This window comes from Vulpes lagopus, chromosome 1 (genome assembly GCF_018345385.1).
Source record: "Vulpes lagopus strain Blue_001 chromosome 1, ASM1834538v1, whole genome shotgun sequence".
Lineage (NCBI taxonomy): Eukaryota > Metazoa > Chordata > Mammalia > Carnivora > Canidae > Vulpes > Vulpes lagopus.
In genome coordinates this window covers 25,455,850-25,527,938 of record NC_054824.1, presented here as the reverse complement: position 1 = coordinate 25,527,938, position 72,089 = coordinate 25,455,850, and the positions used below count along the sequence as shown (strand labels likewise).

Below are 72,089 nucleotides of genomic sequence, written 5' to 3'. Positions count from 1 at the left end.
TAATGTGGATTACCAGTCCTTTATCAGGTATGTGCTTTGCAAATATTTTCTCTAAGTCTGTGGCTTGTCTTTTTATTCCCTTATCAGTGTCTTTCACAGAGCAGCAATTTTAAAGTTTTAATGAAGTTCAACTAAACAATTTAATCTTTCATGGATTGAGTTTTTGGTGTTATATCTAAGAAATTATTTTCAAACTCAAAGTCTCCAAGATTTTCTCTTATGTTATCTTCTAGTGGTTTTATATTTTGCATTTTACATTTAAGGCTAAGAACCAATTTTGACTTTTTTTTTTTTTTTTTGCATGTAGATAACCAGTTGTTTTAGCACTATTTAAGAAGGCGATCCTTTCTCTACTGGATTACCTTTGCTCCTTTGTCAAAGATCTGTTGACTATATTTGTTTGGGTCTATTTCCAGGCTCTCTTTTGTTCCATTGAACTATTTGTCCATTTTTTGCCCCCCCAATATCACATTGTCTTGATTTCTGTAGCTTTACATTAAATGTTGAAGACAGGTAGTGTCAGTCCTCTGACTTTGTTCTTCTGTTTTAAAGATTTTATTTAGTGATGCCTAGGTGGATCAGTGGTTGAGTGTCTGCCTTTGGCTCAGGGTGTGATCCTGGGGTCTGGGGTCAAGTCCTGTATCAGGCTTCTTGCGGGGAGCCTACTTCTCCCTCTGCCTATGTCTCTGCCTTTCTCTCTGTATCTCTCATGAATAAATAAATAAAATCTTTTAAAAAATTGGGATTTTGTTTATTCATGAGAGAGAGAGAGAGAGAGAGAGAGAGAGAGAGAGAGAGAGAAGCAGACACCCTGCTGAGCAGGGAGCCTGACATAGGGCTTGATCCCAGGATCATGTCCTGAGCCGACAGATGCTTAACTGGCTGCAAGCCACCCAGGAGCCCCTGTTCTTCTCCTTTAAATATTGTGTTGGCTATTCTGGTTACCTTTCCATGTAAACTTACCTTTACCTCATGTAAACTTTAGACTCAGTTTGTCAATATCCACAACCTGAAATTTTGATTGGGATTGCACTGAATTTACAGAGCAATTTGGAAAGATCTGAACTTGAAAATATTGAGGCTTCCTATTTGTATACATGGAATATCATTCCATATATTTAGATCTTTCTTGATTTCCTTCATCATAGTTTTGCCGTTAATCTCATATAGATCCTATACATATCATACTAGATTTGTATCTAAGTGTTTTTTGTGTGTATGCTAATGTAAGCGATATTGTGTTTTATTTCAAATTCCAATTTTTCATTACTGGCGTGTAGGATAGCAACTGACTTTTATATACTAATCTTGTATCCTACAACTTTACTACAATTGCTTATTAGTTCCAAGAGATTTTTTTGTTGATTCTTTCTTATCTTTTTATATAGATAATCGTGTTATCTACAAACAAAGATAGTTTTATTTATTTTTTCTCATTCTGTATACATTTTATTTCCTTTTCTTGTCTTACTACATTAGCTAGGATTTCCAGTATAATGTTGAATGGAAGTGGTGATAGCAGATATCCTTGCCTTCTTTCTGTTTGGTCACAAAATAGGCCTCAGAAAATACAAAAACACTGCAGTCAAACCATACCCTTTTTCTAATCATAATGCTATGAAACTAGGGATCAACTGCAAGAAAAAATCTGGAAAGACGACAAATACATGGAAGTTAAGCAACATGTTACTAAACAATGAATGGGTCAACCAGAAAATCAAAGAAGAAATTTCAAAAAATACATAGAAACAAATGAAAATGAAAACACAACAGTCCAAAACCTTTGGGATGTAGGAAAAGTGGTTCAAAGAGGGAAGTGTATACCAATACAGGCCTATCTCAAGAAGCAAGAAAAATCTCAAATAAAAAAGCCTAACCTTACACCTAAAGAAACTAGAAAAAGAACAAGTGAAGGCTAAAGCTAACAGAATGAAGGAAATAATAAAGATTAGACCAGAAATAAATGATATAGAAGGTAAAAAACAATAGAACAGATTCATGAAACCAGGAGATGGTCCGTTGAAAAATTAATAAAATTTATAAACCTCTAGCCAGACTCATCAAAAAGAAAAGAGAAAAGACCCAAATAAATAAAATTACAAATGAGAGAGGAGAAATCACAACACCACAGAAACACAAGCTATTATAAAAGAATACTATGAAAAACTATATGCCAACAAATTAGACAAATTGGAAGAAGTGGATCAATTCCTAGAAACATATAAATTACCAAAACTGAAAGAGGAAGAAATAGAAAACTTAGACCACTAACCAGCAAAGAAATTGAATCAGTAATAAAAAAACTCCCAACAAACAGAAGTCCAGGACCAGATGGCTTTCAGAGGCGAATTCCATCAAACATTTAAAGAAGAGTTAATATTCTTTCCAAAGTGTTCCAAAATATAGAAATGGAAAGAAAATTTCCAAATTCATTCTATGATGCCCGCATTACCCTGATACCAAAACCAGATAAAGACACCACTATAAATGAGAACTAGAGGCCAATATCCCTGATGAAGATAGATGCAAAAATTCTCAATAAAATACTAGTGAACTGAATCCAATAATGTATTTAAAAAATCATTCACCATGATCAAATTGGACTTATTTCCCGATTGCAAGGGTGTTTCAATATTTGCAAATCAATCAACATGATATATTACATTAATATAAGAAAAGATAAGAACCATATGGTCATTTGAATTGATGCAGAAAAAGCATTTGACAAAGTATAATATCCATTCATTTAAAAATCTTCCACAAAGTAGATTTAGAGGGAATATACCTCAACACAATAAAGGCCACATATGAAAACCCTATGGTTAAGATCATCTTAAATGGGGAAAAACTGAGAGCTTTTCCTCTCCGGTTAAGAACAAGATGGGAATGTCCACTCCCAGCACTTTTATTCAACAGAGTACTGGAAGTCCTAGCCACAGCAATCAGATGACAAAAAGAGATAAAAGGCATCCAAATCAGCAAGGAAGAAGCAAAACTTTCACTATTTGTGAGTGATATGATAGTATATATAGAAAACCCAAAAGAATCCCCCAGAAGCTACTAGAACTGATAAATTCAGTAAAGTTGCAGGATCCAAAATCAATGTACAGACACCTGTTGCCTTCTATACACCAATAATAAAGTAGCAGAAAGAGAAATTAAGGAATCAATTACAATTACAATTGCACCAAACCCAGTAGGATATGTAGGAATAAACATAACAAAAGAGGTGAAAGACTTGTACTCTGAAAACTATAAAACTTGAAGAAGAAACTGAAGATGACACAAGGAAATGGAAAACATTCCATGCTCATGAATTGGAAAAACAAATATTGTTAAAATGTCTATACACCCAAAACAATCTATGCATTTAATACAAGCCCTTTCAAAATACCAACAGCATTTTTCATGGAGCTAGGACAATCTCAAAATTTGTATGGAACCACAAAAGACCCTGAATAGCCAAAGCAGCCTTGAAAAAGAAAAACAAAGCTGGAAGCATCACAATTCCAGACTTCAAGTTATGTTACAAAACTGTAGTAATCAAAGCAGGATAGTGCTGGCACAAAAGTAGGCACACAGATGAACAGAATAAAAAACTCAGAAATGAACCCAAAATTATATAGATTATATGGTCAATTAATCTTTGACAAAGCAGGAAAGAATATCCAATGGGGAAAAGAATGTCTCTTCAATAAATGGTGTTGGGAAAACTGGACAGCAACAGGTAAAAGAATGAAACTGGACCACTTTCTTACACTATACATAAAATAAACTCAAACTGGATTAAAGACATAAATGTGAGACCCAGAACCATAGATATCCTAGAAGAGAACACAAGCAGTAACTTCTTTGACATAAGCCATAGCAACTTCTTTCTAAACATGTCTCTTGAGGAAAGGGAAACAAAATAAACAACTGGGATTACATCAAAATAAAACCCTTATGCACGGCCAAGGAAACAGTCAACAAAACTAAAGGTAACCTGTGGAATGGGAAAAGATACTTGCAAATTACATACCTGATAAAGGGTTAGTATCTGCAATATATAAAGAACTTAAAAAACTCAATACCTAAGACATGAATAATCCCACAAAAGAAAATGGGCAGAAAACATGAATAGACCTTTGTTCAAAAGAAGACATACACATAAAAAGATGCTCAACATCACTCATCATGAGGAAAATGGAAATCCAAACTACAATAAGATACCATCTCATACTTGTCATAATGGCTAAAATCAACAACACAAGAAACAATAGGTGCTGGTGAGGATATGGAGAAAGGGAAACCCTCTTGCAGCACTGGTGGGAATGCAAACTGATGCAGCCACTCTGGAAATCAGTATGATGGGTTCCTCAAAAAGTTAAAATTAAACTGTCCTATGATCCAATAATTGTACTACTAGGTATTTACCAAAAGAATACAAAAATATTAATGCAAAGGGATACATGCACCCCAGTGTTCATAGCAGCATTATCTACAGTAGCCAAATTATGGAAATAGCCTAAGTGTCCATTGACTGATAACTGGATAAAGAAGATGTGGGTGTGTGTGTGTGTGTGTGTGTGTGTGTGTGTATGTGTGTGTGTGTATTAGCCATAAAAAAGAATGAAAATCTTACCATTTGCAATGACACGGATGGAGCTATAGAGTACTACGCCAACTGCAAAAAATCAATCAGAGAAAGACAAATACCATATGATCTCACTCATATGTAGAATTAAAAAACAAAACAAAACAAATGAGCAAGGAAGAAAGAAAAAGAAAGAGACAAACCAAGAAACACTCTTAACTATAGAGAACAAACTGATGGTTATCAGAGGGGAGGTAGGGTGGGAGGAGGGGTGAAATAGGTAATGGGGACTAAGGAGTGCACTTGTGATGAGCACTGAGTGGTGTATGGAAGTGTTGAATCACTATACTGTACACCTGAAATTAATGTTATACAATATGTTAACTAATTGGAATTTAAATTACAACTAAAAAAAATAGAAAAGGAAAAGAAAAAGAGAAAATATACCACTATTTGAGTCAAGCAGTTCTAAGTTTGGTGTGAAAAGTTTCTGTGAAATAGTTGTAAAGACGGGAGAGTATCCCTATAATGTTACACAATGTTCAGCCAAGACAAACTGATAGGGTAGAGACTGGTGCCATCATAATGTCCCCTGTACAAATGAAGGCCCTTTAATTATATCAAGTATTATTTTAAAACTCAGATTATTAAGTATACATGATTAATCTATTTTAAAGGTTCTTAGATTTGATTAACACACAGGACTTGCATAAATGCTGGTTCAACTCAGATCTATGGGGAAAAAAGCCATCTCAAACTTGGAAAAGTTAGTATCTAGAAATGATGTCTAATCATGATGTCTAGTAATGATGTCTATTAGCTAGCTCCCACCAAACTTGTCTCCTACCAGGAAACTACCCTGCCTGTTAGTCTATTAATGATAAAAATTCAGAGATGAAGCTCTGTTACAATCAAAAGAGGTGCTTGATATATAAAGAATATGTGGACTTGGAGAAGCTACAAAACTTGTCCTTCAAGAGAAAATCCCAGAGCATTGTCTGTGAAATATAATCTCATCATTGCAGTGTAATGCAAAATTGGACTCTTTGGTTATAATATTCAACTGATGCTTTCTAAAGATCTGAATTTCCTAAATCTTCATTAGGGAGTAGGAGCACAGAAAAAAGTCCACTACATACGATATTGCTAAAACCCCTTTTGAGACTTATGCCAAAGATGGAAGAAGAGGAACCAATATTACCCTGTTACCTCTTGCAACTACCCACACTTCAGTTCTCCAAAAGCAGGAAAAAAAAAAAAAAAACAAACATATGAGAAAACTGTTTTGAAGACACAGGCCATCAGGCAATAAAGTAAAGTTATCCGAAAAATGGTAAATAAATGAAGTGAGCCTATAAATGAGGTGAGCCTATAGTTGCCTCAATATGTTGTGATTTTTGTTTTGTTTGTTTTTATATGTATATTTTTTATTGGAGTTCGATTTGCCAACATATAGTATAACACCAGTGCTCATCCCGTCAAGTGCCCCCCTCAGTGCCTGTCACCCAACTCCCCATCCCCCCGCCCACCTCCCCTTCCACTACCCCTTGTTTGTTTCCCAGAGTTAGCAGTCTCTCATGTTTTGTCACCCCTCTCTGGTTTTTCCCACTCATTTTCTCTCCTTTCCCCTATAATCACTTTCACTATTTTTTATCTTCCCTATATGAGTAAAACCATATAATGATCGTCCTTCTCTGATTGGCTTACTTCACTCAGCATAATACCCTCCAGTTCCATCCACGATGAAGCAAATCCTGGGTATTTGTCGTTTCTAATGGCTGAGTAATATTCCATTGTATACATAGACCACATCTTCTTTATCCATTCATCTTTCGATGGACACCGAGGCTCCTTCCACAATTTAGTTATTCTGGACATTGCTGCTATAAACATTGGGATGCAAGTGTCCCAGCATTTCACTGCATCTGTATCTTAGGGGCAAATCCCCAGCAGTGCAATTGCTGGGTCAAGAGCACAGCTCTATTTTTAACTCTTTGAGGAACCTCCACACAGTTTTCCAGAGTGGCTGTACCAGTTCACGTTCCCACCAACAGTGCAAGAGGGTTCCCCTTTCTCCACATCCTCTCCAACATTTGTGGTTTCCTGCCTTGTTAATTTTCCCCATTCTCACTGGTGTGAGGTGATATCTCATTGTGGTTTTGATTTGTATTTCCCTGATGGCCAGTGATGCGGAGCATTTTCTCATGTGCTTGTTGGCCATGTCTATATCTTCCTCTGTGAGATTTCTGTTCATGTCTTTTGCCCATTTCATGATTGGATTGTTTCTTGGGTGTTGAGTTTAATAAATTCCTTATAGATCTTGGATACTAGCCTTTCATCTGATATGTCATTTGCAAATATCTTCTCCCATTCCGTAGGTTGTCTTTTAGTTTTGTTGACTTTTTTTTTTCTGTGCAGAAGCTTTTTATCTTGATGAAGTCCCAATAATTCATTTTTGCTTTTGTTTCCCTTGCCTTCATAGATGTATCTTGCAAGATGTTGCTGTGGCCAAGTTCAAAAGGGGTGTTATCTGTGTTCTTCTCTAGGATTTTGATCGATTCTTGTCTCACATTTAGATCTTTCATTCATTTGGAGTTTATCTTTGTGTATGGTGTAAGAGAATGATTTAGTTTCATTCTTTTGCATGTGGCTGTCCAATTTTCCCAGCACCATTTATTTTTGTTTGTTTGTTTGTTTTTTTTTTAATTAACTTTTATTGGTGTTCAATTTACCAACATACAGAAAAACACCCAGTGCTCATCCCGTCAAGTGTCCACCTCAGTGCCCGTCACCCATTCCCCTCCAACACCCGCCCTCCTCCCCTTCCACCACCCCTAGTTCATTTCCCCGAGTTAGGAGTCTTTATGTTCTGTCTCCCTTCCTGATATTTCCCAACATTTCTTTTCCCTTCCTTTATATTCCCTTTCACTATTATTCATATTCCCCAAATGAATGAGAACATACACTGTTTGTCCTTCTCCGATTGACTTATTTCACTCAGCATAATACCCTCCAGTTCCATCCACGTTGGAGCAAATGGTGGGTATTTGTCGTTTCTAATGGCTGAGTAATATTCCATTGTATACATAGACCACATCTTCTTTATCCATTCATCTTTCGATGGACACCGAGGCTCCTTCCACAGTTTGGCTATTGTGGCCATTGCTGATAGAAACATCGGGGTGCAGGTGTCCCGATGTTTCATTGCATCTGAATCTTTGGGGTAAATCCCCAACAGTGCAATTGCTGGGTTGTAGGGCAGGTCTATTTTTAACTCTTTGAGGAACCTCCACACAGTTTTCCAGAGTGGCTGCACCAGTTCACATTCCCACCAACAGTGTAAGAGGGTTCCCTTTTCTCCGCATCCTCTCCAACATTTGTGGTTTCCTGCCTTGTTAATTTTCCCCATTCTCACTGGTGTGAGGTGGTATCTCATTGTGGTTTTGATTTATATTTCCCTGATGGCAAGTGATGCAGAGCATTTTCTCATGTGCTTGTTGGCCATGTCCATGTCTTCCTCTGTGAGATTTCTCTTCATGTCTTTTGCCCATTTCATGATTGGATTGTTTGTTTCTTTGGTGTTGAGTTTAATAAGTTCTTTATAGATTTTGGAAACTAGCCCTTTATCTGATATGTCATTTGCAAATATCTTCTCCCATTCTGTAGGTTGTCTTTTAGTTTTGTTGACTGTATCCTTTGCTGTGCAAAAGCTTCTTATCTTGATGAAGTCCCAATAGTTCATTTTTGCTTTTGTTTCTTTTGCCTTTGTGGATGTATCTTGCAAGAAGTTACTGTGGCCAAGTTCAAAAAGGGTGTTGCCTGTGTTCTCCTCTAGGATTTTGATGGAATCTTGTCTCACATTTAGATCTCTCATCCATTTTGAGTTTATCTTTGTGTATGGTGAAAGAGAGTGGTCCAGTTTCATTCTTCTGCATGTGGATGTCCAATTTTCCCAGCACCATTTATTGAAGAGACTGTCTTTCTTCCAATGGATGGTCTTTCCTCCTTTATCGAATATTAGATGACCGTACATTTCAGGGTCCCCTTCTGGGTTCTCTATTCTGTTCCATTGATCTATGTGTCTGTTTTTGCCAGCACCATTTATTGAAGAGACTGTCTTTTTTCCAGTAGATAGTCTTTCCTGCTTTGTTGAATATTAGTTGACCATAGAGTTGAGGGCTTATTTCTGGGTTCTCTTTTCTGTTCAATTGTCTATGTGTCTGTTTTTGTGCCAGTACCACACACTGTCTTGATGATCAACCTGAAATCTGGCATTGTGATGTCCCTGGCTCTAGTTTTCTTTTTCAATATTCCCCTGGCTATTCGGGGTCTTTTTTGATTCCACACAAATCTTAAGATGATTTGTTTCAACTCTCTGAAGAAAGTCCATGGTATTTTGATAGAGATTGCATTACATGTGTAAATTGCCCTTGGTAAATTGACATTTTCACAATATTAATTCTTCCAATCCATGAGCATGGAATATTTTTCCATCTCTTGTGTCTTCCTCAATTTCTTTCAGAAGAGTTCTGTAGTTTTTAGGGTATATATCCTTTACCTCTGTGATTAGGTTTATTCCTAGGTATCTTATGCTTTTGGGTGCAATTGTAAATGGGATTGACTCCTTAATTTCTCTTTCTTCAGTCTCATTGTTAGTGTATAGAAATGCCATTGATTTCTGGGCATTGATTTTGTATCCTGCCACACTGCCAAATTGCTGTATGAGTTCTAGGAATCTTGGGGTGGAGTCTTTTGGGTTTTCTATGTACAGTATTATGTCATCTGCAAAGAGGGAGAGTTTGACTTCTTCTTTGACAATTTGAATGCCTTTTATTTCTTTTTGTTGCCTGATTGCTGAGGCTAGGACTTTTAGTACTGTGTTGAATAGCAGTGGTGAGAGTGGACATCCATGTCTTGTTCCTGATCTTAGGGGAAAGGCTCCGAGTGTTTCCCGATTGAGAATATTTGCTGTGGGCTTTTCATAGATGGCTTTTAAGATGCTGAGGAATGTTCCCTCTATCCCTACACTCTGAAGAGTTTTGATCAGGAATGGATGCTGTATTTTGTCAAATGCTTTCTTCTCTGCATCTATTGAGAGGATCATATGGTTCTTGTTTTTTTCTCTTGTTGATGTGATCTATTATGTTGATTGTTTTAGAAGTGTTGAACCAACCTTGCATTCCAGGGATAAATACCACTTGGTCATGGTGAATAATTTCTTAATGTCCTGTTGGATCCTATTGGCTAGTATCCTGTTGAGAATTTTTGCATCTGTGTTCATCAGAGATATTGGTCTATAATTCTCCTTTCTGGTGGGGTCTTTGGTTTTGGAATTAAGGTGATGCTGGTCTCATAAAACAAGTTTGGAAGTATTCCTTCCCTTTCTATCCTTCAGAACCACTATAGTAGAATAGGTATTATTTTTTCTTTAAATGTTGGATAGAATTCCCCTGGGAAGCCATCTGGCCCTGGACTTTTGTGTCTTGGGAGGTTTTTTTTTTTTAATGTTTTTTAAAAATTTTTATTTATTTATGATAGTCACAGAGAGAGAGAGAGAGAGAGAGAGAGAGAGAGGCAGAGACATAGGCAGAGGGAGAAGGAGGCTCCATGCACCAGGAGCCCAACGTGGGACTCGATCCCGGGTCTCCAAGATCACGCCCTGGGCCAAAGGCAGGCACCAAACTGCTGTGCCACCCAGGGATCCCTGTTTCTTGGGAGGTTTTTGATGACTGCTTCAATTTCCTCCCTGGTTATTGGCCTGTTCAGGTTTTCTGTTTCTTCCTGTTCTAGTTTTGGTAATTTGTGGTTTTCCAGATATGCATCCATTTCTTCTAGATTGCCTAAGTTATTAGCATATAGCTGCTCATAATACATTTTGAAGATTGTTGTATTTCCTTGGTATTGGTTGTTATCTGTCCTCTTTCATTTGTGATTTTATTAATTTGAGTCTTTTCTTTTCTTTAATAAGGCTGGCTAATGGTTTATCTATCTTATTAATTCTTTCAAAGAACCAACTCCTGGTTTTGTTGATCTGTCTTACAGTTCTGGTCTCTATTTTATTGAGCTCTGCTTGAATCTTTATTAACTCTCTTCTTCTGCTTGGTGTATGTTTTATTTGCTGTTCTTTCTCCAGTTCTTTAGGTGCAAGGTTAGCTTGTGTATTTGAGTTCTTCCTAATTTTTTGAGGGATTCTTGTATTGCGATGTATTTCCCTCTTAGGATTGCTTTTGTTGTATCCCAAAGATTTTGAATGGTTGTATTTTCATTTTCATTAGTTTCCATGAATATTTTAGTTCTTCTCTAACTTCCTGGTTGACCCATTCATCTTTTAGCAGGCTGCTCTTTAACCTCCATGTGTTTGAGTTTCTTCCAAATTTCTTCTTATGATTGAGTTCTAGTTTCAAAGCATTGTGGTCCGAAAATATGCAGGGGACAATCGCAATCTTTGGTTTCAGTTGAGACCTGGTTTGTGACCCAGCATGTGTTCTACTCTGGAGAAAGTTCCATATGCACTTGAGAAGAATGTGTATTCAGATGCATTCGGATGGACGGTTCTGTATATATCTGTGAAATCCATCTGGTCCAGTGTATCATTTAAAGCCCTTCTTTCTTTGGTGATGCTGTGCTTAGAATATCTGTCATTTGCATAAAGTGCTATGTTGAAGTCTCCTACTATCAGTTTATTATTATCTAAGTATGTCTTTACTTTGGTTATTAATTGATTGATATACTTGGCAACTCCCACATTAGGGGCATAAATATTCACAATTGTTAGGTCTTCTTGTTGGATAGACCCTTTAAGTATGATATAGTGTCCCTCTTCATCTCTTACTACAGTCTTTGGGATAAACTTTAATTTATCTGATATGAGGATGGCTACCCCAGCTTTCTTTTGAAGACCATTGGAATGGTAAATAGCTCTCCAACCTTTAATTTTCAGGCTGGAGATATCCTTAGGTCTAAAATGAGTCTCTTGTAGACAGCAAATAGATGGGTCTTGCTTTTTTATACAGTCTAAAACCCTGTGTCTTTGGATGGGATCATTTAGCCCATTCACGTTCAGAGTTACTATTGAAAGATATGAATTTAGTTTCATTGTAATACCTATTCAGTCCCTGTTTTTGTGGATTGTTTCTTTGGACTTCCTCTTTCTTTTACATAGTCCTCCTTAATATTTCTTGCAGAGCTGGTTTGGTGGTCACATATTCTTTAAGTTTCTGCCTATCTTGGAAGCTCTTTATCTCTCCTTCTATTCTGATTGAGAGCCTTGCTGGATAAAGTATTCTTGGCTGCATGTTCTTTAGTACCCTGAATATATCCTGCCAGCCTTTTCTGGCCTGCCAGGTCTCTGTGGAGAGGTCTGCTGTTAATCTGATATTTCTCCACATATAAGTTATGAATCTTCTGTCTCTCATTGCTTTAAATATTTTCTCTTTATCTTTGGAATTTGCAAGTTTTACTATTAAATGTCAAGATGTTGAATGGTTTTTATTGATTTTGTGGGGGATCTCTCTATCTCCTGGATCTAAATGCCTGTTTCCCTCCCCAAATTAGGGAAGTTCTCAGCTATGATTTGTTCAAATATGCTTTCTGGCCCTCTGGCCCTCTTGGCATTTTCTGGAACCCCAAATATACATAGATTCTTCCTTCTGAAGCTATCATTTATTTCCCTTAACCTTTCTTCATCATCTCTTGTTTTTCTCTTTTTTCCTCAGCTTCCTTCCTTGCCATCAACTTGTTTTCTATGTCACTCACTCTTCCTTCCACCTCAGTAACCCTCATCATTAGGACCTCCAGTTTGGATTGCATCTCATGTAGTTGATTTTTAATTTTGGCCGGATTAGTTCTAAATTCTGCAGTCATGAAGTCTCTAGAATCTTTTATGTTTTTTTTCCAGAGCCACTAGTAGCTTTATAATTGTGTTTATGAATTGGCTTTCTAACATCGAATTGTAATCCAAATTCTGTAACTCTGTGGCAGAGAGTACTGTTTCTGATTCTTTCTTTTGCGGTGAGTTCTTCCTTCTATTCATTTTGCTCAGTTCAGAGAGGCTGTATGAGTAGGCTGAGTCAAGAATATCAACCCCGACCTAAGTAAATTTCACCCTAGATGATTCTGACGAGGTCAGAGACCAGAAAATGAAAAAGATCAGAACAAAATGAAACAAAAGGACTGCTAAAGTGAAAAACAAATTTTCAAACAAAGTAGTAAAATATAAAGGCCAAGAATCCCAAAGAAGAAGAAGAAAAAAAGAAAAACGAGAAAAAGAAGAGAAAAAAAGCAAAACTAAAGAGGAAAAAAAGAAAAAAGAGAGAAGAAAGAAAAAAAGGGGGGATTGGGAGATAGTGGTGGTGAAGAAGTTGTAGTGGAGGGAGTATATAGTTTATCTGAGGGGTCCTAGAGGGTGATCCTCTTGGTTCTGAGTGTATTAAGTTCTGTATATTAGAAGATGCTCACTCCCAAATTTATAGAAACCAGGAATACTTGTAGAGACCCCCACCATTGACCACCAAAACATAAACGAGATAAAAGAGAGTAGCAGAATGGGAATGAAGAGAAAATACAATCTCACAGAATGAACCAGCACAGTATTCCACTTGGTTCTGGGTGCATGCTGATCATGTTTTAGAAGTTATTAACTTCCGCCAGTGTAGAACAAAATGAGGCAGAGAAAACAAAAAACACAAGACAAAAAACATATCTTATATATCTCCCAAAATTAAGTTGAGTATGTTGAAGGGAATCTAAGAGTGGAAAATATATCTAAGATATGCAATTGTAGAAATACGAGAGTTCAAAAAAGAAGAAACTTTTTTTTAAATATATTTTTTAAATTTTTATTTATTTATGATAGTCACAGAGAGAGAGAGAGAGAGAGAGAGAGAGGCAGAGACACAGGCAGAGGGAGAAGCAGGCTCCATGCACTGGGAGCCCGACGTGGGATTCGATCCCGGGTCTCCAGGATCGCGCCTTGGGCCAAAGGCAGGTGCCAAACCGCTGCGCCACCCAGGGATCCCAAAAAAGGAGAAACTTAAAAACGAAGAGGTGGTAAAATATTGTAGTTAAGATGGGAAAAGAGAAAAAATATTGGAATATTTGAGTCTGATATAAAAACGAGTTGTACTGGAAAAAGGGGAAAAATAGGAAAAATAGGAGGGGTACCCTCTAGTTCTATATAAGGTAAATCCCTCGACTTCCCCTGGAGCTTTCCACAGCTCCTGGATCAAGAACTTGCTCTTCCCCTGTCCTTCCAGCTGGTCTTCTGGGGGAGGGGCCTGCTGTGTGGATTCTCAGGTGTGTGCACCTGGGGGGGCTGCCCCAACCCCCCCTCCGGGTGCTGGGCGCAGTGGGAGCTAGTTATACCGAGATGCCCCTGTTCCCTGGCAGCCCTGCTCTGTCCCAGGCACAGGCTGACACCAGGAGGAACAACAGCACTGGGGTGGCCAGCTCCCCAGCCCTGGAGTCAGCTCTCCCAGTAACTACCACAGTCTCCCAGTCCACACTGGCCTAGATGTTCTCGGGCGCAGGGGTTGGGGAGGGCCCTGACCTGCAGGAGTGTCCTCGCTGTCCTGTGCCCTCCCCTCCTCCGCCTGTCCCGAGAGCAGTGCAGGATCCTGGGCTGTGTCTGCCCGGCGCCCTGGGATCTGGGGCCTGCGCCGCTGGAATCACACTCGTGGAGCTGCGGCCCCCGAAGGTTGCAGGGCGCAGCCCCCTCCGCCCGGGGCCCCCGCCTGACCCACCGGCTTCTCCCCGAGGCCTCACCGGTGCACTCCAGCCCTTTACCGCCCTCGGCCCGCGGGGTGTGGGGCGCACTCCCCCGGGCGCACCTCCTCTGTTAGTGACCCCAGGACTCCTCTGTTAGTGACCCCAGGAGACTGGAGACCTCACCGCCCCTCCTGGGATCCTGCCCGAGTTCTCTGCTAAGCGCTTTTCCGTCCGGGAAGAATCTGGTGCAGATTTTTAAAGTTCCTGCTTCTCTGGGGCTGGGTCTTCCTGTCCTGGAGGCTCTTGCCCTCCGGTTTTAGCCTGGCTCTTCGCGGGGCCCCTCCCCCACTTGATTCTTTTTTATTTTATGTTTTTCCATCTTCCTACCTTGTTAGAAGCAAAACCTTTCTCTCTGTAGCGTTCTGGCTGTTCTCTCTTTAAATCTAGGTAAGTTGGTGGGACCAGGTGAGTTGAGGACCCTACTCCTCTGCCATCTGCCCCCCCCCATATATTGTCTTGAGAAATATTCCAGCCTGTGGCACAGGGAGGGTGAAGTCAATCAGAGCCTGGTGGACCCCCTGATTTGAGGAGATGGAGTTAACATTACATAATTATAAACAGATCAATCTACCACAAAGACTTTGCAATTCTAAATGTGTATGCACCAAATAAGAGTGCAAAATGTATAAAGCAAAAGCTGACAGAACTGAAAGGAGAAAGAGATGTCCCAAAATTATAGTTGGAGATTCCAACACCACTTTCTTAGCAATATATACAACAACTAGTCAGAAAAAATGGCTAGGATATAGAAGAACTCAATATTACCATCAACCAACAAAATATCATTGACATTTATAGAACATTCCACCCCACAACTGAATAGATTCAATGCCAGTGGAACATATACCCAAACAGACCATATCCCAGGCCATAAAACAAATCTCAACAAATTTAAAAAGAACTGAAATCATATAGGATGTGTTCTCTGACCACAGTAGAATAAAACTAGGACTCAAAAACAGAGAGGTAATAAAAAAAATCTCCAAACACAAGGAAATTTAAGAATATACTGATAATCCATGGGTCAAAGAGGAAGTTTCAAAGGAAATAAGGACCCAGAAAGGGATAAAATAAACCCAAACCAAGAGCAAGAAAAGAAATAAACATGTAAGTAAAACTCAGTGAAATTAAAAACAGAAAATAAAATTGATGAAACAATGATGAAACAAAGATGACTCTTTGAAAAGATCAATAAAATTGACAAAGCCTCTAGCAAGGCTGACAAAGTAAAAAAAAAAGAGAGAGAGAGAAGACACAAATTATAAATATCAGGAATTAAACAAGGGATGTCATTACAGACACTGCAGACATCAAAGATAATAAGGGAATACTACAAAGAACTCTATGCCCATAAATTTGGTAGCTTAAAGAAAATGGACCTGTTCCTCAAAAAGCACAAACTACTAAAACTCACCCAATAAGGAATAGATCATTTGCAAAACCCTATAATTATTAAGAAAATTGATTTTGAAATTTAAAAATCCCCCTCCCCCCCGCAAATATCAAGGCCCGATGGTTTCACTGAAGAATTCTAACAAGCATTTAAAGAATCAAAACCAGTTTTATACAATCTCTTCTAGAAAACAAATACTTCTCAATTCATTCTGTGAGACCAGCTTTACCCAGATACCCCAAAAAGACAAAGACAGTACAGAAAAAGAAAACTACAGACCAATATCGCTCAAGGATTTAGATTTTTAAATCTAAATATTAGCAAGTAGAATTCAGCAACATATAAAAAAAGAATTATACATAATGTCAAATGCAGTTTATTCCAGGAATGCAAAGCTAATTCAATTATCAAAAAATTGACCAATATAATCCATCGTATTAACATAAAAAGAAGAAAAATCACATGATCATATCAATTGATGCAGAAAAAGCATCTGACAAAATTCAACACTCATTCATTATAAAAATTCACAGAGAAGCAGAGTTAGAGAAAACTTCCTCAACTTGTTAAAAACATTTATGAAAACCTATAGCTAACATTATATTTAATGGTGAAAGACTGCATGCTCTTCTCCCAAGTTGGGAACAAGGTAAAGATGTCTCTTCTCATCACTTTTATTCAACCTAGTACTGGAAGTTCTAATCAGTATAGAAAGGCAAGAAAAAGGGAGTGATACAAAATGGAAAGTAAGAAATAAAATGGCCCCTACTTGCACATAATGTTGATTGTATAGAAAATCCCAGGAAATCTGCACAAAACTTCGAGAACAAGCGAGTTCAGTGAGTTCATAGAATGCAAGATAAACATACAAAAATCAATTGCATTTTTATACAAGAGCAATGGATACACAGAAACTTAACTTGAAAATACAATACCATTTAAAATCATTTAAAAATAGATATAAAGTTAACAAAATGTACATAGCACATATGGTATAAACTATAAAATAAATAAATAATAATTGGAAATAAATACCACGTTAATGATCAGAAGATTCACATAGTATAGATGTCAAGCCTCTTCAAACTGATATGCAGGTTTAACACAATTCCTATCAAAATTTCTTGTAGATATTGACAGATTATTCTAGAATTATATAAAAAAGCAAAAGAACTAGTATAGCTAAGAATAAATTTTGAAAAAGAAAAATAAAGTGGGAAAAACCAATCTATTCTATTTAAAAATTTATTATGTAGCTACAGTAATCAAGACTATAGTGTTGGCAGAGGGATAGGCACATGAATCACTGGCACGAAACAGAGAACCCAGAAATAGACTCATAAATATGGCCAATTGATCTTTGACAAATGTTCAAACACAATTCAATGGAGCAAGAACAGCCTTTTCAACAAACTACACTGGAGTAATTGGATATCCACAGGTAAAACAACAACAACAACAAACTCCAAGTGTTACAGCTTATACAAAAATTAATTCAAAATAGATCACAAACTTAAACATAAAACATAAATCTGTAAACCTTTTAGAAAAAAACAGAAGAACACTTTCAGAATCTAGAACTAGACAGAGTTTTTGATACCAATAGCACAATTCATCAAAGGAAAACTAATAAATTGAACTTCATTAAAATTAAAAAGTTTTGCTCTGTGAAAGATATTATTAAGAGATTGAGAGGGTCCTGGGTGGCTCAGTTGGCTGAGCGTCTGCCTTCAGCTGGGGTCATGATCCCAGAGTCCTGGGATCAGCCACCATTGGGCTTCATTCATGCTCAGTGGGGTTCCTGCTCTTCCCTTTCCTTCTGCTGTTCTCTCTGCTTGTGTTCTCTCTCTCACTCTCTCAAATACATAAAATCTTTTCTTTTCTTTTCTTTTCTTTTTTTCTTTTCTTTTCTTTTCTTTTCTTAGGAGTTAAAAAGGCAAGCTACAGACTGGGAAAAAAATATTTGTAAGCCATATATCTAACAAAGGCCTGGTATCTATACTATATAATACACTAGAGTGTCTAAAATATGTTTTTTAAGTACATTACTAAATGTTGGTGAGGATGCAGAGAAACTATATTGCTCATATATTGCTGGTGGGGATGTAAAATGGTAGAGCCACTCTGGAAAACAGTTTGGCAGTTTCTTTTAAACATGCACCAGGGCATGTGAGTGGCTCAGGGCTGAGTGGCTAACCCTTGATTTCAGCTTAGGTCATGATCTCTGGATCAGGAGATGGAGACCTGCACTAGGCTCTATGCTCAGTGGGGAGTCTGCTTGAGATTCTCTCTCTCCCTCTCCCTCTGCTCCTTCCCTTATGCTCTCTCTCTAAAGTAAATTTTTTTTAAATTAAAAGAAACAACTAAACAAGCATTTAGCATACAACAGCAATTGTGTTCCTGTCTTTTATTCCAGAAAAGTAAAAACTTAGGTTCACACAAATATCTATATACAAATGTTTATACCAACTTTATTTGTAATAGCCAAAAACTAGAAATAATCCAGATATCCTTCAATAGGTGAATGTTAAACTGTTATATTCATACCATGGAATATTATTCAACAATAAAAAGGAACATACTTTTGATATATACAGTATACTGAGTAAGAAAAAAGGTTACACACTGCATGTACACCCCAAAGTTTACACATTGTAGGACTCCATTTATAGAGCATTCAAAATCATAGAAATGAACAATACATTAATGACTGCCAAGGGTAAAGGGGGGATTGAATAGTGGAGAAGTGGGTGTTCTCTAAAAGGACAACATGAGGCGTCTTTGAGGTGAAGAAAATGTTCTGTATTTTGACTGTATAAATATTAAATTATAATTGATATTTTACTATAGTTTTACAAGATATTATCATTAGGGAAAACTGGACATAGAGCTTCTCTATATTACTTCTTACAACTACAGGTGAATCTATAGTCGTCTCAAAGTAAAAAGTTTAATTTAGCAAAGAGTAACGATGTGTTGCCTACCAAAAACACACAACTTTAATAAAAAGCCACAATTAAGTTAAAAATAAAAGGATAAACAAAGATATACCATGCCAACATTCATCAAAAGAAAGCTGGCTTAGCTTATTTAAGATGAGAAAAAGTCAGATTTCAGAGAAAGGTATACAACCAGGGATTAAGAAGGTTATTTCAGAAAATAGCTGGGTCATTAATCATGAAAACATAAATATCTTAAATATATATGCCCCTAATAATGGAGCTTCAAAATACACAAAGCAAAAATTGATAGAGCTGCAAGGAACATGGGAAAATTCACAGTTAGAGATGTCAATACCCCTCTCTCAATAATTGATAAAACAAGTAAACAAAGTCAACAAGGATATAGCTGATTTGGCAAACACTATCAACAAATTTGACCTAACATTTATAAAATACGAACCCACATTCAAATGCATATGGATCATTTACCAACATAGACCATATTATAGACCATAAAACTAATTTCAATAAATTTTTTTAATAATTTTTTTTATGATAGTCACACACACCGAGAGAGAGAGATAGAGGCAGAGACATAGGCAGAGGGAGAAGCAGGCTCCATGCACTGGGAGCCCTACATGGGATTCGATCCCGGGTCTCCAGGATCACGCCCTGGGCCAAAGGCAGGCGCTAAACCGCTGCGCCACCCAGGGATCCCTAATTTCAATAAATTTAACAGGATTCACGTGATACAAAATATGTTCTCTGACCATCATGCAATTACATTAAAAGCCAATTATAGAAAAGACATTTGAAAAATTCCCAAATATTTGAAAACTAAATACCACACTTCTAAACAACTCATGGGTCAAAGAAGAAATCGAGGGCAGCCCGGGTGGCTCAGTGGTTTAGTGTTGCCTGCAGCCCAGGGCACGATCCTGGAGTCCTGGGATTGAGTCCCACATCAGGCTCTCTGCATGAAGCCTGCTTCTCCGTCTGCCTATGTCTCTGCTTCTCTCCGTGTGTGTGTCTCTCATGAATAAATAAATAAAATCTTTAAAAAAGAAGAAGAAATTGAAATAAAAATTAGAAAGTATTTTGAACTGAATGAAAATAAAACAAAAGCATATCAGAAACAGTGAGTTAATGCTAAAGCAGTACTTAGGATGAAATGTATAGTACCGAATGCCTATACTAAAAAATAAGAAAGGGGGACAACTGAGTGTTCAGTGGTTGAGCATCTGCCTTTGATTCAGGGCGCTATCCCCATCTGGGGATCAAGTCCGCATTGGACTCCCTTCGGGGAGCCTGCTTCTCCCTCTACCTGTGTCTCTGCCTCTCTCTGTGTCTCTCATGATTAAATAAATAAAATCTTTTAAATAAAGAGTCTCAAATAAATTAACTCATCTTTAATCTTAAGGAACTAAAAAAAAGAAAGGCAAATTGAATCCAAATTAGGAACAATAAAGGAAATAAATAGCAAAGCAGAAACCAATGAAATAGAAAGCATAAAAATAATAGTCATTATAATCAAAAGCCATTCTTTGAGAGTATATTAATAAAACTGATAAACTTCCAGCCAGACTGAGAGAAAAAGCATAAATTACTAACATCTGTAATGAGAGAGATGACATAACTATTATACAGATATTAAATGGATAATAATAATAAAGTTTTATGAACACTGTAATGCCTGTGAAATTGAAATGGATTCCTTAGAAGATACAAACTACCAAAGTTAACTCAAAAAGAAACATAACCTGAACAGAACTCTATCTATTAAAGAGATGGAATTTTTATTTAAAAATCTTCCCATGAAAAAAAATATACAGGACAATAATTCACAGGTGACTTAAACCAAACATTTAAAAGACATTAATGAGGCTCTCTTCCTCTTCGGAGGCGGAGAGCCCGTTTGCGCAAACGTCCAATAAACCCTCTTGCTAATTGCATCTGCCTGTCTGGGGTCTGAGTCTCTGGGGCGTCCACCGGGACACGTTGGCACCCGTGAGCCAGGGTCCAACATTTGGGGGCTCGTCCGGGATCCGAGACGCCCCAGGCTCAATCCTAAGACCGGTAGGAGGTAAGACCGAGCTCGCTAAATGTCATATCTGTCTCGTCCGTTTGTCTGACTGGCCGGGTCTGTGCCGGGTCTGTATTGTGCCTGCAGGACGCTGTACTCTGTATTCTGTATTTGGACTAGCGGGGGAGGCAGACGTGCCCGAGACCCCTGGTCCCCCTCCGGAGTCGGACTCCGGAGTGGTCTGGAAGAGGAACGGAGCCCCGGCACTCCCTCCTCTTCAGGGACGGTCGTTGTTGGCGACCGCTCCCATCTGAATCTGCCGCGCCAGTCCTGACATTCGTGTGTGTCTGTTCCTTCTTTGTCTTTCTGGTCCGCTCCGGAGTCGGACTCCGGAGTGGTCTGGAAGAGGTAGGGAGCCCGGCACTCCCTCCTCTTCGGGGAGGGTCGTTGTTGGCGACCGCTCCCGTCTGAATCCGCCGTGCCGGTCCTGTCATCTGTGTGCGTCTGTCTATTCTGTGTCTTTCTTCCTGTCCTCTTCCACCCCGCTCACCTCTTTTCTACACCCATGGGACAAACTGTAACCACCCCTTTAAGCCTCGCTCTAGATCACTGGAAAGAAGTCGCCGGCCGGGCACACAACCTTTCGGTCGAAGTCAGAAGACGAAGATGGGTCACCTTCTGCTCCTCAGAGTGGCCGACTCTCAACGTCGGGTGGCCCAGGAATGGAACTTTTAATATTGATATTATCTTGCAGGTGAAGGCCCCGGTCTCTCAGCCAGGACCCCATGGGCACCCTGATCAGCTCCTGCAGACTCTCCTCACCACGGAGGAGAGATAGCGCGTCTACAGAAAAACGTCCCCGGGGCGGATGGGAGGCCGACCCAGCTGCCTAATGAAATTGAGGACGTTTCCCCCCTTGGTTCGCCCGACCTGGGACTACGACACTGCTGCTGGTAGGGAGCGGCTCCGTCTCTATCGCCAGGTACTCCTAGCGGGTCTCAGAGGGGCAGGGCGACGCCCCACCAATTTGGCAAAGGTACGTGCTATAGTGCAGGTTTTCTGGAAAGATTAATGGAAGGCTACCATATGTATACTTAGAGAGAGAGAGGAGAGAGAGAGAGAGACAAAATAAAAGAGATAAAGGAAACGCAATAAAGAACTGACTGGGATACTGGCCACCATAGTACAGGGCTCAGGGCAGAGTAAGTCAGGACAGAGTAAGGACCTGGGAGACAAGAAGACCACGGGTTGAACGAGACCAGTGTGCCTACTGCAAGGAAAAAGGACATTGGGTTAAAGATTGTCCAAAGAAGGGCCAAACGCAGGGACCTAAGAAGAAGCCCATTCCCGTACTGTCCCTAGAGGATGAAGATTAGGGATGTCAGGGCCAGGAGCCCCCCCCCCCCCCAAGCCTCGGATAACCCTTAAAGTGGGGTCAACCAGTGACCTTCCTGGTTGCTACGGGAGCTCAACATTCAGTTTTAACTGAGGCAGAAGGACCCTTGAGCTCTATCTAGAAGATGCATTCTTTTGCCTAAAGTTAAGCTCTCAAAGCCAGCCTATTTTTGCCTTTAAATGGAAAGATCCTGAGACGGGATTCTCAGGACAACTCACTTGGACAAAGCTACCACAGGGATTCAAAAACTCCCCCACCTTGTTCAACGAAGCCTTGCATCAGGACTTGGCAGACTTCCGAGTTGGCCATCCGGACCTCGTTCTCCTGCAGTACGTGGATGATTTGCTCATAGCGGCTAAGACAGAACAGGATTGTGTAAAAGGTACGGGGGCCCTGCTCGAGAGACTGGGAGGACTGGGGTCTAGGGCCTCCGCCAAAAAGGCCCAAATAGGCCAGAGACGAGTGACCTATCTGGGATATCTCCTGGAAGGAGGCCAGAGGTGGCTGACGGAGGGCCGCAAAAAGGCTGTAGCCCTGATCCCAGCACCCACTGATGCCAGAGGGCTACGAGAGTTCCTCGGCAGTGCCGGGTTCTGCCGCCTCTGGGTACCTGGGTTTGCAGAGCTGGCGGCTCCCCTATATCCTCTCACGAAATCCAACACCCCCTACCACTGGGGAAAGGAGCAACAATTGGCTTGTGACAAAATAAAAAGGGCCTTATTGACCGCCCCTGCCCTGAGCCTCCCAGATGTAACCAAGCCATTTGCGCTATATGCTGATGAACACCAAGGAATAGCCAAAGGGGTCCTAACTCAGAAACTGGGACCCTGGAAAAGGCCCGTGGCATACTTTTCAAAAGAAAATTAGACAGAGTGGCTGCAGGATGGCCCCCATGTCTCCGAATAATAGTGGCTGTGGCAGTCCTGGTAAAAGACTCAGATAAGTTGGCCTTCAGCCAACCCCTCACTGTGGTGGCCCCCCCACGCCGTAGAGACAGTCATCCGCCAGCCCCCTGATCGATGGCTCTCAAACGCCCGGGTCACCCATTATCAGGCCATGCTACTGAATTCTGAGCGGATACGGTTTGGAACGGCTACATCTCTAAACCCGGCCACCTTGCTTCCAGAAACCGAGTCCCCCTCCCTAGTAATGCATGATTTCCACCAGATCCTAGCCGAGGTCCATGGCACCAGAGGGGGCTTGACGGACCAGCCTTTGCCAGATGCTGAAGCAACCTGGTACACCGAGGGGAGTAGCTTTCTACGAAATGGTGAACGTAAAGCTGGGGCGGCCGTGATAGATAATTCACTGTCCGGGGCATCAGCGAGGCAACGACCCAGTAGCAGAGGGGAACAGGATGGCCGATGAAACAGCACGAGCCGCTGCACTAGGCCCACAGGAGGATGGACAGAAGCCTTCCCCACCAAACGAGAAACTGCCCAGGTGGTTGTCAAGAAAATCCTAGAAGAAATTTTCCCCTGGTTTGGACTGCCCAAGGTAATAGGGTCGGACAACGGCCCCGCCTTCGTCTCCCAGGTAAGTCAGTTGGTGGCCAGATTACTGGGGATAAATTGGAAATTACATTGTGCATACAGACCCCAGAGCTCAGGGCAGGTAGAAAGAATGAATAGAACAATTAAAGAGACCCTAACCAAATTGACATTGGAGACTGGCACTAGAGACTGGGTCCAACTCCTCCCTATGGTTCTGTTCCGAGTCGGGAACACTCCTGCGCGCTATGGGCTAACTCCTTACGAGATTGTCTATGGAGGTCCCCCACCAGTAACGGGCTTACTAGATTCTGCTATTGACCCTCTTGCTAACACTCCCAGTTTACAGGACAGACTAAAGGCGCTCCAGATCATCCAGCGCCAGATCTGGAAACCCCTTGCGGCTGCTTACCGCCCCGGAGACACAACCGGCCCACACCCGTTCCAGATCGGTGACTCCGTCTACATCAGGAGACATCAGTCCAGGACGCTTGAGCCCCGCTGGAAGGGCCCATTTACTGTACTACTGACCACCCCAACCGCCTTAAAGGTAGACGGCATTGCTGCTTGGGTCCACGCCTCACACGTCAAGCGCACCCCATCACCGAGCACCGCTGACGCCAGCCAGGACGGACCGGACGAGCCACCCCAATGGAAGCTCCACTGCACCCAAAACCCGCTCAAGATAAGACTTTCAAAAAATTGTTCAATGACAGTTGTTATATTCCTACCTCTCCTAGCGCTCTTTACCTCCGCCAAAGGTGACCCTCATGCCCTCAAAAGGTTAACCTGGCAGGTACTAACGTCTGGGGGTGACGAGGTCTGGTCTATAACTAAGACCGCCCCTGTGGGAACCTGGTGGCCTAACCTATATCCTGACCTATGCAAGCTAACCATAGGGGCCCCTAGGCCATGGGACCTAGAGGGATACTTCGACACCTCTAGAGCCCCTAACCGAGAAAGCCCTCCAGGGCGACTGGGATTAGACCCATGGGGAGGATGTGGCACGCCTGACAGAAGGGCCATGCTCAGCACTCTTCCCTTTTATGTCTGTCCTGGGTACCACAGAGATCGCAGGCTAAATCCCACCTGTGGAGGAGGGGAATACTTCTATTGTAAAAATTGGGGGTGCGAGACTAGGGAGACACAGGATGAGAGGCCCTCCTCCTCCTGGGATTACATCACTGTCAAGGCTAACTATACTCACCCGGGGTTACCAGGAACTCTGCAATACTACCGCCCCGATTTTAGGGACTGACTCTTACCTGGAGCCCCAGCCGGGAACTTGGTGGGCATGCAACAAAGGCCTCACCCCCTGTGTGTCAGCTAAGGTTCTAAATAGCTCAAACGACTTCTGTGTCATGGTGCAGATCATACCCAGGGTGTTCTATCACCCTGCTGAAACTCTAGAAAATCAGTATAATGAACATCCCACCCGTTTTTGGCGCGAACCTGTCTCCCTAACCCTAGCCGTTATGTTGGGACTAGGGGTCGCTACTGGGGTGGGTACTGGCGCAGCTGCTCTGATCCAGGGCTCACGACGTTATATAGAACTCCAGGCAGCTGTAGATGAGGATCTACGGGCACTAGAGCAGTCCGTTTCTAAGTTAGAACAGTCCCTCACCTCACTTTCAGAAGTAGGACTTCAAAACAGGAGAGGCTTGGATTTACTACTCCTGAAAGAGGGAGGCCTGTGTGCGGCCCTGGGAGAGGAATGCTGTTTCTATGCAGGCCATTCTGGAGTCATCAGAGACTCCATGGCCAAACTCAGGGATAGGCTAAATAAAAGACAAAGGGACCGGGAGGCCCAGCAGGGCTGGTTTGAAAGCTGGTTTAATCAGTCTCCCTGGTTAACCACCCTAATCTCTACCATTATGGGCCGTCTAGTTATCCTGCTCCTGCTGCTAACTTTCGGCCCCTGCATCCTTAACCGGCTGCTCCAGTTCATCCGAGAAAGATTGTTTATTACCCAAGCTCTGGTATTAACTCAGCAATGTCGGGCCCTCCAAACTGAAGAAATAAATGTTCCCTAAGATTTTAAGGTTAAAATCAGCCCAAACAAGAGGAGGGAATGAAGAAACCTCCCCCCTTGTAAGTAGGGCCAGCCCTAATCCAGAGGTAGCCCATCCAGGCGTCTTCCTGAAATTTTAGCAACTAAAAGCATTCTGTTTACAATAAGAAAACCATTTCCCCCCACACCCTGATTGGAATGTCCCTGAATAGGTTCATGTTGACCCTCTGTGAAATCAATAACCTGAATGCTATGCAACTCCCGAGGTTCTTTTGTCTTTAAGCGGTTTTTTTTTTTCCTTTTGCCTTTAAAAGATACCTGTAATTGCTAATCAGGGCTCTCTTCCTCTTCGGAGGCGGAGAGCCCGTTTGCGCAAACGTCCAATAAACCCTCTTGCTAATTGCAAAAAAAAAAAAAAAAAAAAAAAAAAAAAAAAAAAAAAAAAAAAATAAAAGACATTAATGACAATTTACCAAACTTTTCTAGAACAGTGAAGAGGAAAGAATATTCCCCAACTCATTCTATGAACTCAGAATTGCACTAATACCAAAACTAGACAAAGATATTACAACAAAAGAAAACTATGGACTAATATCCTTCATGAACGTAGACAAAATATTAGCCAACTGCAAATTGAGTTTAAATTAAAAAATTAGTCAACTGAATGCAACATTAAAAAAAACAATAATACATAAAGACCAAGTAGACTTCATCCTAGGAATGCAGGGTTGGATTAACATTAGATAATTAACCAATATAATTCATCATGTTAACAAACTCAAAAAAATCATCTCAATGAACAGGAAAAAACATTTGACAAAAATCCAACATAGAGTCCTGATTTTAAAAAAAAATTTAGCAAACTAGGAACAGAATCTGATAAAGAGCAACTGTAAAATACATACAGCTAACATCATATCTGATGGCAAAAGACAGAATACTTTCCCTCTAAGATCAGGCAAAAGACAAGGAGGTGTATTTTCTACTACTATATTTATCTATATTTTCTACTACTTCTACTTAACCTTAGGCTGTAGGTTATGGCCATTTCAATTAAGCAAGAAATATAAATAAAATATATCCAGACTGGAATGGAAAAAGTACATGTGTCTATTCACATATGGCATGATTGTCTATATAGAAAAGTCAAAGCCATGTATTTAAAAAAAAAATGTATTAGAACTAGTAAGTGAGTTTAGGGAGGTTGCAGGTTACAAGATAAATATACAAAATTTTATTTTATTTTTATATACTAGCAATGAACAATTAGAAATGAATAATTCAGAAACTATCAAAAATAAAAAAGTAATACCATTAACAAAACCATTTTATATGAAATTCTTAGGGATAATTCTGGCAAAAGATATAAAGGCCTGTATGCTAAAACTACAAATCATTGCTGAGAAATATTAAGGAAGATCTAAAGAGATTTAGTTTGCTTATGAGTTTGAAGATTCACAAATGGTAGGAAGTATATTATCCCTAGATAAATGAATCAAAATATTATTGGACTTTTTGTTGGAATGGACATGTTGGCTTTAAAATTCATAAGGATATGCAAAGACTTAGTCAAAAAAAATTAAAACAGCAGAACAAAGTTTGAGGACTAAAACTACCTGATTTCAAGATTTATAATAAAGCTACAATAATCACAACAGTGTGATATAAGAGTAAAAATAGACATTATCAAAAGGAACTGAATAGTGTGCTGAAATGGACTCATACATATATGAATAACTGATTTGTGACAATAGTGCAAAGGCAATTCAGAGATTTTTTCTCCTCCAAGAAAAGGTGCTGGGACTACTTAATACCCATATGTTAAAAAATGAAATTCAAACAATACCTCTATTCATTAAAAAAAAAATGTAACCCACAATTCCCAAAAAATATTCCTTAAATAGAATGCCCAACAACATCCACAAAAGAACAAATAGATAAAATAGAGCAAATGGAAATTTAAATTTTTTGCTCCTGAAAAGACACAGTTAAAAGAATAAAAAGCCAAACTAACAGACCAGAAGAAAACTTGGCAAAACTTGTATCTAACAAAAGATTTTTATCCCAGATACATAGAGAACACTAAAAAGTAAATATTAAGAAAACAAACCATTTTTTTTAAATGGGCAAGAGACTTGAACAGACACTTCACAAAAGATATGCAAAAAACCAACTAACACATAAAAAGAAGTTCAACATTATTAGGTATTAGAGCAATGCAAATTAAAACCACATTAAGATATTTCCTCATATCTGTTAGAATGGATAAATTTAAAAGCCTATCATATCAAGTTTTTTCATGGATGTGAAGGAAATAGAACTCTCCTACACTGTTGGGGGTAATGTAAAATCACACAGCTACTTTCAAAAACAGTCTGGTAATTGCTTACAAAGTTAAACATCCATTTACCATGTGATTCAGCCATTCTACTCTTATTTACTCAAGAGAACAAAGCATGTCCACACAGATATATGTACCAGAATGTTCATAGTAACTTTATTTATACTAGCTCTAAGTTAGACACATCTCCTCAATGTCCACCAACAGGATAAACAGTGTTAAATCTGTACCATGGAATACTATCCAGCAAAGTAAAAGAATGAACTTAATAACATACATGACAACACAGATGAATCTCAAAACAATGTTGCTGAGTGAAGGAAGCCAGATACAAAAGCATACTCCAACATTCCATTTATATAAATTCTAAAATAATACAAACTATAGTGACAGAAAGCAAATCAGTGGCTACCTTGGGACAAGGATGTGGACATAGGGAAGAGGAGGTGATTACACAGGGGATGAAGAACCTTTTGGAGTAATGAATATGTTTACTGTCTTGATTGTGGTGAGAGTTCACAGGTATATACATATATCTCAAAATCTCTCAAAAGGTACACTTTAGACATGTGCCATGTATCAGATGGCATATCGCAATGCTATTTTTTTAAATCTCATTTTGGGACAGATTCTTTACTAGTATCCCAAAGCCCTCAGTATATTTTTAAGGTGAGTATATGTGAAGTGCAAAACTTCACTTTTGGTAAGTATAAAACTTATTTTTACCTGCTTCTAAGGTTCTCTTCCCCAGAATACCTCTGCCATTAGCCATTTGAAAGTAAAATGGAAATCCTAAGATAGTATTTTAGGTGCTTAAGATACTTAGTGATCCCACACAAAAATTCCTACTAAAGGCTCCAAAGAGATCCAGTTCTATGTTTCTTCTCAACTTACATGCAGAAAGGGTATAATAGCTCTGGTATGATGGAGCCTGAGTGTATCAAAGAATAGTAAATATGTTGTTAACATATATCCTGAAACTATGGGAGTTATAACACCCTTTGGGGTTTGTGCTGTGTGGTGGTAGAGAGTAGAGTTAGAGGTAGAACCATAAAGAAATGAGACTGGGGCTGGTGATTAGCTTTGAGTTCAGAAATTAGGACAATTTAGACTTGTCACCTAGAAGTCTCTGTTCAAAATGTAGGGTGAAGGGCATATCCATTTTGGAGGAATTAGATGAACAAAACAGGAAAGAAGTTGAGTTGGGTTTGGAGAGTGTAGGTAAAACAGTACTGAAATGGGATTGTGGGATAGACTTTGTTCCTGAGTCACCAAAGGAAATGAGAGTACTGGTTCTTACCATGGACTCCAAAGTGAAAGAAAGAGGCACTCTATAGATCACAAAAATTGCAGGGGAAACCTGCATGAGAGCAAATTCTAAAATTGGTTTATGGATTCATCTGGGGCACAAGCAGCTGAATGGGGCCTATAACTTGAATAACCACAGACAGGCACCTTATTCAATCCTAGAAAATGTGGCTTAGAAAGCCCTATCCGTAGAGGAATTTGAGAGTACCATCTGCCTTCTATCAAGACTTACTCACAATGCAATACTTCCTACCTTTCACAAAATACTACCATATTTCTCTAGACTATGATTTAATTTTCAATGACCTTTTCAACCCTTGCTATTAAAATATAGAAAGAACATCTTTTGGGTACTCTTTTTTCCCTGACACCTTGTAAATTGCTACTGCTTTAAGAAGGCCTTTAATAAAGAAGGGCCTTTTGTGGGCAGCTGCATTAGAGGAGAAAATAAAGGAGTGGGAGAGGCTGAGGCTGGAATAAGAGCACAAAGCTACTAAAATAACAGGTTATAGTTTGAGATGATGTGACAAAAATCAAGGGGGCTTCCTAGAGTTTCTACCACAAAATTCCCCCACTGTGTAGCAATACAGTTTTAACTGATGGATAGAGAATGAGGTCACAACAGGGGTAAGGGTGCCAAACAAAAAGATAGAGAAGTTCTGCTCTTAGGAACTTGCTTCAGGAAAAGAAAAAATTATTTTCTTTTAAAAAGGATAAATAGGATTAAAATGGTTTGAGGGCCTTCTCTCTGGGGGATTAGTATGGGGATTTTTTTTTTTAACCAATTCAAGCATATTAATACCAAAATAAATTTATCTCCCAGACACCTATTTTCATAAATACAGTAATGTTAGTAACTTTGTAAAGTAATGTAATTTTACAGTAATACTTAGAATGTTATATTAACTGGAAGTACATATGTATTTTTCATGCCCATCTTTTTACTGGCAGTGGTTTTTATCTTCTGGTTGTGTGTGTGCATGCGTGCTCGCAGTCATCTCAAGTTGCCCACTAGACACTTCCACTTGACTTCCTATGATGTTTGCAACTTAACTTTAACCTCAATCTTTTGATCTCCAACTTTACCTGTCTAAATAAAACATTTGCTGATTTTCCTAATTCCCTTTCCTTGGCTCCTCTCCCTGACTTCTTTTAGGCAGCTAGTCACTCCATTTTGTTAATCCTTTGTAATCCCGTTCATTTCTTTTTTTTTTTTTCGTTTTTATTGTGATCCTTTACTTAGGCCTTTGTTATATTGTGTTTATATCATCAACCTTCAAATTGATGTTTCTTTTCAGAGCATGGAGGGCCTCTAGGGTAGATAGGAGTGGAGATCAGATAAAGGAATTTTACCACTCTAAGTAGGCCAAGTGTCCTCACCAAAGGAAGTTCAAGGTAAAGTCAGACCAAGAGAGACAAGATATGTTTGGATGGAGTGGGGAAGAGGAATCACAGAAGACTGGCACAACCTCTGCTTCTTGGAAACTAGAGCTACAGGTAGAGGTGTTTAAAGCCAGGCAGAGCGAGAGGAGCTGAGTTAACCAAAGTGGAGTGGGTCAGAAGATTGAGGATGTAATTCCTGGTGCTTGGTATCCAAAGGTTGGAATAGGGTCAACCCCTCTCAATAGTGTGTCCTTAATATTTATTTACCTTTCACTTATTTATGGCTTCAACTGGAGATAGTGTAAGTTTGTTGAGGACAGGTATTATACTTTTTCTTATAACTTAGATGAATAACAATATTCACAATATTTTATAAGTGATTTGTATTGTTGCTATTACAGATACTATTTTAACATTCTTTGTTTCAGAGTCAAGTCTCACAGCTTGTCTTTGAGACCTTTAATTTCCATTTAGATTGTCTTTGAAGCTGTTTATTTCATCATTAATTTTTCCTTAAGTTATATTACATACCTTAGAGTTTATGGGACTTCCTTTGCCCAAAGAGTATTTTCAGAAAAATATGTGTTCTAAATTGACTTTTGAAGCACTCAACAATATTGCCTGGGAAATACTACAGATCTTCTTCTTCTTCTTTTTCTTTTTTTATAAGAGAGAGATTGCACAGAGGAGTGGGGCAGAGGGAGAAGAGAGAGAATCTTAATCAAGCTCCACACCCAGTGTGGAACCGGACATGGGCTTAATCACCTGGCCCTGAGATCATGACCTGAACAGAAACAAGAGTCAGACCTTTAGCAAACCAAACCACCCAGGCACTCCTACTATAGATCTTCTTTTTCTTTTTCTTTCTTTTTTTTTTTAATTTTACTTAAATTCAATTTGCCAACATATAGTATAACACCCAGAGCCCACCTTATCATGTGCTGTCCTTAATGCCTATCACCCAGTTACCCTATCTCCCCACCCACCTCCCTTTCTGCAACCCTTCGTAGATATTTTTTTTTTAATTTTTATTTATTTATGATAGGCACACAGTGAGAGAGAGAGAGAGAGGCAGAGACACAGGCAGAGGGAGAAGCAGGCACCGGGAGCCCGACTTGGGATTCAATCCCGGCTCTCCAGGATCGCGCCCTGGGCCAAAGGCAGGCGCCAAACCGCTGCGCCACCCAGGGATCCCCCGTAGATATTTTTTTAAAGTTTATATTTGAAACATTTTTTTTGCAGTATTTAAAAAGGATAAATTTTGACTTATTAATTAGACCATGACATGAGGATTTTGTATCTCAAGATCATTCCTAAATTTCCCATTTTAATTTCCCTCCTAATCTTGTCAGGCAGTATAGTATTTTATGGTATTTTTAGTTAATATAAAATATTACCAGAGACTCCTTACCAATTCCAATTCAAACTTTAATACTGATCATTTTTACCAGTTCTTATCTTTTACTTACTTTAAAACTAGAAGACTTTGGGCAGCCCGAGTGGCTCAGTGGTTTGGCACTGCCTTCAGGCCAGGGCCTGATCCTGGAGACCTGGGATCCAGTCCCACGTTGGGCTCCCTGAATGGAGCTTGCTTCTCCTTCTGCCTGTGTCTCTGCCTCTCTCTGTCTCTCTCTCTCTCTCTCTCTGTGTGTGTGTGTGTGTCTCTCTCTTAAATAAATAAAAATCTTAAAAAAACAAACTAGAAGACTTTGAGAAAAATTCAAATAAAATTTCTGCTTTTGTTTTAAGTAATCTACTTTTGTTATAAATAAATGGCTCTAAAGACCTTCCTAACATCTTTCTCAGTTACTTATCTGTTAGTCTGCCTTGGCTGAATATACATATGTTCCAAAAGCCAGAGTTTATGCCTTAAGTTCACTTTGCAGTAGGTTATTCTTCAGCCCATGTGCCATAAGAATTGACATTAAACCTCAAAAGTATACGATAATATCATGTAGAAACATAGCCCAATGAGTTCTGTTTCAAATCTCACATATAAATCTATCGAACCATCTATTCATCAATATTCTCTTACTACCACATTGTTGCTATTAGATCTAATTGAACTTGGAATAACAGGCCAAAAAATTTCAACCCTAATTTGTTTTTAGTGCTTGAACTCTTGACTCTCAATTACCCCCACTGAATGCTTCTTCATTGTTAACTTTAAATTATATGAGTCACTAAGCACAGAATGAGCATTCAGAAGATGCGGTTGTGAGAGCCTCTGTTACAAATAATTTGCTGGATGATCTTACCTGGGTCATTTACTGGAGAGCCAGTTCTTAATCTCACTTAAAAATGAGGGGATTGATTATTATATGATTTCTAAACTTCTGACTCAAAAAGTCTGTTTCTATTCCTAAAGAAGAAGTCTGAATTAATTAAAGCAGATTTGTTGAAATTAACACCACCAATGGAAGGAACTTAATGGGATTTCACTTCTTTCTATATAATCGGGCATATTGATACTGAATACCATTAAGAGGGCAGGGGAAATTACATTTATCTTTAAAATGTTCTGGTTCAAGCGTCAGTGCCAAGGTATTCTTGCTTCTAGTCTGATTCACCTTAGCAAAAGACAGGATTTCTTTTTGGTAGAAGAATCGATTCTTGGGTTAAATCAATGTGTGGATTAATGGATTATTGTCAGAAGGTGGCATCTTACGGTTTTATTCTTTATTCAACAAAAGGCCTGTTGCCCTTTTTTTAACATTTTTGTTAATGACCTGAAAGGCCTATTTTCCAAATCAAACTTGGGTGAAATATGCAATATGATAAGACAAGAGAATCAGAATTTTAAAAATCTCAATGAGGCTCAAAAAATAGGCGCAAAGTAAGAAGAGAGTAATTTTTTTTAAAGATTTTATTTATTTAAAAAAAAAAAAGATTTTATTTATTTATTCATGAGAGACACAGAGTGAGGCAGAGGGAAAAGCAGGCTCCGTGCAGGGAGACCGAGGTGGGACTGGATCCTCGGGCTCCAGGATCACACCCTGGGCTGAAGGCGGAGCTAAGCCGCTGAGCCACCTGGGATGTCCGAAGACAGTAATTAATGGGGACAAAGGTTACATTTTAGGTTTGGTTCCAAAAACATCAGCTATGAAACATGGAATGGAGAAAGCTTGACAAGTTGCACCCTTCCGTCTTCCTCTCTCCCCACCCCCTATCTAGCATAAAGAAGCCCCACACGGACTTGATCTTAAAACCTAAATACACACCCAAGTGTGTCATTAACAAAAGATTCAGACCCAGGAAAGAAAGAAAGTGCGTTCCTGTATCCTCTGCGGATCCAGCCTCCCCTGCAGATACGGATCTACTGGGGGGCACCATGCTTGATAAGGCTATGACAGATCCTTTTCGATGCATGCCGAGTTGGATAATCCGTGTGAGGAATTTGAAACCAAGTCACATGATGAGGGCGTCGGGGTCTAGGGATACGGTTTGGAGAGGAGTGAACGTAGGAAGGACGAAGGTCTGTCGGAAGGGAGAAGCCTGAGCGCGCAAGGCCGGCGACGGCGGCGGCTCTGGGTTGCTTAGCAACGGCGGGACCGCGCGTAGCCCGCGGCGCCGCTTGCACACCTGCAAGGCCGGAAAGCGAGCCGCGCCGTCGGAAGTGCCGGACGAGGCGCGACAGGCGGCCCCACGCGCGTTCCGACAGCGCGGGGAGCCCGGGAGGCCTTCCGCTCGCCGGTGACGAGCCGTGACGCCTCAATGGTTACCCTGGGCGCGGCTCGGGGGTTCGGAGGCCGGGGGCTCCGCTCTTCGACGCACCTCTCGTCAGGAGCGGGCGGCTGCTGCTGCGCCTCGGTCGGCCGTCGGGGCCGAGAACCATGAGCCCCGGGGGCGCGGGCTGCTCCCCCAGGCTGCTGCTGACGGTCGGCTGGCTGCTCCTGGCGGGCCTCCACTCCGCGTGTGGGGCGAACGTCACCGCCGCCCAGGATCCTGGCTTGGTCCACGAGGGCGAGGGCGAGGGCGAGGAGGAGGCCGAGGAGAGCGAGAGCGAGGGCGAGAGCGAGGCGGAGAACGAAGCCCAGTCGGCGACTGAGGAGGATGGTGAGGACGGGAGGCCCCTTGACGGGGACGCTTGAGGGCCAAGCCCTGCCCTCTGCCCTAGCACCCTGAGGACTGTTGCCCCTGTTCACGTCCGTAGAGCTCTCTTGCAAACAGCCTTGAGCTTACACTTTCTTCATGTGCCCAGTGGCCTTGAAGAGAATGTGCTAGTTCTCCAGGGCGCCCCAAGAAAAATAAATGAGCACGTACATGGAAGTCGTCACAGGATTACTACTAAGTATTGCTCTGGACAAGGAAAAAGATGCCCTCCCTCCCACTTTTTTTTTTTTTTTTTAAGGGGTAGGAGTTGGGGAGTAGCCTCTCACCAATGGGAATTATTATTATTATGTTAACCCACATTTATTTTTTTAATTTACATTTTAGTTAGTGGACATACAGTTTAATATTGATTTCTTGAGTAGAATTCAGTGATTCCTCACATACATAACAACCCCAGTGGTCATCACAAGTAGTAGCTTAATCCATCCAGCCATGTGCCAACCGTCTCCCTCTGTCATTAAAGAGCCTCTTAGGGCTTGTTTCCCTCTTTCATTGTTTTCTTTCCTCCTTCCCATACATTCAAAGTTTCGTTTCTTCAATTCCACATGTGTCTTATAACACATACTTAAAATGAAAAATACTTAAATATTTTTTAAAAGCTAGTGAGAAGAGTGGTTTTTTTTGGTACATCCAATGGGAATTATTTTGATTCTTGGTAGTTACATGTTTTTCTTTCCCATTGTAGTTTTTTTTTTTTTTTTAAGTCCCAAATTGCTTGAGATCTTACTCCTTTCCACGTTTGCTGTTTAGGTTGGAACTCGGTGGAATAAAGAATTCCCCTCACTGTGACACATCTTAGACCAAAATGCTGACAAAACTGCCCAGAAGTCCCATGTCAGCTTCATACAGCTCTATCCTTGAGCACCTCTGTAGCATGGTGGTGTAATATTTGCACCTTCAACTTCCATACACAAAGGAATGATGGCAGTAGAAAACACCTATCAAGGGATCCAACTAGTGTTTTTGTTTGATAATACAAGGGAAAATGAACCTGTGCTTGGTTCATAAATTTACCTTGTTCTGCTGGCTTATTAAGCAATAAAACTTGACAAGCTGTTATACATGTTGTATTGGTTAGTAACTCACATGCTGCTGGTAGGTAGAAGGCCAGGTAAATTGCTGGTTTGCGGCCATTTAAAGGAGAAATGATCCCCTTTCTCTATAAATGACCCAGCGGAGATTCTTTTACTATTCTTTAATATCCTTGGCAATCTCCTGTCTCCTATACATATAGAATAGGTGCTGTATTTATCAGCCTTTCTGTTTATTTTCTGATAACAGATTGTGACCCGCAGTGATGGAAAGAAATGGACTATTGGAGATTAATGATGGGATGGGAGTTTGCATCACCTTCATAATATTACATTACAGGGAGCTTGGAGAGGTCCTTGACCTTGGAAATGTGAGAGAGACTAGACAAGAAAACATTATCTAAAGCATGCTAGCAGTTGCTTCACTCCAGTTTTAAAAGTAACTGAATTAACAGTTTTAGTATTTAACTGTTCAAGGGATAGTTCTACCTGTGAAATGCTAAGTAGAGTTTAAGCTAAACCCAAGCAATGAAGTTACAATGCCTTAGGTACAAATTAAAATGCAGGCAAGTTATTTTTCTCTCGTTCTCTCATCTGTAAACTTTAGGGAGTCTGTGTACCTTTTGAAATTTTATATGTATGATTTCATGCATAGTTGCTTTTCCTGGGGAGAGTGAGAATCCAGAAGTGTAAATAATTGGAGGTGTTGAAGATTAGAAAATTTCCAGAGCTGTTATTAAAATTTGACAAAGCTCTTTTAACCCTCAATGACTAATAAAAATAGTCACCATTATTTGCTATCCAATGGACTTTTAAAAATTTTTACTTTTAAGGAATTTTACAAGTAATTTACAAAAGTAAAGATAGAGGGTTAATGAAAACAACTAATTTGAAATTTTAATAAGAATATAAATATGGAAAACTCCAAACTTTCATTCCATATTTCTTGGTTTTGAAGATGTTAATATCATAAACAGGCAGGATACTTCAAATGCAACTAGATGCTCATTTACTGTTATGGATGAGTCTGGAATATATTCATCTTACAAATGCTGATTCCAGATTTCAGACAAATCTCTAATAGATTCTGGTTTATTAATTTGTGCATTGTCAAAACACAATACTTTTGAAAACTACGAAGCCACATATTTTGTTGATGAGAAGACCACCATGTTCTTTGCTCCATAATTGCAAAATATTTTCATTTTATGTTTATAAACACCAATAAGAATGATTAGTTCAATGAATTTTATTCATTTCTAAATCATCTATTTTCTTTTTAGTCACTTTTGTATATATACCTGCCATCACGATCTGTCCATTTACAAATGTCATCAAGTAAATTTTGGTGGATAAACAGCTTTAAAAAGGAAAGAATATTGTCCATATCCTTTTAGCAAAACGGTGTGGTCCAGCTTCTGTTCATAAAACATTTCAGGATTAAGTCCTTCCTGTTGAAGACTAACTGGATGAGAATACCATATATCCTTTTCATACTTAGAAATGTAATATGAATTCATTGATTTTTGAGTTAGAGAAAATTCATCTAGGATATTCATCTAAGTTATCATTTCTCACTCATTTTGCTTATGCAGTCAATTTCACCATCAGCATTAGCATCTAAGGTGCTGCTGTCTATGTTCATCTTCTGATTCATCCAACATTTGTGAAGTGTTTTTCTCTGTCAGTTTTCTCTTTCCTTTATGGGCAAAGGAAGGAAGGAAGGAAGAAAAGAAAAGCAGAAAAGAAAAGGAAAAGAAAGGAAATAAAGAAAAGAAAGAAAGAAAGAAAGAGAAAGAAAGGAAGAGAAAGAAAGGAAGAAAGAAAAGAAAAGGAAAGAAAGAAAAGAAGAAAAGAAAGAAAAATTAAAAAACCTCAGCAGTGTTCAATGAAAGCTAAATGTAGACTACCAGAAAGGTGCTTCTAGAGTTCTTTTTTATAGCTTCCTGAAAGATGATGCAATATACTTCAGGCAAAAAATAAGGAAACAAAGGATTATATAATAGCTATGATTTATTTTACAATTACATCATCCTTCTAAGCAATTCCAAACATTCTTCCATTTTATTATCTTAGTCTTTTTTTTAAAAAAAGACATAATTGGGAATAATCAATAAGAAATAAAATCCAGCATTATGAATGATGAAATAACAAAACGCTTAAAAACTTAGGAAAAATTACTAAAATATGTTAGATTTATATTAATAACTCTTAACCCCCCATACCTTTTATACACTGTTAAACTTTTGATAAATCTGAAGGTATACTTAGACCCTTAGATTTATAGTTATACCCGTACATTTATAAAAGGGACCAACAATAGATCTACATAATAATTGCAAAATAGAATGCATTTCATTCTCTAAAATAAGTTTTATCCTTTATAAATATAACTATTTTCTCTTTTTCTTTGGAACACCTCTAAGAAAAAATAAAAATTATGAAATATCGACCTTCTATATCAATTCTCAAATTCAAAAATTAAAATTGGGCTCTGATGGTATATACCAACAGTTAAATTGTGCTGTCCAGAATTCAAGAGAACACTCCAGGATCTGACCAGAACAAAAAAACGAGTGTGATCATTATCTGCATCATTATGGATGCCGTGCTTTTATCAGTAAAATCTAAAAATGAATAGATTATTAGGGAGGCCTCAACAGTCTTGACTCCTGTTGAACTTACTATTGAAATCTCCACTCATTTTCACTTGTTCTGTCAAATTAAGACTATCCATATTTTGAGGAGAATTACTTTTCAGCTCCATGTGTAAGACATTTCTCTAAGGCTTCATTTTGGTAGATTTGCCAAGTATTCCATCCTGGCATTTTTTTAGAGCCAGATTTATCTTCAGACTTATTTGCTATCCTTCCTAGTTTTTCAGAACCTCTGGACTTAGCATGATAATACCAATATTTCCGGGTCATTAATAAAAATATTAAACAGGACAGAGTCCTATGATACTCTTTCCTTATACATTGATACCAACCAATAGCAACACTGGATATTACTGTTTAACAAGTTACATATAAAAGTTTACTAGCATTCAGACCATATATTTTCTTTTTACTCATAAGAATATGACAGGAAATTTTGGCAAATACCACACTCAAGTCCGGATACATGTAGTTTCTCTGACCCACCATTAGGGGACCCCTATAAAAAATGGAAGTCATTGAATGACCTAATGGGCACTCACAGTCAAAAGGGACCTTAGAGATCATCTGATTAAATCCCTTTTTTTTTTTTCTGAAGTTGGAAGAGCGTAAATAACTTTCCCAAAGTAGCATAGGTAGTGAATAGTAGGGCTGATTGATTGACTAATAGTTTTTGAATGGGTTTTGAAAAGAAGCTATAGAGTCTGAAAGTATTAACTCATCCTCCTACCTGTGTTTTCTATGTTCTAGATTTGGCTTTTAATATATATCCCACAATGTACCAGCAGAAAGTATCCAAGTATTTGAAGCAAAAGCATCAATTCAGAATTGATCATGATATTCCAAATAATTTAACAAAGTCAATATTGATTTACTTAACATATATACATCAAGAGCATACTATGTATTCAGGGAACTGTATTTGGTGCTTGTAAGTATAGAATAGCAGTCTTTGTGAAGATATTGTCTTACAGTAACCAAAATAGGAAAAAAATCTGATGTGCACTGAGTGTGAATGAAGTTATATCTTAAGTATCACTAAAAGTATCACTTTTATAGCACTAAAGTTACAGATTGTTTTCACATATATTATCTCATTTAATTCTTAGAGATACTCTCATTTAATTCATAATAAAATAAAATAGGTTCTCCTTTACAAATTTTTGCAGAAGAGTTAACTAGGCCTGATAGAGTTAAAGTAATTTGCTCAAATTCAAATTCAAATTCAAATTCTAGTTAGTGGTAGAAGGAGCAATTTGGACTCCAATTCTTATGCACTTTCCCATGTAATATTGTTAATTTAGGATACAATGCTTTAAAAAATTCTAACGCCTCATGTAATATTTTTTATATTGAAACATCAGTTCTTATCTGCTATGAAGAATTGGTTATATACTATAGCTGGTAGAAATAATGCCAAACTTCAAAACAATTAGAAACAGAGTAACATTATTTAAAATCAACAATATTTAACTACTCAAATACATGTATATTCCTAAATTATCCTGCTAAATAAAGTGTTGAAATAAATTCTTGGGAATAATTTATCAATTTATCATCTTAACCTAAGAAGGTATAGAACCATTCTACGACATATTTTTAATGAACACATGGCATAAAGACTTCTTTTTGGATGGAAATGATATACTCATTTTTTTTTTGAAAAATAGAGAATAGAAAAAATTGGGGCCTTACAATTAGGAGGCTTTTGTTTTGTTTTGTTTTTCTGACCTATAGAACTTTAACTCACCATGTGTTGAGCTGATGAAATTTTTTTTTAATTTATATAAAAGTTTGAATATAGACCTTTGCAAGACATTTCCTAACTTATTTAAGTACTTTGAAGGTTTAGGCTTCTTTTGATTTAACAATATTAGAAAATGTACTAGGAATGACACTGATTTTCTGATTTAATAAAACTTAAAAACTCTTTGTTTCCCATATAAGTGCTTGTATCCTTCATCCTCAAGTAACAATTTTTCCATTTGAAAAGTTTTCATATGATTGAATAATGTATATTTGCATTTTATGTTTAGCTTCAAATCAGACAGTAGTCAAAGAAGTAGAATTTGGGATGTGCACCGTTACATGTGGTAAGTAGCATAGAGCAGACAAATCAACAATATGTAATTTGGGGAGAAGGGAAGGTAAAAACTGGCAATTTTTATACGTAATTTGTGTACTTTCATTTATCTCTCAAATTATAATTCACATACAAAACTCAAAAGGTAAGATATTTTCAGTTTATAACCTCTAAGCCTTATTTTAAGCCAGCTCCCTATATTTTTTTTGGCACTTAAATTGATTTTATCAAGTGAAACTTTATCTCACAGGTGTTCAGAAGATGAAAGATCTTCCTGTGCATCTCAGAGATGTCTTCCCACAGACTGTGTGGCAAATCAAGAAATTTGCCTATTTGTAATAGTCTATTCTAAATTCTACATTTCTCCAATTCATATGTTATGTCTTGGAGAAAAGAGGTATTAGCTTGAGGGGAAAGATAATATTAAAAAAAACTATGACCTCTATCATTCCATGAATAGACATTGGACATAAAATCTCTTACATAGATAGGGGTGGAATTAAGGCGGTACATACCATAATAGACCAGTGTTTCTCAAACCTAAGTGCCTGCAGGGCTTGTTAAAACACGACTGCTGGACCTACCCCAGAGTTACTAACTCCCTAGGCCTTTGGAGGAGCTTAAGAGTTTGTATTTCTAAACAAGTTCACAAATAAATCTGATGCTGCTGGTTAGAAGACCATCTTTTGACAATCACAATAGACTAGAATGCTGAGAAGACAATAGATAATATGCAATGAAATTAAGTTTATCCTAAATAAAACTGCCTTGGAAAAAGGATAGTGAAGGGAGGCAAAGATAAAAACCAAATGATAAGAGCAAAATCCATGCAGACCTAGAGCAGAATTATTTTTTAAAATTACACCTGAATTGTTTATATTTGAATATATTTTCTGTCTCAAGATAATTTTAAACCTAATTTTTTCCTTAACTTCTTAGTGGATCAGAGTCCAAAATGAAAGGAATACATGTAATAAACCTGTGAATATTCATTTGCAATTTACATCTTTCTTTTGCAGCTTGCTTGAGAAATTTCACAGGTAGAGAATTACTTTTATGACAGTTCTAGTAATTTATATTGTATTACTCTATTTTTTAAAGATGTGTTTCAGAAATTACATATTTGCTCATCAAATGATTTTTTGAATTTTGCCTACTATGTACCAGGCATTGCTATAAGTGGTAGAACAACTCCTTCCCTACAGGAAGTGTATAGGGGCAAAGACAAAAATAATATTAAAACATGTAATACATCAGATGGTGATAAATTCTAAGGAGAACGATAAACCTTAAAAGGCAACATTTTACATCTAAAATATTTTAAAATATTTTCAATTTATAAAAACTATTTAGAGGGAAAAAAGCACTTTGGTGAAAATTCTACTGAACTCTCAAAATAATATTTCAGCAGTCAAAAAGTTTACTTTTTCTGGAATACCCAGGCAGATTTTTAGGTGTTACTTAGACTTACAGAAAATCTCACACCTACACATTTCATCACAATGAACTGTATTTGGCTAAATAAATTCACAAATAAGCTTGCTTGGAAAATATTTGTGCATTTTAGAATAAGCCTGTGCATCTAGAGAGGTACCTTTCACAAATTCAAGCAGAGCTATACTGCAGCCATTCTTAGCCATCTCTTATTAATCAAGAGATCTTTCCTCGAAGAGTACATTTATGATGAGCACCGAGTAATTTGTAGAATTGTTGAATCAATATATTGTACACCTGAAGCCAATACTGTATGTTAACTATACTAGACTTAAAATTGAAAAATATTAAAAAGAGATCTTTCCTCTTCCAACCTTTCATCTCCTTATCTCATGTAGAGTCCTCTCCCTTGCTCCTCAAAGTTTGGTCCACAGACCAGCTGCATCAGCAACGTCTGGGAGCTTGTTAGAAATGCAGAATCTCAGAACCTACTCCAGACCTACTGAATCAGAATTTGCCTGTTAATAAGATTTCCAGGTGATTGCATGCACTCTAAAGTTTGAGAAGCACTGTTGTAAGTCATCTCTCGACTTCAACTCTCCCTTGCCCTTGAGAATGGGTTTTGTGATTAACATAAAATCTTTAGGGGCTGAAAGAGGGAATCTGGTAGAAAAGGAAATCAAGATGGACTGTTCCTTAGCCTGTGGCTACACAGTCATATCATAGGTCACTTATCCTAGGACATGTTTAGCATGTCACTGATAGAGCATTTTATCATGTTCCTCAATTCTGGTGATGAAAGGCAAACCCAGTGGAGATCTGAGATCTGTTAGTAGAGACTTGATTTCTTGTAGTAAAAAAAGTGTGGTAATTCTCAAGACACTGTTTGTTAGAAATTGAGATTTGGTCATTAATACTTTGTCCTCTTATATTTAATACAGAGACTTTACTAATCTAAATATTAAAAAGCATCACTTATGTTTTAAAATGTGATTTTTGGAAAGTCCTTCAGTGCTCCAAAACCACTTCTAAAACTTCCATGGCCAGACAAATTTGGGAGATCCTGTTTACTACTATATTTCATCAAATCTAAGACTTTTGTTAGCTGTGAGAAGCATATTTTATGCACCTCTAAAAAGGAAAAATGCTACCAATTTGTCACATGCTGTCAATCTAAGATAAGTTCTGATTTCTCATTTCAAAGATGTTAAAATGTAAAAATTTTACATCTTAGGTCTATGAAAGTTTATACATAATAGCGCATTAATTTACTAGCATATTAAAAAAGTTCCCCCAAAATTCTGTAATAAAGAAGACCCTTTAATTTTAATTTATCATTTTCAAATGGATATAATTTTGGAATCATTTTTCATATGCTAACTAGAGGAAACTCTAGTGTTTCATGTAACTCACTTTGGGAAATGCTGTTTTATGAAATAAAATGAGGGGCATAAAAATTTTAAGCGTCATCACTCTGAATTTAGGCATTTCTAAAATTAGAAGAAGAGTCTCAAAAAAGACCCAGGTGGAAAAGTAAAGAAAGTAGAATTAATTTTTCTTAACATTTGCTGATTTCTTTTACCAAAGGTGTTGGTATTAGAGAAGTTATACTAACAAATGGATGCCCTGGAGGTGAATCCAAGTGTATTGTACGAGTGGAAGAATGCCGTGGACCCGTAGATTGTGGCTGTGAGTTGGACTCTGCATTGGAAGGACTTGGAGGGGAAGGGCTTACTCTGGGGAAATAGCTTTAACCTCAGGTTGCCATGGGTGGAAGGAATTGATCAATTGATATACTGAAAGAAAATTATGATAAAACTTAAAATTCCACTTACCTAGACAGTTATAGCTCTGAGTACTTTTCTGCTTTTGCTTTACATTCTTCAGTGTTGTTTAAAATTTAACATATAGTCTCTGTAATACACTGGAACTTTATTATACTCAAGGTCTGTGGTCAAAGCTAATCTATAGTGAAACACCTTTTACACTTTGGTAATGGCATTTTATTAGTAGATTGGCAGACTTTAAATTGGTAAGTTTGTAAGCTTTTCTATATAATATTACATTACTTTGAGATTTCATCATCTCTAGTGGGGGTTTCTAACCAGTAAATTGAAAGTCACTGGCAGATCTCAAAGTTTAATCTAATAGATAACTAGGTTGGATGCCCTTGCTATTTATTCTGCCAAAGGACCACACAGCTATGGTACTTTCCACCTGCTTCTTTTGATGATTTTACTTTGCATCCACTCATTCCTCTCTATTCTTCTACACTCAAACTCTCAATAATAATTTTGATAACTTCCAGCATATAATTGATGTTAAACTGAAAGTGGCTTTAAAAAAAAAAGATTTTATTTATTTATTCATTCATGGGAAACACACAGAGAGAGGCAGAGACACAGACAGAGGGAGAAGCAGGCTCTATGCAGGGAGCCAGATGTGGGACTCCATCCTGGGACCGGAGGATCACACCCTGAGCCGAAGGCAGGTGCTCAACCGCTGAGCCACCCAGGAATCCCACAAAAGTGGCCTTTAGAGCAGCCCGGGTGGCTCAGCGGTTTAGCACTGCCTTCAGCCCAGGGCCTGATCCTGGAGACCCGGGATCAAGTCCCACATCAGGCTCCCTGCATGGAGCCTGCTTCTCCCTCTGCCTGTGTCTCTACCTCTCTCTCTCTCTGTGTGTGTTTCTCATGAATAAATAAATAAAATCTTAAAAAAAAAAAGTGGCCTTTAAAAGTAGTCTTTGTATAAAGCAACTTATAATGCCTAATGGTATATATGTATTTAATTTTTCTTGTTTTTAGGGGGTAGACCAGTTACAGAAAGTCTTGACAGTGTTAGACTGGCATGTGTTCATATATCTCCTGTAAATCGTTTCAAATATGTTTGGAAACTTCTAAGGCCAGACCAAGTAAGTAATGAATGTATGTAATGTGGTGCTTTTAGTGAGCGATAAAATTTGTTTCCCAGTACTTGATGGCTATCAGAAAACTTTCTTTTTAGAAGCAGTTTGCAAAAATGAAGTTAAAAATCTTACAACCTTGTTATTGATATTTTAATTTAATTTTAATAATGCAATAATTGCATTATTAAGTGGGGCTAAAACTTTACATATGTCTTGGGGTCAGCTGTTATCAGAACTTAAAAACATCCCTTTTATATAAAGTATTCTATTTTGGAAGCAAAGTTTTCATTTTTATGTACAGGAATTATATGATGATAATAGTAACTAACATTAATAGAGGGCTTATTAAATATCAGACACACACCAAGCACTATAGTTTCTTTTAACCCAGATACTAATCTATGAGATAATTCTTACCATTACACCCATTTTACAGATAAGTAACTGAGAAGCAGAGAGTCACACAGGCAGAAATCTTAGAGTTAGTACTTAATGTCGGGATTGTCTGACTCTAAAATCCATGGGCATAATCAGTTACTGTCCTCATCAGAGACAATGACTATTCTTTTGTTATGGGAAATAAATTGTTTCCTGATCTTAAGTATACATGAAGAATGTTGGCACTTTTTTTTCCTTTTTAAATAGCAACCCATTATCCTTGCAAATGATTCAGCAATCCTGGAAGTACGCAGGGAAGTTCACCCCTTGATTTTTGAGTGTGCCACCTTGGATAATAATGAAATAATAGCAACAGTTAAATTCACAGTCTATACAACAAGTGGTAAGTGCCCAGTTATATTTTGGTTTGCTTATATCAAACTTAAAAAGCATCAAAATCATTTGGAGGGCTTCTTGAAATAGATTGATAGCCTCACTCCCAGAGTTTCTGATTCAGTAGATCTTGGGTGGGGCTGGCACAGCAGTTTGCCTTTCTAACAAGTTCCCACGTGTTGCTGGCTCAGGGACAACCTTTGGAAAACCACTGGTGTTTATCATTTAGACTTTCTACAAGGTGGTACTTAATTTCTTTTTCACAATATAGAGTCAGATGTGTTTCCCTTTGGGAAACTGGTGCATTCCTGAAGCATCTCCAAAGGCAGTTCTCTAATTTGAATTATATTCTCTCGCTTCTGTCACAAAAGTGAAATGGATACATGGAATTCTCATAGATGCTTACAAAATTTTTGATACAGTAAAATAATAAAATTAAGAAACATTATTTCAAAATATGGCTCTTTAAAATTATTCATTTGAAGAAAATATTTTTTGATGAAACAAGAATACAGTCCTCAATATATGTTACAAAAGACAAATCTTGCCCTGAACATAATTTTACATGTTAGAAACTATGCTTCCCTTGCAATTGGTTCCATGTGCATGTCCTTTCAGTTTAGACTATGATGTATAACATATCCAATTATTTCCTTTTGTTCAGTTGCTCTTAGCCATTTTTATTATAGTTGTCATTGTTGTTGAGGTAATGAGGGGGTTTGGTCACAATTTCTTTTGAGAATCAAATCAAAACTCAGGAGGCTTTTCCCAGAAGAAATGCCCACATAAACAAACCTGCCAAAAACTACCTGTTATTTTAATAGAATCCATGGATTTCTTGAAGCTTTTTCTGAATCCCAAGTAAAAAATTGATGCTATAGTTTAGAGATACCATACAGCATAACACTGTTTATTAAAATGGAAATAAGCTAAAGTGTTTAAGGCATGACTTTTAAGAATAAACTACAACTTTCTTTAATGTGTTTGCTGTCTTTAAAAAATATTTATGGTGAAAGCTAATAATCTCATGTTGAGATATCAAGTATTAGTAAAAGGATAATTTCAAAAAAAATGCTTAAAAAAAAGCAAGAAAGGATCAAACCTCATCAAACTAAAAAATATCTCCGTGATACTAGTTTAGAGTAATAAAAGTTTTGGGGGCCATTCTCAGTTTTTGTCCCCACAGCCTAGTCCTTGTTAGGACCATAGCTCTTCTTTTGATTAGAAGTCTTTTGGGGATTCCTGGGTGGCTCAGTGGTTTGGCGCCTGCCTTTGGCCCGGGGCGCGGTCCTGGAGTCCCGGGATCGAGTCCCGGGATCGAGTCCCCGGATCGAGTCCCACGTTGGGCTCTCGGCGTGGAGCCTGCTTCTCCCTCTGCCTGTGTCTCTGCCTCTCTCTCTCTCTCTCTCTCTCTCTCTCTCTCTGTGTCTATTATAAATAAAAAAATAAATCTTTATAAAAAAAAGAAGTCTTTTTTAAAAATTATTTTATTTTATTTTATTTAAATTCAGTTAATTAACATATCATGTATTATTACTTTCAGAGGTAGAGTTCAGTCATTCATCAGTTGTATGTAACACCCAGCGCTCATTATATCACATGCCCTCCTTAATGCCCGCCACCCAGTTACCCCATCGCCTCACCCACCACCCCTTCAGCCACCCTCAGTTTGTTTTATAGAAGTCAGTATGCATTTGATAGTGTGTAAGCTAAGGGCTAGAGACATACCCTGAAGTGTTAGCCCTTAAATGAGACAAAGCTGACTTCTCTCTTGTAGCAGACCAACGCTGATGGGTTAGCTTTGTCATCTCAGTACATGGTCTGGTTAAATGACAAAATGCTTTTAGAGCACTTTGGTATCTATTAGCTTCTTTTAAAAAGTGACAATTGGGAATACCCCTGTGACAGACCCTTTTGGCTATTTGGACATAAAACAACTATTTTGTCTATAAATGTCAACACAGTGAAACAAGTACCCACAATTAAAATATCTTTAGGGTAAATATGATTTAGTTAATGAAAATTTCCCATTCACCCCTATACATCAGATTTTTCACTTCCACAATAGTTGTCTTTATAATTAGGCATTGTTATGGATTGAATTGTGTCTCCCTTCTCAAGTCTTAACTTCCAGAACCTCAGAATGTGACTGGGATGGGAACATGATCGTTGCAGATATAATTTGTTTGGGTAAGATAAGGTCATACATACTAGAATAGAGTGGGCCTTTAATTCACTATGACTGGTGTCCTTATAAGAAGAGGGAAATTTGGACACAAACACAGAATGAGAGAGAAGAGAATGTCATATGAAGACACAAAGACACACAGGGAAAGGACAGTCATGTGAAAACAGAGACAGAGATTGGAGTTATGTTGCCACAAACCAGGGAACATCTGGGGCTACGAAGAGCAGGAAGAAGAAAGGAAGGATCCACCCCAGAGCCTTTGGAGTGAGCAGGGTGTTACCAACACGTTGCATTCAGACTTTTAGCCTTTAGGACTATGAGACAATAAATTGTCTGTTGCTTTTAAGTCACCCAGTTTGTGGTACTCTGTTATCATGGCCCTAGAAAACAAATGCAAACATAAGCTTCATTTTTCTAAGAAGTCAGAACATTGAAATCCATCCTGTTTTTCAATAAGAAATTCAATAGGAAATGCAGCCTATTTTTTTTAGGTATAAAAGTAATCTAGATATAAAAGTGATCCTTGCAAGAAGACTGCTCTTGAAATAAAGTAAAATCTTTATACCTCTCACTCTTCATCCTCTTGGCTAGTATTGCAGAGTAATGAATAAATGGAAAGGAATTTTGCATTTCTTCTTCTAAGGTTTTAATCCTAAAAGGGATCTTTCATTTGAGCTTTAAAAACCTCACTGCTTCTGTAAATCCAAAATTATAAAAAACAAAAAGATTTTAAAAATCCAACAATGTTGGAATATATGATGTGATTTCTCTATAATACTTGGGACTAGTTAGTGAGATCACCAATTGAATTTATAGCTCTAGAATTACTAAGGAGAATGAAAAATTATACTCCATGGTGTTTAAAAAATAGGAAAAAAATTCAGACAAATAAGCAGATGAGATTGCCCATACAAAAGAAACTACTTCTGAAAGAGGGGTACTTACCAAAATTAAAATATTGCAATGTGTAAAGCATAGCTTGCACAAATCATTAAACCTCCCTGAACATTGGTTTACTTATCAGTGTAATTCAGTAATTGTATCCAGTGATCTCTCTGGTCCTTCTCAACATGAATTCTTTATGATCCAATGATTTTGAGGACTAGGAAGAACCATAAGAAAGCTATATAATTGGTAAAATAAATAGTATTTGATGTAATTGGCTTTTCACCAATTTATAGTATATCAATGTTATAATGCATATGGTAGACTGGCTTTGTCTCTTTAATAGCCTTATTTTCAGGAAGAGCAGAAAGATATGGGAGAGAATGTCTAATTTAAAAGTGTTGTGTGGATATTTGTATAAAAATAAACTTGAAGCTCTATTTTACAACATATATAAAAATTAAAGATATATGATAGTCCTTTATTTTATTTTTTTATTTGAGAGAGTAGTGAGAGCTCGACTGGGGGGTGGGGTCGAGGGAGAGGGAGAGGCAGACTCCCCACTGAGCAGAGAGTCTGACTTGGGGCTCAATCCCAGGACCCTGGGACCCTGAGATCATGATCTGAGCATGTCACGTGATGGTGAAGTTGTCGGAAGGCACACAGGCAGACCACTTAACCAACTGAGCCATGCAGGTGCCCTGAGATGTCATAGTTCCAAATGTAAAAATTAAAACTTTGAACATAAAGTTTTAAAAAAGAAACATAGGGGAAAATCTGCATGATACTGGAGTAGGCTAGGGTTTCTTAGCTATGACTCAGAAAACAATCACCATAAAAGGGAATATTGATAAATTAGGCTTCATTAAAATTAAAAACTTTAGCTCATTAAAAAAATCATTAGAAAAATGAATAGGCAAGCCAAAACCTGGGAGAAAAAAATTCACAAAACTTACATAACCATTATAATAGTTTGGGCAAAGATCTTACAGTTTTTTAGTAAACTAAAGAATACCTCTTCCCTACGACCCAGGAGTTCCACTCTTAGATATTTATCCAAGAAAAGGAAAATACGTGTTTGCAGATGACTTGCATAAAAATGTTCATCGTAGTTTATTTATAATAGCTTAAAGCAGCAACAGCCTACCTACCTGTTCATCAGTAGAAGAATGAATAAACAAATTAGAATACTACTCTTCAATAAAAAAAGAAAAAAATATTGATGTATGCAGCAGTTTTGGTGAATCTCTAAAACAGGCTGAGTAAAAAAGCCTCACATGAAGGAATATATAGTATATCTTTCCATTCCTATAAAGTTCTAAAACAAGCAGAACTAATCTGTGGTGGAAAAGAGCATTAGTATAGTAGTTGCTTCTGGAAGATGGGGCAGAAATTACCTGGAGGGACTCAAGGGAATTGATGGGGTATAACAATATTCTGTGACTTCACAGGGTTTGAATTATATATGTGTGTTTGCATTTGCCAAAACTAAATAAATGTACACTTAAAATCTTTGTGCAATTCATCGAAAATTTTACCTCAAAAGAAAAAATATAAACAAGTATTGAACTCTGGTTAATGATACACCTTTTGAAGTTTTTTCAGGGGAAGTATGCAGACATTAGCAAATAATGTTGAAATGCATTGAAAAAATAAGATGGATGAATGGATTTATAGGAGGATGGATAGATGGGTAGTAAAGTGTTGATAGTAGTATCTAGGTGGTGGGAATACAGAATGTTCGGTGTTAAATTATTTCAAATTTTCTGCGTGTTTGTAAAGGACATTTCAGAGTTCATGAGCAAGTTTATTAGTAACTTTCTTTTCATTAATTCTTTCTGTGTTTTTCTAGAGTTAATTTTTATATATAAAGTTTCTATTTAGATATCTTTTTTTCCAGTAGTAATAATCATCAGATGTGTGTTTTTTTCTCTAGAATTGCAAATGAAAAGATCAGCTCGACCAGACACTGATGCAGTCCTAGTTTTTGTGCTGACCATAGGAGTTGTTATCTGTATATTCGTGATCTTTATACTGATCTTCATAATTATAAACTGGTAGGTTAAGGACTGAACTGAGTCATCACCCTTGCTTGATGTCCTCCTTGTCTGGCACACCCCTTTTGTTTGATGAACCCAAAGGACTGTCCATAACACCCCCCATATATGTCTTGAAATAGTCCAACACCCTGTATACCTCCTGCAACTATTCTGCTTCAGGCTACCTAAGATCATGACTTGCTTCTCACCATGAGAGAGCTTTAAGTGCAATTTTTATAATTTTACATGGTAATTGCAAAAAAAAATATTTTTTAAAGGTCTTATTTATTCATTTATTTATTCATGAGAGACAGAGAGACACAGGCAGAAGGAGAAGCAGAGAAGCAGGCTCCATGCACAGGGCCCAAAGCAGGACTCAATCCCGGGATTCCGGGATCATGCCCTGAGCTGAAGGCAGGTGCTAAACCACTGAGCCACCCAGGGATCCCCCCAAAAAATGTTTTTAATGAATATGTATGTTCAGTTGTAGTTCTCACAACTCTAAAACTTGATTGGTATAAACTACTAATTAATTTTTTGAAAGAATATTTCTAATATTTATATGAGTTTACACCCTGGTACAGCCTGAGGATTCATCTACTATCACAAATGTAGCTGATACACCACAAACTAAAAATATCATAACTAAAGACACATTTCTATATGCAGAAAATTATATATACCTACTTAGTTTTGGTTTTCAATTCATAAAGGATATTTGTTTTGTTTTTGCTTTTTCTCCAGGGGGGCAGTCAAGTCTTTCTGGGGGGAGAAAGCCTCAACAACTGAGATACAGTCTGAACTGAGTTCAATGAGATACAAAGATTCAACTTCTCTTGACCAGTCACCAACGGAAATACCTGGAAATGAAGATGATGCTTTAAGTGAATGGAATGAATGATGTATGGATGATATATAAGAAACCAAAAGAGACTAGAGAATATCAGATTCATTACTATAAAAATAAAATATATGGTGAAATACTTTAATAATATTGCAAGTGATTTCCACAGTCTAAATGTAATATAATATGAGAATGTGCTTAGTCAGTGTGTGGCATGAGAAGGGGCTGTTTTAGTTAGTTTATCTTTGTGATGGAGTTATCAAAAATAATTTTAATTTGTTCTCCACATTTGCCATTTCAGGTAATTACTTTGTCACATTTACCTAGAGGTACATACACACATAATATTCTAAACACATTTTTGATCAGTTTGATCATTTCTTTTTTTTTTTTCCAGTTTGATCATTTTTAAGGTGATTTGCCTGTTTTGTCCCAAATAAGAAAAATGTAATAGAGAAGATGTTTTACATATTAGACTTTCTATCTTCTGAGAGTGCTGGGTTGAATTCTATCTTCTGAGAGTGCTGGGTTGAATTTATTAAGATTAATCATACTTTAAAATTTCTGCAGAGTGTGTGACATACAAAGCATCACTTATAAGACATGAAATAATAACAGCAACAACCACCACCAACACTCAGTAACTACTATGTGCCAAACATCACTCAAAGCATTTTACATTATTTTAGGTAATGTAATTATGATTGTAGGTAAGAAATCTGTAAAGAGGAGGTGGGGTGGAACTTGGACATGGCTGAATAAATGATATAAATTTAACTGCCCTGTATTTCTCACAGAAAAAAATAAATTAAGGATTTTTTGAATATCCACTGATAAGAACCTTCATTGTGCTTGGTATACAGGTAATAACATCTCAAAACCATTATTATTTCTTATTTCTGAGCATCATCTCTGTCATTTTGTGCTATTATTGTGTGATATGGCCAAATATCATGCAAGATACCAAGGCACTAGAAAGTTTAATTTGGTAAACTTATCAGAAATTAATTTTCAGAGGTTATGATAGTAGCACAAAATACACTTAAGTTTTTATAGGTGAATTCTATGCCAACTTTATTGATCTTATTACAAGATTTATCTGATGACAGCATTAACTGCCCATCTGTGAAGAAGATGCTATAAATGGGCATTTATGGTGTATACACCCCTCTGGTAGCCTAGAAATAGGCTGTGTTGTGGAATTATCCATGCTTTCTATTTTATATTTGTGCTTGAGAGAAGCAATGAAGAATTGGCTGGAAAATGATCATTATCCGTTGTGGGAATTCCACTGGAGACTTCAAAGTAAAAAGAAATTGTTTTAATAAAATCCTCCAAAATAATTGTAGGTTTTTTGGTGACACCCTTCTTCCTCCTAGATAAGCATTAAAAAAAAAAAAGCCAGCTTTCCATTTCTTATTCCTGATTAATATGGCATAGGTGCTGATCATTCTTGAATGGCAATTATTATTCTTATTTTTAGAACCATGAATAGCAGTGATTTCTAACTGTATTTCAATGACCGTTAGTTCAGTAAGATTAACAGGTTTAGTTGTCAGTGCTGTTTACTGAATATTCCTCTCTGTGTACTCTCTAGGCATGTGGTCAGGTGGGGCCATGTGACTAGTTCTGATCAATAAGTTATGAGACAAAATTCCAAATGTCACTTTCAGACTAGAACATTTCACTGTGAAAACATCCAAAGCTTATCTCCTCTCTGCTAGACCAACTAGAAATACTTAGGTAGTGACTGCTCTGACACCTTGGATCCCAGAGTGAGGCTCACATGGCACATGATCTCCAGTCAACCAACAATAGATATGTAGCAAGTGATAGAAATAAACCTTGTTATTTTAAGCCACTGAAAGTTAGAGATTGATACAGCAGTTTTACCAAGGCTATCTTTATTGGCACATAAATGTTTTCTGAAAAACAAGTTTTCATGGTCATATGAGTTGAAGACTTCTTTAGTATAGAACTGCCCATCAATATGCTATGCACATTCGGACTCTCCAAAGAGGGGATATAGGTGTATTTTCCAAATTTATTGGTAGTATATGGAACAAAAGTGGAAGCATGCATGAATGTTAATACTATGCCAACTCAGAAATCCAGTTTTGACCAGAACTGCCTGATAGATCTGTTTATAAGGCATCAGGGCTCAATGAAGTAGTCTTTCACAATGTATAACACACTGCCTATTGATATACCTTGACTATAGTAACACTTGCCCTTTTAGATCTATCTGGTGTTACTCAGACCTTCCACTGATCATGATTTACTTTGATGGTCTTTCTTGAAGTTACCTTATTCCTAAGAGCAGGGGCTCCTCTCTTAAGTACTATGACCACACTGGACTAGTTTTAATAATCATCAAACCTATATAGAAATAGATTAAAATATGCTTGAAGTCTCCCATGAAATCACTCCAGGTCTCACAAAGACCCTCTGTTATCTGCCACTTGGTCATAGTCTGTGTGTTGGGGTAGGGGGGATCTACTTCTCCCATGGTGCCTGTGGTCTCCATTGCACACCACTAAAGACTTATGGAGCAAATTAATTTCCCTCTCCAGGTAGACTAAGCCAGAGACATCTTCTAGTTCTTAACTACTCCAAAATTCTAAACCTTGCATTTATTATTTTTCTTAGTCACCAAAATATCCACAGGGAAAGCCTTGAGGTTTGCATTTGGATCCAGGAGTAAATGAAGCAAGGCAATAATGTATCCAAAAGAGCCTTCCTTTTCTGCCCCTCGGCATTGGTCTTTGCATATGTAGCAGCAGGATTTTTTGAAGTGTGCAGATAACACTACTCACCAAAAAAATCCTTCACAAAAAAAAGAAAAATCCTTCATTTGTCCTTTCATTCAACTAACCTTCATTGAGCCATTCCTATGAGCCAGGTACTAGTCATTAGGAATACAGTTTGAGAAAAATAGATTCCCTCTTCTTTTGAAGTTTGCCATTTACCCAAGACACGGAAGTTACAATTAAGCACACCAGGATTAACATATTGAAGAAAAGCTGCAAGCTTCTATGAAGCTGTACTAGGGGAAATAACATTTAAAGGAGACTTGAAGCCTGAATAGGCATTACACTGGTTAACGGGGAAGAGGACCTAAGCAGAGGGAAGAACAGGTGTGAAGGCTCTGAGTCAGGAAAGAGCATGACACATTCTGAGAGAAGCCTAGCTAAGTTGGAATGCAGAAGAAAAGCAGGGGGAGATTGGTAGGAGATGAGGTTGGAAATGCATGTAGGAGTAGATGATGTGTGTGTGTGTGTACATATACAAATAATATAGCCAAATGACCTGAGAATACATATCAAAGGATTCAATACTGAAATTACTACTACTGATTTTTTTTTCTTTTTTTTTTGCTAAGCTGGATTTGCCCATGCCTTCCTGGACATTTACTAATGGCCTGTTGATAGATGATGTCTATTGATCCTTACCTAGATAAGGTAGTCTATATCTTAATCTGGGCTCTTTTGAGTCCTACTGAAATGCAAGATCTCCTTAATTAGACCTAATTCTTTTCCATAATAGTCCCTAATTCACATATTATTCAGCTAAGATCTAGAAACAGGAGATTAAGAATCCCCAACAATGACTAAGGTTGGTAAGCATACCTCTGGGCCAGCAGCAAGTGATAGATGATTGGTAGACATAGTAGGCTACAGTTTCATACAATTTTGGACATGACATATAATGAAGCAGATAACGTTATTCATCTTGTTGAAATACACTCCAACTTCCTTCTGTTAACATATGCATGATACTTCAAAATGATTTTCTTCCCAGAGTAGCTCTAATATAAGCTGTATGTTCTCCATTTCAGTCTTCTTGATCTCTTAAAAATTGATGTGACTTCTCTATTTTGCTTCTACTTTATATTTTAAATCTACTTCTCCTGTTATTTTTTGTTATATACTAAAGGACAATCTTTTTGGAATTCATAACCCATCTCTGTTGTGATCCACCATCTGTCTCATGGAACAGAGAACCCATTTACATGGTTATTTAGGCTTTGAGGTTACTGCAACTTTATTATCTGTGTCATTTGTATGATAGAAAACAGTTTGCCTTTGACAGTTTTCTGATTCTTGTTGAAAATAAAATGTGGATGTTGAATATCAGAACCTTTTTCACCACTTAAAGGAAGTAACATGCAAAAAAAGGACACATCTTTCTTTGATATTCAATTTCTACATTTTGTGAAAGTATCAAGTGCATTCAAATTAATGATAGGTATTCAAGTTTTTTTCTTAAAAATAATTTGAGGGTTAAGCAACAATCATTTAAATTATGCTCTTAGAAACATATATATCAGTTTATTATTTTTTGTACTTACATATTTATAAATATAGATCTTATTTGAAATTAATTCTCTAGACTCTGTAGTGAGTATTTTCATCAAAAATGAAGTACATTAGTATTTCTGCTAAGTGAAACTTGCATGAGCAAAGGCTCAAAGGTGACAATTAAATTGTTCCTTTTATATGATGACAGTGCAATATATCCTTGAGAAATGTTTCTATAGCTGTGGAAGTTTTTATGCTGAGCTGCCTATAAGACCCACTGAATTTCTTTTTCACTCAGATACATTTTTTTTGGTATACATTATTTTTGGGGGACAATAGCAACGTCACAGCTTCCTTTCTGTACATTAATCTTCTCCTTTTTCTTGACAGATATGGTTTTCTTCCAGCAATTACTGAGATAGAACTTTTGGACACTGGTTGGGTTTAAGTCCTCTCATTAAAGAGGCATTGTGAGATTTGTATTATTTACGCAGTACCCCCAGGTAACACCAATAAGTGCTTTACAAGGAACAGAAATCATCTGACAGTAATGAAATCATGTTCTTCCAGAACAAACAATATAAGGCCCTAGAGGTAACAGGGACAGGAAAGAGTACAGTACAAGCAATACTCTTTTGTATACTCTGGGGAAAGCGGCACACAGCATATAGTAATTAGAGCCAACAAGCTTCATAAAGGAAGTGGATATGCCGGGTTTCTTTGCAGCAGGACTAGGAACTGTGTTGATGCCCACGAGTTGGGAGGTCTGTGGGGGAGGATGATGTAGGGTATCAGCCTAAAGTTATGAGCACCTGAGTCTGATGGTTGAAGTTGCCAGAGTTGATGACAGGGCCAAAGGAAGGAGTGGGGTGGGGTGTAGACTGAGGGCTTGTAAGAAGGATGAGGAAGAATTGTAAGCAGGTGGAATCATGGAAAGGCTGGAAGGTGAAGAAAAGCCAAAGCAGAGTGGGAGAAACATAGTCTGAACAGCAGGAAAGGAAAATGGACTTGGCAGTAACATTTGGCAGAGATTGGAACAGGGAACTGATGAGAAAGAGGCCAATGAGAAGGAGTTTGTGTAAATCAAGGCAGGATGTGATGAGTATCTTGGCAGCAGAGAGAAATAAAAAAGAACAGATTTTAGAGAAAAAAATTTTTAAGTAAAGCTGGATGTGAGGATATACAGATAAAGAGAACATGAACCCAGGAGCCAAGTTCAATCTATTTCTGTAGTTACTTCCCTCTCACCTACTCTCATGTCAGTTTGCCCCTATTTTATCAAAAATCTTCCCCAACCTTCAATAACACTGTTCTTTTTGTTGTTGTTTTTCATCTATCTCTCTGTCATTCTTTTTTTTATATGGCTTTAATCTCTCTTTTGGATGCCTCTAATTATGTATCTCCAATTTGAACAGATCCCCAGAGCTTTAATTTTGCATTTATGCTGTTGGATATTTCCTCATGGATACACTGCTATCATCTCAGAGTCTATAAAACCAAAGTTTCCTTTATATGTATATTTTTAAAGTACCTCCTCTGTGGCAATACTATCCTCCAGTCACCATACTAAAAATCTCACCTCTATGCAAATATTCACCAAGGCCAGCAAATGTCTCCCCAGAATCTATTCTTTCTTCCCATCCTAGTTCAGATTCTCGTTTTCTTAGCCCTCCTAGGGCATCTCTGCCAGCAGCCCCTGGCCATTCAGTGCCCTTATATTAAAGCATTGGTCCCATTTCCTATATGAAGAATTTTACTTTATTACTTGAGCTTCTATAGTTTGGCCCAGACCCAACTTTGTCTTTTACCCCTGCTGTGTATATATCTTTACCTTCAACAAAATTGATCCATCCACTCTCCCCTCAAGCATCTCATATGCTACATCCACATCTTTGCTCTCATTTTAAAATTCAAAACTTTTATTTTCTTTCTCCTTCCATCCCTCATTTTCACTTCCCTTTTCATCTAAATCCTAGCCACACTTCAAGACATTTCATCATGATACTTCCTTTTTACCCCTGTACAGGTTAAGCTACTATAATCAAGAGACCATAGTATTTAATAACTCAGATAAGATAGAGATTTACTTTCCTATGCAATAGCCTAGAGGTAGGCAGGCAGTCTGGATAGGTTAGGCCACTCCTGTCAATAGGATAAATAAGATTTTTCTATCTTATCGTTCTATTTATATGGTGAGAACTTTAGTGAGGTCAAAAGGTACAAGTTCAAGTTCCAGCCTAAAATAGAGGCAAGAAAAAATAATGGATAAAACAGATTTTATTGAAGAGCATGACTTGGAAGTTGCTCACAACATTTACCATTCACATCTCATTAGGCATGCTTCTTAGTCACATGACCACACTTACACGCAAGGGAGGCTGGGAGACGTGTGATCTCCACCTGGGAGTCTGATCCCTGGAAAATTCAGTGCCCTACTACTAAAAGGAAGAAGGGGAAATGCTAGGTGGGAAGTACAGAGAGTGTTGAATGGAGTGGAGAGGGAATTAGCATCCTGTGCTATAACCATAAACCAATCCCACAAAGATCTCTATTGTCTCTAATCTTCTGTACTGATCTGCTTACATTGAATCATGCTCATTTGTTTACATTTTTCTTATCTTTCCATCTAAATTATAAGCTCCTTGAGGACTCTAACAGCATTATATAGTCTTTGTGTCTTACATGTCTAGCATTGTACTTGGTACGTAGTGGGTGTGTAAATATGGTTGTTCTCACAAACTATGGTGATGATTATGCCTTTCAGATTTGAAAATGATTGGAATTTATGGCACCAGCTGAGCAAGAATAATCTATTCTGAACAGTACATTAAAACTTTTTGGTGGGTAGAGTGTTGCAAGCTCTGAGAGGGCTGAAGAGGGAGTGTGTGGCTGCTCTTTAAGGGTGAATACTCTCATATAATGAGGCTTAAAATGAGAAATGGTGGGACCCAGTATTCTCTATATGTTTCTTGATTTCTCTATGTTTATTAAGAAGGTTTTCCTACACACTTAGAAAGTGCAAACATAATGCATACTTCTGGCTGCTATGTCCAATACAAGGGTTGCCGTGGGTGATCTGTTTAAGATTTTATTTTATTTATTCATGAGAGACAGAGAGAGAGAGAAGCAGAGACACAGGCAGAGGGAGAAGCAGGCTCCATGCAGGGAGCCCAATGCGGGACTGGATCCCTGGACTCCAGGATCACGATCTGAGCTGAAGGCAGCACTAAACCACTGAGCCACCCAGGCTGCCCGGGTGATCTGTATAATGACTGACTTACAATATAGAGATAGTTCCTTCTCCCCTTTGTACCCAACCAGTGGCAGTACCAAAGGGAAGACTGGGGGTTGAGTGAGGAGCACTGGAGCTTTTAGACCCTCATAATTTCATCAGCTTCATCAATTCTTTGATACAAAAAAAAAAAAAAAAAAGAAGAAGAAGATTCCCCAGAACTATACAGCCTTAGCTCTCCTTTTTCCTATACTATACTAGAATGCTACACCTAACTCCTGCTTTTACAGAAGGCCCTGATAAGCAAGGTATTAGATCCTTCCCAGATGCAATGGATGATAAGATAACAGAAGAAAATGATCTAATTATGTGGCATATGCTTAATATGTATGCATATTACAGTTTTTACCTAAAAGTGCTTCAACATCATTTGGCTAATTTTCTTCATGTTATGTAAGATATCCTCGAGAGCATGATAATCAACAGACCTGAGTGGTTTGTGTCCAGGTTCATGATCTCACTGAATCTTTGTCACATAGGTGTGAGGTCAGTATTAGCCTGCTTTTAAAGATGAGGAAACTTAAAGCTTAGAGGAGGTTAAAGAACTTACCAATATATATGAGGTTAAATGGCAGATTTTAACTCTAGTTTTCTGACCTCAAGTCTAACTTCCTTCCCACACACCACTAATTTATGAGTATGCTACATTTAAGATAGTGATAAGATAAACTGAAATTCTGAACATAAATAGGATTGATGTTTTTAAAAACGAAAGCAGAATTTAATAAGCAAAGCCATGGAACCTAATGAAATCGTGCAGTCAACTGTACTCTTTGGTTAGAAATTAGGTAAGACCTAGCAGAAGCCATGTTGTAGTATTTTAACCCAAGTGGAGTAAAAACACCCCATTACTGCAGAAGGCTAAAGGTCATGGTTCTAGATACTAAATTGCTAAGGCAAATTTGAGACCAATACATTGACTCTGCCAGCTGTCTGGAAAGCTGAAATGAGCAATGGAAGATGGTCATGAGAGCAGAGTGAGAGCTGAAGGATTTCAGAAAAAAGAAAAGAAGGGATTACATATGAATAGTCAGGGGATTGTCATCTTGTTGGTTAAGGATGAGGTCAGGATGCAAAACCCTCCAGAGAAAGACAAGGGTGTAAAAGGAGTCATATAAATACAAGGAAAACAACTATCTCAACAAGAGAAATGGAATCTGGGAGCATGAGAAAGTAACTCACTACAGATGGCCCAAAAGCCATTTACATAATTAACAAAAGTGGCCATGTTGAATGAAATTGGCAAAACCTAGGGCTAAGACCTTTTCATAAAGAGCTAAAAGAAATGTGAGGTGCTAAAATCATCATTTAATAATTTAAAGGCTTCTAGCAAAATGGTACTCTCAGATGAGGCTGGGTGACAAAAGAAATTTTTGAGGTGACAATTTTAAACAAGGACCATGGCTTTAAGTGGTGTTAATTTCACTACGCAGACCCTATTAGATCCCAGATTCTCTGCTGTGTTGGTTGGGAGCCCATTGAAACTTTCATTAACATGATTAAGAATGGTTCTAAAATATGCTTTCATGGGCACCTGGGTGGTTCAATCGTTTAAATCTCCGACTCTTGATTTCAGGCCAGATCATGATCTCAGGGTCATAGATCCAGCCCCACATGTGGTCCTCCCCTTTGCTCATTCTCATGTGCATTTTTCTAAAAACCCAAACACAAAATACACTGTCACTAGGAAAAAAAAAAGTGCCTTTATGTTATTAAATTGTTTATTAGCAAATTGATGCAATTCCATAATATGTCAGAGATCTGACATTATTCTGCTCCAAAGGATCTTCTGCAGAGATATGTTTTCTAGAACAAAGGATATTAGGAAAAACATACCCATCAAGATATTTTTCTTTTTCTATAAAATCTGATAGGATCAACTGCTTTTTGTTTTAACAGTGGAATTGATAACATTTATGGTAACATCAACAGTATATTGCCTATGTCTCATTTTACAGAGTGCTGAACCTGAGACTGGACCCTCCATTTCTTTGACAGGGTCGGGGAAAAGTCTGAAACTTCTATTACAGGTGGGGATATGAGTTCAACTTTAAACGTGCCCTTTTTTGTATTGGTAAAACATCTATTTTAGCTTCATGGTTAAGTAAAGATGAAGCAAAAATTTTTTTCTTTGTTTTAAGTGATAAAAGTAGGAGGCACAATTTCCATCGTGCAGCCAAAAGTTTGTCCCCCTTATGAAAGGAAATAGATCTCAGCAGAAACTTCTCTGAGTCTGGGAGTAAGAAGAAGCCTTTGAGGGGTGGAGGGATTAGACTGGGTGACAAAGAATGCTCAGGTTGGCACTGGTGTCTGGGAAGAAGATCATGAGACACCAGGAGGGAGGTACCAATGAGCAGACCCTGAAGGTACACAATCTGGGGTCTTGGGCATATTCTAGTTTTATGTCAATTTTCCAACTTTTTGTAATTTCTTTATTTGCCTTTTGTGATTCCTAAGCCAGCAGTAAGATGTAGCTAAATGTGATGGTCTTAGCTGAGCTTTGGAGAAGTGAGGGATAGATCAGTGTCCACTCTTGGGAGAAGTAGTAAAAGAAAGGAGGCAGCAGTGTGAAGGGACATAGTAGTTGGTAAAGGGTCAGGAGGGGATAGGGTACAGACAGGTTTTTGCAATTTGCAACATTCCTGGTGGAATCGGTGAGGGAAGCCTTGTAAAGGGCTTGACTCTTGTGGTCAAGTGGATTGGGAACTTGAGTTGTTGCTGTCCATGCCTTAGAAAAAAAGCACCATCTTTGAAATGCAGAAGGATAAGAGACAGCTGGATTCAAATTTTGACACAAAAATACCAAAAAGTTTTCCTCTCTGTAAGAATTTCACACATAAATACCAGTTCTGATTGCCAACTAAATAAATATTAAAAATTCTTTGTTCCTGTTGATTGGTTCATACAATATCTTTTAAAAAATGATTCTATTTATTTATTTAAGAGAGAGACAGAGCATAAGAGGGAGAGAGCACAAGCAAGGGGGAAGGGAAGAGGGAGAGGGAGAAGCAGGTTCCCTGCTCACCAGGGAGCACAACTCAGGGCTTGATTCCAGGTCCCTGGACCATGACCTGAGAGCCAAAGGCAAATGCTCAACCAATTGAGCCACCTAGGCACCCCATTTCATACCATACCTTGATACAGTTCTTCTCCCATTGATTTTTCTTATTCTGTTCTGTCCAAACAAAAGGGCTCATCCAGCTATTGATTGGAGTCAGACTACCATATCTCTCTGGACAGGCTGGAGCATCTTCTGGTGTGTTTCCCTTAGGTCAAACTAGATAACTGAAGGGCTGAGATCTTTAAAGGCAGGTTACCCCTTCACCAGGACCCCTAAACCAATATAACCCTCATCTCTCCTCTGCTATTTCTTGAACATTATAGAGGGCAATCAGAGACTTGTAACCCAGACAAGGCATTATGGGAAAGTGTTGGAACTTCAAGGACTCAACCCTCATTTAGTAGCCTTTTGGGGAGCTTGAGGTAAACTTTTATAAGAGATAAAGCATTCTTGGTGAGCTAATTCCTGGAAAGTTTTATTGGCCAGATGGCATCTACTATGCACTATTTTAGTTCAAGGGCAGCTCAAGAAAGGGAAATCACTCAAAGAATTATGAGCCAAAGATGGCACTATATTTTGTCTTGGCCTCTCAGCTCATCAGCACATACCAAAAGAGACTAACAGAGGAGGGCTCTCGGATGCTACCGAGGTCAGGAACTTTGTTCCTGTGATCATATGTGGTTTATACAACCACAGATGGGTTCCTCACTGTGCTTTGAAGAAACTTACTACCTAAATTTTACCCACCAGTGGAATTATAAATCTGAGAAAAAGAAAGTCATTCTAAACCAAGAAGTTGAGAACAGCTGAAAGAAAACAATGATTACAGGAAAGTCATTACAGCAAATATCAGGTAATCTGATAAATTTCAGATGAAAAAAACCCCATATGGGGGAAGGAGGTAGTCTCAAGAGTTGTGTGTGTGTGTGTGTGTGTGTGTTTTTAACAAAAATGTACTTTCTATGCTATTGCTGCCACTGCTACTGCTGTTTCTAGTATTTCCTGTTCTGTTTTGATAATAGGTTTCTGAAAACTTATTAACATTTATCAACCTAAATGACATGGAATTTGAGGTTAGAGAGACATGAAAATGTATTGTGTCTGCCACATATTTTGTGTGCAACCTTGGGGAAGTTATGTATACTCTCTGAGTTTATCTTTCATTATCTGTAATTATATCTACCTCCCTGGGTTTTGAGAGAGGTAAAAGAGATGTAAAGATAGAGCATCTATACATCATGTGGTACATCATAGACACAATAAATAGCAGCTGTTATTACTATTACTACTATAGTTTTTGTAACTACTGCAGCATGAACCCCACATTCAAAAAATTATAACAGCAGATGTGTAACATAATGAAATCTTGCAACCACATTTGCTCATTATATCAACTTACAATGCTCTATCAATTGTATCTGCATGATTCAAGTTCCCAAGGAATACCAGAAGTCCAAAACACAGTACACAGAAATTCATAATCACAGTATAACTTTCTACTACAGACAATTGAGGAAGAGGACAGCAGTCCCTGACCACTGGGAGCTCGCCTGAAACTCATAAGTAGGCCATGATGTTCTGCTGAACACAAACAATTTCATAGAAAACCATCTTCAAACAAAAACAAGAACATTGTCCAAACCACAAAAATAATCTGTCAGATATCTCCCTGTTCTGTCTAATCTGAGTGATTGCTGATTCTTTACCAATCACAACTTTAGCCTTGCTAATTTCTTCTTACCATTTAGATAAGAATTATTAGAGTATTCAATCACACAAATACTGCTATTTCCTGACAGCATTTAATCTAAGAAAAGCCCCACTTCCTTAAAACCTTCTCCAATTCTTGTATGTACTTAATTTCTCTTAGAAGTTTGTAGACACTGATCTGTGATTTACGGTATTAATTGTTACCAAAGTCTCTGGGATCCACACGGCTATTTCTGGCCTCCTTCAGAAACTTATTTTTCTACTTGTGGGTAAACTCTAACTTTTTGTTCTTGAAGGTCAGTAACCTTATCAGGATATAGCTTTGTATTGATATTCTGTATCATTTTTTTTTTTCTGGGTCAAGGTTTTTCTTTCAACCTGTAGATTCAATTCTATCAGTTATCCAGAAGAGTTTTCTTCTACTGTATTGTTGGATAATTTTCTTTGTTTATATGTTCCATTTTATTCTTCAGAAATTTCATCCATGTGTATGTCCCATCTTTTCTGTTTGACAGTTTAGCTTTCATGTTTATCACTTCTGTCAAATCATATTACCTGGTTTCATTATAGTCACTCCCAGCTCCCTGATATACAGACAAATCTTGCTCTTCTAATTACAATATACTTGAAAGAGGTTTTTTTGGACAGTGACACTTATTTTAGCTTATCAATATTTTGCCAGAGGTCTGAGGAAGTACATATTGTCTCTCAATTCTCTTATTTATTTGACCCCAATTGTATAATATTTGGCAGGCATTTTACAGTGTGTGATTTGAGGCTTGTGCCCCCACCTTGTTGTATCCTTTTTGCTATTTTGGGTAAATTTCAAAGGGGAGAAATTTCATTTTTAGCTGAAAGCATCAGAACTGTTCTTAATAGTTGTTCTATAGTCATGGCACAATGATGTTCTTGTTAGAAATGATAGTTTTCTTTTTTATGCCCATTCCATGCCCTCACATTGTATAGAAGTCCTGTGATTTGAAAGATGACCTCAGTTTCGGGGTGTGACGTATTCCTGTTGGGCATGTGGCAATAATATATCACATGAAGTTTGCCAAACTTTTGGAAATATTTTTTCCGTCTTAAGTGAAAACACAGCAAAGGGCAGCTTTTTTTGTTCCCCTGTTATTATCCTGCATGGTTGTAAGGTCCAGAAGTGATGCAGCCACCCTGATTTCATCTTAAGGATGAGGCTAACATATAGTATATTCAGAGACATAACACCAAAGGGAAAAAAATGGGATCCACTAAATTAGCTAACCCTCAAGCAATCCTACCTTTGAACTTTTGTACTCTAGCTAATGTCAACATATTATTGTTTAAACCTGTTGAGTTTTCTGTTACTTCTATATTAAAACCATTCTGATGATAAAATACAGCAATACGGTTCTTGTTCTACTTCACCTGAGCATAGATTGTGTGACTAGCATTTCACCTCAGTAGCAAATTCATCTAGAAATATACCAAAGCTGTTCAGGTAACTATACTGGAAACAAATGCAAGCTTATATTGGATGTCCTCAACATGGTATATGTGCTGAAATGTCTCTGTGAAATTTTTCTATTTCTTTTCATTATAAAAGTTACAAGCAAGGTAATCATAGATCAAAGACTCTTTTGCTCTTTATCTGTGATTTTTAGTAATAGCTGTGATTTATTGCCTAAGAAAAGTAGTACTTTCCAAGTCAAGGCCATCATACTGAAGCACAATGCAAGCTACTGAACATACCTCTTTCCCTCCTTCTGGAAATGTTCAATGGAAATGATGCACAATAGAGATATTTGGAAACTATAGAATGATTCAAGGGGGGTAGAATGGACAATGTGTGGATAGAACAGAGTCTTTATCCTAATCTACTCCTTTCCATTACAGTAACCACATATTGGGGATAATTTTGTTTAAAATAAAATAATTTAAAATAAAGTTGACTTTTTTATGATAAAAAGAAATATTCTACTGTACTTCCATTCCTGAATTTTTGAATCAACTAGCTATATTTTAATTTTTAGTTATTAATTCTTTTGTTCAATAGCTATCTATTGAAAACTATTTGTCTGTCATGTTGCCAGACACCACGAGGTCAAGAGGAAGTAGGGACAAGAGGATTTAGAGATGACTAAGGAGATTTTCAATTTTTGAGTTCACCATCTCTGAAGACACAGACACAAAGAAAGAACCCTTTATAAGGTAGTAAGAGAAATAACATAATTAAGAACCTAGAGATGAAAATAGTAATTAATCTACTGCCACCTAATTTATGCTAATGTGTTAATGCTTTACCATGTCTATTCTCCTAAGGAATCTTTTTTTGTATAAAGAATTTCTTGGATACATGTTCTAGTTCCTAGCAAAGGTGGAAGTGAAGAAGAATTTTGAAGAAAACAATCCTCAACTAATATGATGTAGAGAGCAACTTCCTCTGTTCAGGTATACTAAAGACTACACAAAAACATTTGCATTTATTTTTTGGCAAATAGAAATAACAGTAACTGAGTTACTACTCATAATGACAGACATTTTGAACTAAACTGAATTTTACTATTGCAAAACTTTTCAGAACCCTTAGATAAATCTGGAGGTTACATTTATGTCTTCAGGTTATGCAAGTGCTGGTCATTAAATTAAGGCTGTAATGTTGTATTCAAAAACCAGGGATACAAAGTGTTAATTCTGCTTTATAAGGTACCTCTTATATTCAAGAAATAACTCAGAATATCTAGTTCATATTTCTGCATGTTATTAGGAACTCTCTTTGACAGGTTAGAACATATCTTCAAACTCTACTATCATGAACACAAGTGACTGTTAGAATGGAATTTACAGGGCAAAGATTATTATATGTCTAGCTTTTGGATTATTTTTATTTTAGAAACTAACACAGCTTTTCCTCCCACGATTAGCAATGGACATAAAGCAATAGTGTTCTGGAGAGGAATTAGCATATCTCTTGGTAACATCTTGTAATGGTAACTGGCATTCAGGGCAATTGATTCATCAATAAGCAATTTGTGGGAATTTTACCCTGGAGAAGTAGTTAGAGCCGTCACTCACAAGTTACAATACCAAGCTTTTTTATTTTGATGATACTATGCTGCTACAGAACTTTCAAAACTAGCCCCAGATTTTTCTATTGAAAATTAAAACTCACAAAAGGAGTGTAGAATTAAAGATCAGGATAGCCCAAGAATGTTTTCATGGAGTGCTGAATTTGTCTTCTTTGTGGCTAAGCTCATGGGCTTGCATCGTTCCCCATGAAATTAAGTACAAGAGGAGAGGAGGCTCTAGTTTGGGGGTTTAATGCCCCTGTCTGCTGCCATATTTTCCACTCTCTTCTGCTGTGATTTTTCAAATGCTTCATTTCTGGGCATATACAGAGTCAACTCCAATCACAAAACTACACAAAATATCTGTTAAATATTGGCTCTTTTCCACCTAAGATGATTTGACATGGGGCTTTCTTCTTTTTAGTAAGTCAATAAGTCATTGATGAAGGTGGTCTCCTGTCTAGGCTCCACATGGAAGATATTTATCTGACTTTCAAACCAAGTGTTCCTCAATTCATAACCCTAGCCCAAAAACTCTTAAGAGTCACATTACATTCAGACAGTTTATTTCCTCTTTAATACCTCACCTCAGGCTGTCTCTGGGGATTTCTGTGTTCTGCTGAGGAGTGACTCGCTTTAACCATCTGTGGCCACAGGTAGCTGAATTTATTAACTGATACCCTCTTCCCCATTCCTCGTCAGTCTTTCGATATTTATTTATTTATTTATTTTTAAAGATTTATTTATTTATTTACTCATGAGAGACACACAGAGAGAGAGAGAAGCAGAGACACAGGCAGAGGGAGAATCAGGCTCCATGCAGGGAGCCTGACATGGGACTCGATCCCAGGTCTCTAGGATCATGCCCGGGGTGAAGGCGACGCTAAACCGCTGAGCCACCAGGGCTGCCCTCTTTTGGTATTTAGACCAAAGAAAACCTGAAGTTTGTCTGAAAAACTATAGATTACAAACAGCAGAGCCCTTCCATCCCAATAGCTAGACTGAGCCTGAGTCCAGAAAGACAGCCAATCTTCTGCTTTACACTGAAAGCATTATAGGTCTGACTTTTAGTTTGAGCAAAGGCTCAAGAATAGTAAAGGAATTCTCTATTTAGCTAGGAGAGCCACAAATACCACTGATTTGTGGTTTATGCAAACTTGTAGGATATCCAACAAAGGCAAGGGCCCAAGATGTACATGTTGGTCCTATACTGCCTATCTTCTTCTGTTCCTTATGTTTCGATCCAAATTGACTTGGCTTTTGATGCTTCACTGAACATGCAACTAACTTGTAGAACTTTATAAACTCTGTGTCATTCCTTCTAAAAAGGCCCTGTTCTCTTGTTTCTGTCTGCTAAAATTACACTCAGCACTAACACTGCATTTTCATTGCAAGGCTCCTTTGCTCCATGCTGTGGCAAACTCCATTGTTCTTTCACCTGGGTCCCCTGTAGTACTTTTGCCAAAGGTCACTATACAAATGATTTTTATGAAAATTCCTTCTTTATTATCTATAAAACTTTGGCTGAGAACCTTATCCATTGAACCATTCCTTCCTCTTAGACAATGCTTGTGCAAATAATTTCTCTGAGTTAGAAAGAAGGATAAATTTTATCTCATAAAAAAGTGACAACCCCAGGGGGATCCCTGGCTGGCTCAGCGGTTTAGTGCCTGCCTTTGGCGCAGGGCGGGATCCTGGAGACCCGGGCTCGAGTCCCGCGTCGGGCTCTCTACATGGAGCCTGCTTCTCCCTCCGCCTGTGTCTAGGCCTCTCTCTGTCTCTCACTTTCTCTGTCTCTCTGTCTCTCTCTCTCTGTCTATCATGAATAAATTTAAAAAATCTTAAAAAAAAAAGTGACAACCTTTCTCCTTCCAAGTATTATATTTTCCTTTTTGCCTCCACTCCCAGGAAGCTTAAAACTAGTAAAACTAGCTTTTTGGAGAGAGAGAGAGAGAAACCAAGGAACAGACTCTTGACTATAGAAAACAAACTTATGGTTACCTAAGGGGAGCATGGTCGGGGAAAGGGTGAAATAGGTGATGAGGATTAAGAGGATACTTATCATGATGAACAGAGTAATATATAGAATTTTGAATCACTATGTTTTACACCTGAAACTAATATAACACTGCATGTTAACTATACTGAAATTAACATAAAAAATAGGTTTTCTAATCCTTCTTAGTAATGGTAGGGGCTTTAATATGTTTTGTTATTCATTCTCTATTTTTATTGCTATTTGGTTAGTTTTTTTGTATCTATCATTCTTGTGAACAAATATTATTTTTATAAATAGAACATAAAGACAAGATTGAAGCGTTACATTACAGTGATTCATGGAGAAGGTATTTATGTGAACAGGGACAGAAGTTAGTGCAACTGGACAGCCTCCCTAGGACTGAACTTAGCCCTCTGAGAGAGTTTTGAGTGCCTAGAGAAGAAAGAGACTCTCTCTCAAATCATTTTCCTTACAACGTGAATCTCTTAATCTGTTTTTGGATAAAAACGAAGTATCAGATGATTTAAACTAAGGTATTGGGACCTTAAGCAAGTTGAGTGGAAGAGAATGTGGATCTGTGATCTCTTCTTTGGGGAGAAGAGACCCAATCTGGGAAACTATACCTCAACCAAGTGATTTGAGAGTGCTTCCACACTAAAGAATCCCTGGATGAACCTTGATTCAGTGGAAGAGAGGCTTATCCTGCAAAATCCTTCTTGCTTTAAATTCAGTGGTAGGCAGACTCAAGGGGAAGTTGCAGAGGTAGAAAGGAGAGGAAGAGTTCAGTGGCTTCCACTCTGGAGAGTAGAGATGAATAGAGGCAAGAGAAGCAAGACTGGAGTTGGACATGTAGACTCCATGCTGGTGTTTTCCTTGCCAAATTTCCTAATGACTGATACTGACTTACCGTCCATCTAGTCACACTCAGTCTGTCCCTGCATCACCATATTTTAGCAGGAGCTACCTCTGAGTCCAAAGGAAACTAGGACCAGGTGGACACCAGGGACCAAGTATTTCCCATTGTCTTCATAAACTTCCAGGTGAATTGACCACAGCTCTCATACCACCCCATCGCGGCCATTACCACCTCATCCCCACCAGCCATCTCCAAATTTCCTGTCAGGAGAACATGGGGAGGGGAGAATAGATATGTAGCAGACTTTTCTCAGAGTTGCATTGGGTCAAAGGTAGATGGGAAAATAGGAGGCAAGGAAAGGACACACATGTCTCATTCCTAGTGCTGCTTTAAGATTAGCCATGAACTTTTCAAATGAGAGTAATCTTCTGAGAATGCCAAATACTCAGAAAAGTAGGCAAAACTAATTTGCTCTTCTTAATAACTTTTCTGACCGAGACAATATAAAAAAAAAAAAAAAGCAGCCTTTTTTTTTTTTTTTAAAGAATTTTATTTTATTTTATTTATGATAGTCACAGAGAGAGAGAGAGAGGCAGAGACACAGGCAGAGGGAGGAGAAGCAGGCTCCATGCACCGGGAGCCCGTCGTGGGATTCGATCCTGGGTCTCCAGGATCGCGCCCTGGGCCAAAGGCAGGCGCCAAACCGCTGCGCCACCCAGGGATCCCTTTTTTTTTTTTTTTTTAAAGAAGCAGCATTAAAGCAGGTGACTCCCCAGCCAGGAATGTCACTTTTTCTATGTGGAACTTCCATTCCCCTGCTCCCACCAACACCACCAATGACAGGAGCTGCCAGCTTTCTCACTCCTCAATTTCTGTTTCAATGTCTTATCTCCAAAGGAGACTCTAACACTTACCATCCATTTCTGCCCATTTCTAATTCTAGAGGGGAGCTCCCACTAGACATCCAGACAAAAAGGTGATTGTTTCAACCCCAGTTTTTGATGGAGTTGGTGATGATGGTTCCCTAAAAGATTCCATTTTTGACTTGTCTACCTTTGCTCTGCCTGTGTGCCAGTCTATATCACCAGCTGTATCTTCTCCATGTCTCTGGAATCAATTCTTTCCCTGACAGCTGCTGGGTTTCTCATCAAAGGACCAGTAAAACATCTTCAACTACCACAGAGGGCACCTGGAAATCTCTTTTGTTCTTTCCCCACCCTTTCCTCTCCTCAATAATCATTAATATTTAAGTGAATTATTTCCAAAATCAGCCCAAATATGAAAAACCCTATGAAGCATTTATTATCTCAACAGTGATGGGTCAAATTTTATCATTAACCTCAGCATAACTTGTTATTTTTAGAAAAAGTTTCTAGTGACATATAAAATTAGAAATGTTTCTGAATTAACGATTTACATGTTTATTTCCTTAAGTTAGCTTTCATATTTACTTTGGATAAAAGAAAACTGTAGTATCTTGAAAATGTAACATCTACCTAATTAGATACCCAGAAGACAGCCCTCTCTTCTCTTCCCTGTTAAAACTCAGCCCAAGTAAGGAACCTAAGGTGAGAAGCTTGATAAGAGAAGTAACAAGTTCTAATTATAGAAAAGACAGATTGGAAGTCACCTTCAGACTGGATGTTTATTGCCAACTCTTTGTTCTCTCCTCTGGTGTTTTTTTCTGGATTGCCTCTCAACTTTTTGCTCAATATGAATGCAAATAGTAGCAACGAGGCATCCACACAGTAATGCTAAAAAAATGTCACTGTGGCCAGGTCTGAAAAGCAAAATACAGATACCAGAGAGGAAAAAATCAAAATGCATATTTATTCTTTAAATCATTGTGCATTTCAGTGGATGCTTTAGGATGAGTTTCAGGGTCTTCTTCCATTAGTCTATTTGTTTTTCCCTGAGGATATCTAGGAAGTATTATAATAGATTTCAGTGATGAGAAGCTACTCTGGTTTGACATAGACATCAATGAGGTTCCCTTCAGACATTAAATAAAACTTCAGTATAGAAAGACCTCAAAGGAAAGAAAGAAAGAAACATCTAATTCTTAAGTATATATTTGCAGTGTGTCTCTTAACAATATGATGGATGATTGGACAAGCTTAATTTCTTTTCTAACATCGAAAAACATTATTCCCCAACCACTAGTATACTTTTTTCATTCTTGGATAAAGTTTTACACAGTTATATCATATAAAACTCTAATTAAATACATAGAACAACATTGGGA

General features: G+C 38.0%; 1 protein-coding gene across 2 annotated transcripts; it reads left to right on the top strand.

Moving 5' to 3' along the window:
- Positions 1 to 34,238: 34,238 nt before the first annotated feature.
- SPACA1 (sperm acrosome associated 1) lies at positions 34,239 to 52,330 on the top strand. 2 transcript variants are annotated; one of them, XM_041770976.1, is made up of 7 exons: positions 34,239 to 34,684; positions 40,466 to 40,522; positions 43,534 to 43,635; positions 44,754 to 44,860; positions 45,500 to 45,635; positions 50,635 to 50,755; positions 51,482 to 52,330. In XM_041770976.1, the coding sequence occupies exons 1-7, from the start codon at positions 34,462 to 34,464 to the stop codon at positions 51,636 to 51,638; spliced, it is 903 nt and encodes a 300-aa protein (XP_041626910.1). In that variant the 5' UTR covers positions 34,239 to 34,461; the 3' UTR covers positions 51,639 to 52,330. The 2 variants fall into 2 exon arrangements, with proteins under 2 accessions (XP_041626910.1, XP_041626920.1); XM_041770986.1 differs by lacking the exon at positions 40,466 to 40,522.
- The last annotated feature ends 19,759 nt before the right edge of the window (positions 52,331 to 72,089 follow it).

What these genes read in the sequence shown, in the direction of transcription:
- SPACA1 (XM_041770976.1), top strand. Translation starts at nt 34,462, where the DNA reads ATGAGCCCCGGGGGCGCGGGCTGCTCCCCCAGGCTGCTGCTGACGGTC. An exon ending in GATGTGCACCGTTACATGTG is followed by an intron (nt 40,523 to 43,533) that starts GTAAGTAGCATA and finishes CTTTTACCAAAG; the next exon opens with GTGTTGGTATTAGAGAAGTT. An exon ending in TGGACCCGTAGATTGTGGCT is followed by an intron (nt 43,636 to 44,753) that starts GTGAGTTGGACT and finishes TCTTGTTTTTAG; the next exon opens with GGGGTAGACCAGTTACAGAA.